This window comes from Tenrec ecaudatus, chromosome X (assembly GCF_050624435.1).
Source record: "Tenrec ecaudatus isolate mTenEca1 chromosome X, mTenEca1.hap1, whole genome shotgun sequence".
Taxonomy (NCBI): domain Eukaryota; kingdom Metazoa; phylum Chordata; class Mammalia; order Afrosoricida; family Tenrecidae; genus Tenrec; species Tenrec ecaudatus.
This window is the reverse complement of record NC_134548.1, coordinates 145,985,779-146,057,867: the sequence shown is the minus strand read 5'-3', so window position 1 is coordinate 146,057,867 and position 72,089 is coordinate 145,985,779. Positions and strand designations below refer to the sequence as shown.

The window sequence follows — 72,089 nt, the reverse complement described above, 5'->3', positions numbered from 1 at the left end:
TAAAACTGAATAAATTTGTGTTTTTATTTATTTTAATTTTATTTATTTGTTTGTTTGTCTGTTTAAAACTGGATAAATTTGAACTGGCTATATTAATACCTGACGATGTAGACTTCAAAACAGGCAATATTAACAGAAATAAAAGAGGTCATTACAAACTTATGAAAGGGTCAATTCACCAAGGATAAAAAGAATGCTGAATGTGTATTGACCTAACAACAGAGCTTTAAAATGTACAAACCAAAAACAGAAGTTAAAAACAGGTAATAACAAAAAAACAGATAAATGTATATCTGTACAGCTGGAGATTTAAACATTATTTCCACAGTAATGGATAGAACAAGTACAGAAAAATCAGTAAGTGTATTTTCTTTATTTATTTATTTCAGTCCAATTTTATTTTATTATTATTTTATATTGGTATTTTATTTTGATGAAATTCAATTTGTTCACTTTTTTTCTTTTCTTATCTGTGCATGAATGACGATACTATTAACAAATTGCATTATTTGATATATGTAAAACATACAATTCAACAACAAAATAAACTTTGTTTTCAAGTGCACATGCCACATCTAATTTGAAATATATTTCTGTATCATAAAGCAAAATTAAATAAGTTTAAAGATTTGAATCTAAGTAGAGTTTGTAATTGTGTAGAATTAAATTTAAAGTCTCAAAATTCAATGCCATGGAGTCAATTTCCACTCATTAGTAACAATTTTTAAAAACATCTTGGAAGTATATAAATGTAGGAACTACATAAATGGATTTCCTATGAACAAGGAGTAACAGAGATCAAAGTTACCATCCTGCTTTACACAACTGAAGAAAAAACCCAAAATGTATGAAATAATGGTTGTCAACAATGAAATGAACAATAGTGATCCCTGAAAGATGGGGAACAAATAAAATGAGCCAACGTACTGCCTATAAAAGATACCAGGGAGAAGGAATCCATACCTTCAAAGGATACCAGGGAGAAGGAATCTCGGGGAGAAGGAATCCATACATTGCCTAGTTCTCCCTGTGTTGAGGAAGAAGGTCTGGAAGTCTTGTGGGAACAAGACAGTTCAAGATCACGGGAGAACAGAGAGGAGAGGTCAGAGTTGTACAGATAAAGAACTGTGGAGATACGCAGAGGGTGCTCATGCATTAAAGACAGAATCACCTGAAGGGGCTAGGTATGAGTCTACCAACTTGCCCTCAAGACATATGCGGCCCTTTCAGTAAGCACACATGGTTCTGATGTAAAATTGAACATTTTTAAAGGAGAGTATTCATACAATAGTGATTGCATTTGTTTGTAAATATATATTTATGGCTCTCAAATAATTTTTAAATTGTAGTACAAGACAGGATTGGCAGTTTCATCTCAAAAGTTTGCCAACCCCTAGACTACAGGAAATATTACCTGACACTCACCCAAGGTATGTTATTATCAGCAAGGTATGTTATTATCTTAATTCATGGGCATATCACAGACTCCTAGGAGTCCTGATGGTGAAGTAATTACACATTTGTCTGCTAACTGAAAGGGCATCAGTTTGAAGCCACCAGTCCCTCTGAGGGAAAAATACCAGACTTTCTACTCTGGTAAAAAGTTACAGACAACATAAAAATGGGTGAAGGGAGACGTAGGACAGTGTAAGATATGACAAAATAATACTAATTTATAAATTATCAAGGGTTCGTGGGGGGAGTTTGGGAGGGAGGGGAAATGAGGAGTGGATGCCAAGGGCTCAAGTAGAAAGCAAATGTTTTGAGAATGACGATGGTAACAAATGTATAAATGTGCATGACATAATGGATGGATGCATGGATTGTGATAAGAGTTGTACAAGCCCCCAATAAAATGATTTTTTTAAGTTACCATCTCAGAAACCCACAGGGGCAGTTCTTCCTTGTCTTATAGGGTTGCTATGAGTTAGCATTAACTCCATGGCAGTGAGGTTTTTTGTTTTATGGGGTTTTTTTTTTGTTTGGTTTGGTTTTTAATGGTAGACTTCAATTCATTGGTCCTTTGGTATATGACAATGAAAATAAGGTTTTCATTGGCTAATTCCTCCAAAGTAGACAACCAATTCCCATAGTCTATTCTTAGTGTGGAAGCTTCACTGAATCCTTCTTCACTTTGGGTGACACTGCTGACATTAGAAATGCCAGTGACATAGCTTCCAGCATCACAGCACCGTACAAGTCACCACAGCATGCCACACTGACAAAGGGAGGGGGGAAGTGTTTCAGTCTGTTGTATTTAGGGTCGCTGAATGGAACTGGCACCTAACAACAACAACAACATGATAGACTACTCAGAAAGATCTTTCCTCCGTAGAGAGAAATTCAGCCCGAGACTAAAGGGTGCTCTGGTCTCATCTTAAAAAAAAAAAAAAAGATAAAAATCAAGAGAAAGAAATGTCAACTTGTTTTCAAGCGCTGAAATGTCATCCTAGAACAATAGGTCTTTTTTTGAAAACCGAACTCATTGTTACTGGGTGGATGCCGATTCAAAGACAGGGTAGAATTGCCCATGTGGCTTCTGAGACTGTAACTGTTTAAGGGAGTTGCAAACTCCATCTTTCTCTCACGGAGCAGCCTGGTGGTTTCAACTGTTGACCTTGCTGATTGTAGCCAAATGCGTAACTGGTTATCAACCAGGGCTCCTCAATAACAGGTATCGGAAGGTAAAAATATGCAGAAACCACCAGGTTAAAATTCACACAAAAAAGCCAAACAATGAGGTCAGGAATATGACCCAGAAAGAGGAGAAATTCCAGTCAATTAATATGGATAAAAAATTGACATTGATGATAAACATTGAAACAATTTTATGCTTATATTCCATAAATTCATAGTGCTTTGTATAGAATATAAGATTTATTCAAGGTACAACAAACTGTAATTGCAATCTTTTTTTCTTTTAGCACATCAAGGGGACTTCAAAAAAGTTTGTGGGAAATGGGATGAAAGTAAATAGAATTTTTCCAAATGATTCTTTCTTCCCTCATTTTTAGTGGGAGCTCTTGCAGATATAACATTCCATAGTTCAAATACAACAAGCAGTATTGTACAATCGCTATCACAATCAGTTTCCAAACATTTGCTTCCTTCCTGGTCGCCTAGACATCAACTCCCTTTTACTCCCACACCCACCTCACTGTATACTACCCCTCCCCCCAGAAACCCATATTCTAATTGATGTCCCTATAGGTGCATCAATCCTGTGTTTCATATATTGAAAAATGTATAACATAAATTCAAGAGCATGAGCCCCAATGACATAACATAACACATCTGAGAAAATCCCCAATATGAACAGGCTATATATAAATATAATGGAAAGTCAATTATATATACAAATATATAATTTCTAAAACCAAATATATATGCAATTGAAAATGGTGAAAGCCAGATCAGACCTAACACATATCAGTGTGGCGATCAACTGCCACAGTTTTAACCGTTCATGTCAGGTTTATGCCTTTGATCTTCTATAGTCATCTCTCCAATGCACTCTGTTTAGTAACCACTTTCCTCCCATGCCTCTATTATGGGTAGAGGAAAATCATCGGAGGCTTATTTTCTATATAATTCCCACAAATGTATCTTGGGTTCCCACTGGCATCATAACCTTCTGCAAACTGAATTCTCACAATTTAGGCTCTCACAATATGCCCTCTTTTGACTTCAGATTATAGGATCTACAGTCCTTCAGTGACTGGTGTTGGTGTGCTTCTTCCGTGTGGATTTGGTTGCCATCTCACATAGATGGCTGCTTGTTTGGAGATCAGCCTTTACACCCCAGGTGCTACTTTGCTATAGCACCCACATCTTCTGTACTTCTGTCCTGAGAGCAAGTACTGAGCAGGGCCATGATGGAAGAACCAATTGCTCTTGAGTTGGAGCTAGGATTTAGTGCGAGCCCAAAACCCCTTTCTGGATTTATGTTTTTTATTTTTTTTTGTTGGTTGGTTTTTTTCTATGCCTTTGGCAACATTTCTAAACTAATTTATGATAGAGAGTCTTATTGATCATTTATGGTAGTTAATTTATGGTAGAGGGTCTTATTGATCATCCCCCTGGGGCATAATGAGCTTCCATTGACATTGTCTTTAAAGCCTTGTTGAAGGAGGGATATTAGGCCAATGTAAGCTAACTCCTTATCACAGTACCTGAAGTATTCACTTGTACAGAATCAATCATTTTGTGGCTGGAGGCTATTTTTCCCAGCAAAGGGGGTTAATTTTCAGGGGTAATTTACAACAATCACTGAGAATGTCAGTCACAGGTTTGCTAGAATAATACCCATCTTAATACAGCATATTATTTATGTAGCAAGACACAGTTTGTCCACCTACCAACCCCTCAAGAATCTTGGTACATCTGTCTTCCACTTCCTCAAACTCCATGTATTTTCTGACTTTAGTCCTCAGGTCACAAGTGTGTCTGAGGTAGAGTCCAGTTCATCCAGTGGAGTTTCCCATTTAGATCTCACTAATGCAGCCTCTGGAGCATGCTGTGCTCCATGAAGATTCAGGACTCAATGTCCCAGCATGCCATGGCACCTTCCCTGGGTCCTCAGGGTGTACCAAAAAGCCTGAGCTAATGTGGCCCATCTCAGAACACCTGCTGCAGCATTTGTTGTTCTCATTTTTTTTAATTGGGCAATGGTTATGGGTTCTAGATGCTATCTCATGGTTGTTTAGACTTGTATTTCCCTGATGACTAGTCAATGAAAGTGTTTCCTCATCTGTTTATTAGCCATTCGAGAATAATCCTTTGTGAACTCTCTGTTCAGGTCCTTTGCCCACCTTCTCAGAGGGTTGTTAGTTTTTCTCTTGTTGTCGGCTTGTGAAGGTCTGTAGAATTTAGTAACTACTCCTTTGTCCATTATGTCGTAGCTAAAAGTCTTCTCCCAATCTGCGGGTTCTCTTTTCACTCTTTCAATGAAATCATTTGATGCATACAAGTCTTTTGTTTTTGATAGGTCCCACCTATGCATTTTGTCTTCCACAGAATGTGTGTCCTTCGTTATCTCAGAGAGACCATGTACTCCTAGCACTTTGGAACTTACACTTGTCCTAATTTTTTCAATGATGATCCTAATAGCTTGTATTTCGCATTTAGGTCTTTTATCCAACTACAGTTTGTATTTGTAATATCTTTGGATTTTACATTCAGTTCTTTTATCCACCTGGCGTTTGCATTTGTGCCTGGGGTGAGATACAGATCTTGTTTCATTCTTCTTCAGGTAGAGATCCAGTTTTTCCAGCACCATTTATTGAAGAGGGCATCTGCTTCCAATTTAATGATTACAGGGACTGTGTCAAAAATCAGCTGTCTGCATGTGGATGTTTTTATTGCTGGGCTTTCTCTCCTGATCCCTTGGTATGTGTATTTATCATTATACTAGTTCCAGGCTGTTTTGATAACTATGGATGAATAGTAGATTTTGAGATCAGGTAGTGCAAGACCACTTACTATGTTTTACTTTTTGAGGATTTAATTCATTATTCTAGGCTTCTTCCCAGTCCATGTGAAGTTGGTCATTAGGATTTTTCATTTCTTTAGAGAATGATGCTGGACTTTGGATCAAGATTGCATTGAATCTGTGGATTGTTTAGGTAGTATTGACAATTCACAATATTCAGTTTCTGATCCAGGAACAAAGGATTGTCTTCCATTTCTATAGGTACCTTTTGGTTATTTGTACTACTGTTCTTTAGTTTTCTTTGTATAGGTTTTTGGTTAGATTTATTCCTTGGTATTTCAGTTTTTTGTAGTTATTGTGAATGGTATTGTTTTCTTGATGTATTTTTTGGATATTCTCATCACTGGTAGATAGGAATTCAATTGATTTCTGCTTGTTAAACTTGTATCCAGCTAATCTACTAGCTACTCTACTGAACTCCTTAATTGTTTCCAATAATCCTGTTTTGGAGAAGGTAAGGTTCTCAATATGTGGAATCATACTGTTTGCAAATAGTGAAAATTTCACTTCTTATTTGCCCAATTATGCTCTCTTGATTTCTTGCTGTAGTCTATGGTACTGGCTAGGACTTCCAGAAAAATGTCCCTTATCCCTTGTTAGGTTCCCTTATTCAGTGGCAATGTTTTCAACTTTTCTCCATAGAGTGTAATATCAACTATTGTTTTTCATATATGGCCTTTATTGTGTTGAGGATTTTCCCTTCTTGCGGGAGATTATTAGAAATGGGTTTTGGATAGAGTCAATTGCTTTTTCTACATCAATTGATATGATCATGTGGTTCTTATGCTTTTTCTTGTTAATGTGGTGGATTTTGTTAATTATTTTCCGAATGGTGACCTATTCCTGTATCCCTGATATGAAGCCCATTGGGTCTTTTTTTGTGGGGGGCGGGTACTGGATTCTAGTAGCCAAGACTTTCTGGAGAATTTTTCATCTATGTTCTTCAGTGATATCAATCTGTTGTTCGTTGTCTTTGTGGGGTCTTTGCCTGGTTTGGGTATCAGGCTTATGCGGGCTTCATATAATAAGTTTGGGAGTTTGCGTTCCCTTCTTATATTCTGGAATAGTTTGTGTAGGATTGGTATCAGCTCTTCTCTGAATATTTGATAGAATTATCCTGTAAAGTCGTCTGGGCTAGGGCTTTTGTTAGTTGGGAGTTTCTTGATGGCCTTTTTTATTTCTTCTTTTGCTATGGGTCTGCTTGAATTATTAATGTGCATATCATCAATTTTGGGGAAGAACATTTTTCGAGGTATTTGTCTATGTGATCCAGATGATTGAATTTGATGGAATACAGTTTTACATAAGACCGTGTTATTAATCTTTTCTTTTAATTTTGTTCTGTTGTGACTCCACCTGTTCCATCCCTAATTCTTGATATTGCCATCTGCTCTTTTCCTTTGTTAAGTTTGCTAGTGGTTTGTCAATTTTGTTGATCCTTCCAAAGAACCAACTCTTGCTTTGCTGATTTTTCAAAGTTTTTCTGTTTTCCAGCTCATTTATTTCAAGTTATTTTATGATTTATTTTCTTTTTTTGGTCAAGTTTATGCTGCTGACTCTGTTTGAGTTGTTGGAGGTGTTGTGTTAAGGTAATTCCTCTTTTATTATGTGCATATTAGTAGATATAAAGTGACCTCTGACACCTCATTTTTCCATGTCCCATAAGTTTGGTATCTATTGTTATCAATATCATTAATTTCTAGGAACTTCCTAATTTCTTCTCTTATTTGGGCTACTTCCCAATGTTTTGTTATGAGTCCACACAGCTTTTTGAAACTACCTTATATGTACTACATACTATCTTTCAATGCACATTGGTGGCAAGCTGCTAGCCACAAATCAGCAGCTCAAAATCACCAGCCACTCCTCAGAAAGACAAGCTTTTCTATCCCATAAAGACGTTGAGTCTAAAAAACACATCAGGGCAGTTCTACACTGTCCTATAGGGTCACCATGAGAAGAAATCAATTTGATGGCAGTGATTTTGGTTTGTTTTGGTAGCATTTTTCAGATATTCACTTGGAAATGTTCAATTTCTTGTTCAGAATGTTATCAAATACATTTCATTTTCTAAATTAAATCTGGGACTTCAGTTGCTTGAAAACTCAGACCCAAATGCTAACTGACTTGTACCATCTAACTGACTTCAGAGTACCATCACTAATTTTGTTACTATAAAAGTCAGCCTCATTCACAAAGTAATTCAGCAATAAAACTTCCACAAGTTGAGTTTTTAGCCCAAATGACAAAATGCCAACTTTGTACAACTCCGGCTTCTTCATCATTGGAGTACATTTTTATGATTGATGTATGTGTTTAGATAGATAGATAGATAACTAGATAGATAGATAGATAGATAGATAGATAGATAGATAGATAGATAGATATAGACACCAGCAAGTTTATACACAATATATATAATGCTTTAAATCCCAAAGGTAAATATTAAATTTATTAAGATACTGATAATAAAATGCTATGATTATAAAACCTAAAAAAATTGTGGTACTCAATTTATAACTGAGTCTTCAGAGCATAATGCTGTGGTAAGGTGAGACATTATTCAAGCCCATATTCAATATATTTGAGAAAATGTGGACTGCTACGGAGTCAATTCTGACTTATGGGTTTTCCGAGAATGTAACTCTTTGTGGAGGTAGAAAACCTCAACTTTCTAGAGAAATGTAAGACTTAAGAAAAAATTATTACTGCTAGAGGATATAAACTACAATCTCTTTGATAAAAATACTGTACATAGTAGGTGGGATTATTAAAAGATCAGAAATTCTAAGAGAAATATTAAGTGAAAATACAGATATACAAACTAAAACCCTTGATAATGAAATACAGGGAGGACATAATAAATAAAATGAGAAGCACTTTTGAGCTGTGGGATGGTTTTAAGCCATTTTAATATACATGTATTAAAGTCTTTGAAGGAGAGTATTAAAGAGAAAAATATTGGAAAAAGTAATGGCTAAAACTTGATAAATTTGAATAAAACTATTTAAAAATATCAATGTGCTCAATGAAATGCGAGCATTAAGGACATTTAAAAAAAAAAACTACTCCAGGGCATTTTAAATCAAACTGCTCAAAGCAAATGAAAAATAAAAGTAATTTTAAGCAAGACAAAGAAAAGATACTTTACATAAATCAGAAGCAAGGTGATACCAAATGTCTTACCTGAAATCTTACAAGCTCTAGTCCAATAAAGCAACATCTTTATAATACTGAAAGGATAAAGTCAAACTCGAATTGCATAACTAGCAAAAATAGGTCTCAGAAAAGAGAAATAAATAAATTTTCAGAAACAGAAATTTTGCAAGAATTCATTATCCTCAGATCACTAGTAGATCTGCACTAAAATAATTTTAAAGACATTCTTTAGAAGATATAGTTATTGTTGAAATCAAGTGCTATCAAATCAATTCCAACTCATAGAGACCCTGTATGACGGAATAGAAGGGTCCAGTAAGCTTTCCTAGGTTGCATTCTTTAGGGTACAGATCCCCAGGGGCCTTCTCCCCAAAAGTAGCTTGTGGGTTCATATGTTATAAATTCCAAGTCGTTGCTATTAATAGATTTTTTTTTACCATTTTGAGTCATCTCCATCAGCAAATAAAGGTCTCCTAAACTGTACTCCATCTACATCATATTTTTGGCACTACTTTATTAAGACAGATCTTAAGTGTCTTCAGACCTAAAGGGTTCATCCTCTGGCACTAGAACTTACAATGCTCTACTACTATTCAAAAGTCTTGTACTGGCTCATCACTCACAAGTGAATAGTCTATCCTTCTTTCTTTGTAGTCTGGAAGATCCACCAAAACCTGTACATCCTGGATGACACTGTTGACATTTGAAATACCGGTGATATAGCTGCCATCATCACTGCAACACAAAAACCATCACAGTACAAGATACTGGTAGATGAATGATGGTTCCAACTCAATCCAATGGATAATCTAGACACTAATTAGGTAAGAAAAAGAAATATAATACATATATATTTTTTAAATTGGAGTAGTTGCTAATGAAGATCAAGAATTGGAGACTTAGTATGGATTACAACTCAATATACAGAAGACCAAAAGTTTCACAACTAGACCAGTAGGTAACACTATAAAATTTGGATGAGTAATACATGAATAAATTGATCAATATACCATTGAAAAAAACCTCAAAAGAAAACGTTAAAACATTTACGCTAAACTAAAAATTCAAATGATCCAAATTGGTCTGATACAGAAAAGGTAGTTTTTACAAAAAGAGGGTTTTATAACTTTAAATGTATCTCTTTGAATATTTTTAAATTTTCAAATCAAAAATCTCTAGTTCCATCCTAGGAGACTGAACAAAGAAGAGGGGGTTATATGTAGAACAAGCAGAAGGAATTAAATTATTGAGTGGACAAAAATCAATGCTATTGAAAATAGAAAAACAATACATATAAAATCAGTTCCTTGACAGGACAATAAAATGACTCACAAAGGGGTGAAAAAAGGGAAGAGATGATTAATAACAAACATAAAACGCATGACTACTGATTCTGTAGACATTAAAGTGATAATAATTGAATGGCAAGCACCTCTATGCTAACAATTTTTAATCATTTTATTGGGGACTCATACAACTCTTATCACAATCCATACATACATCAATGTGTAAAGCACATTTGTACATTCATTGCCCTCATCATTCGCAAAAGCTTTGCTTAAACCCTTGGTATCCGTTCCTCATTTCTCCCCTCCCTCCCCACTTCCCCTCCCTCATGAACCCTTGATAATATATAAATTATTATTATTATGTCATGTCTTACACTTTCCAACGTCTCCCTTCACCCCTTTTCTGTTGACCGTACCCCAGAGAGGAGGTTATATGTAGATCCTTGTAATCGGTTGCCCCTTTCTACCCCACCATCCCTCTACCCTCCCACTCTCCTCACCACTCTCACCATTGATCCTGAGGGGATCATCTGTCCTGGATTCCCTGTGTTTCCAGCTCCTATCTGTACTAGTGTACACCCTCTGGTCTAGTCAGAGTTTTAGGGTAGAATTGGGATCATGATAGTGGGGGGGGTAGCATTTAAAAATGAGAAGAAAGTTGTATGTTTCATCGTTGCTACACTGTGCATTACTGGCTTGTCTCCTCCCAGCAACACTTCTGTAAGGGGGTGTCCCATTACCTGCAGATTAGTTTTGGGTCTCCACTCTGTACTCCCCCTCACTTACCATGATATGATTGTTTGTTCTTTGATGCCTGATATCTGATCCCTTCAGTACCTCGTGATCACACAGGCTGGTGTGCTTCTTCCATGTGGGCTTTGTTGCTACTGAGCTAGACGGCCGCTTCTTTATCTTCAAGCCTTTAAGACCCCAGTCGCTATGTCTTTTGATAGCAGGGTACTATCAGCTTTCTTCACCACATTTCCTTATGCACACATTTGTCTTTAGCAATCATATTGGGAAGGTGGGCACACAATGATATGTTTTTATTGTTGTTGTTGTTGTTGTTCTTTGATGCCTACCTGGCCCCTTCAACACCTCATGTTCACACAGGCTTGTATGGTTCTTTTATGCTAACAAATTTAATAACGTTAGGAGCCCTCATGGCTGAGGTTATGTACTAGGCTACAATTCCAAATTTAATAACGTAAATGAGGAAAAATTATTCGTTGAAAATTACAAACTACCCAGACGCAAAGAAATAGAAATATACAGCTGGAGTAGCCCTATATGTACTACAAAAATTGAATCAATAATATAAGTCCTCTTTTAAAAAGAAAAGCAGGTGGTTTCAGTGGGAATTCTATCAAACATTTTAAAATGAAATAGTATCAATGTTCTAGCATGTTTCAAGAAAGTAAAAGCAGAGAAAACACTTCCTAAACCATTCTACAAGGTTTATTCTCAAAAATCTTCATTTTCAAAAATCAGATGAACATTATAAGAATGAAATCAACATAGACACAAAAATAGTCAACAAAATAATCTATCAGGTCGAAAATAATAATGTAAAAAGAATTATATAGCATGATTCAGTGGGATTTATTTAAGGTATGTTAAGCTGGCTCAGTACTCAAGCATCAGTTTATGTGATCCATTTGATCAATATATGAAAGAAGATAAATATATGAGCATATCAAAGGATGCAGAAAAGACATTTAACAAAATCAAGCACCTATTCATTATAAATAATTTAGAAAACTGAGAGTAGAAGTTCACTTCCTCAACTTGATAAAAGACATCTTAAAAACAAAACCCTAACCTTGGCATAATATTTAATGGCGAGAAACTAGATAAAAATTGGGATAAACTAGATAAACGTGCTAAGATTGGAAACAAAGAAAAGATGTCCTATCTCACCACTTCTGTTTATCATTGTACTAGATATCCTAACTAGTACAATAAGCAAAACATACAAATGAATAAGAAGAAAATCATAACTATTGTTCTGTCCCTTTCTGGAAAAAAAGGAATTATGAAGATTAGAATATACATGGATACAATTAATCTAATGAGCCACACAAAGAGCCATCTCCAAAAATACCAGAAGTATATGGTGACTGGTTACCATTATCAATTGCTCTGAAAATAATGACACACATGATCTTGTATTAAGTGGGAGAAAAATGTGACAAAACTCAAAATTTATGAGACTGGCCTCACTTGTCGAATAGTGGTTAGTGGAACTTTGTAGACTATGGCCTTTAGTAATCCTTCTAATCTGGAATTGAACTCTCCCTAGATGCTCAGTTTTAAAACGAGCATTCTAGCTATAAGAGGGTAAATAGTAATATTCTAAACACCATAGAATATTCAACCATTATTGAATATTCAATAATCAACCATTTAGGAGTAAAAGGGAAGGAATTACCCAAGGACAAATTTCAGAGTGTTAGAAAACAGGAAACAAAGGAAGTAAGTAGGATAAGTGTTGGTATACTGAAGGGGTTACAATCAATGAGTTGGAACAAAAGGTAGATGAATTGTTGGACATTAATCTGATTACTGTCTCTGCAAAACTTCACCCAACTCACAATTTAAAATAAACTTTCTTTTAAGTAAGTGAAAAGAAGAGGAAAAAGAGCAGGCACTAATTTTCAAAAACAAATACAACTGCTTTTATTCACAGGTTATAGTAGTATCTATGTTGAAAATCTCAAAGAATCTGCAAACCACACACAAACACATACACCTCAACCTGGAACAAATAAAGTATAGGCAAAGATGCCAGATACAACATTAATCTAAAAAACTACTGCTTTGTTTTATACCAGCAATGAAGCTTAACATTTGAGATAAATACAATTTATGTGGTTGCTGCTCTTAGGTTTCATGGGGTCTATTTCAACTCATTGTACAAGCTCATCGTACATCAGAACTAAATACTGACCAGTGGTGCTCTATCCTCACAATTGCTTCTATGTTTGATCTCATTACTGAAGCCATTGTGTCCATCTGTCTTGTTAAGGGCTTCCTCTACACTAACTTGGGTCGCATGCACCTTAGTCCTCACAGTAACAACCATGCTCATCAATACTTTGAAGAGGTCTTGTGCAGCAGATATGCCCAATGCAATTCATAACTTGATTTCTGGACTACTGTTTCCACGAGCACCGACAGTGGATGCAAGCAAAATGAAATAGCAGTACATTGATAGGAAACTACCAGAAAATTGAGCTGGATTCAGAAGAGGACATAGAATGAGGAACATCATTGAATAATAGATCAGGAAAATTGTGGCTGAAGGCAGAAAACACCATAAAGAGGTTTACTTATATTTTATTGACTATTCAAAGGCATTTGATTTTGTGAATCATAACCAACTATGAACAACATTGAGAAGACTGGGAGTTCCAGCACATGTTCTTGTGTTCATGTAGGACCTGTACCTAGACCAAGAGTCAGCCTTTGAAACAGAACAAAGGGATATTTACTGCATGGTTTAAAATCAGGAAAGGTGCATGTCAAAGGCACATCCTTTCACCATACTTATTCAATATGTATGCTGAGCAAAAATCTGAGAAGCTGGATTATATGAAGAACACTGCGACATGAAGATCGAAGGTAGACTCATTAACAACCTGTGATTTGCATGACAGAAATGAAGAGAAGTTAGACCATTATAAATTTAAATCAAGGACTATAGTCTTCTATATACATTACAACTTAATTTAAAGAAAACAAATTTCCTCACAACTGGATAAACAGACAACATCATAGTAAATGGAGAAAAGATTGAAGCTGTAAAGGATTTCATTTTATAATTATCCATACTCAATGCTGATGCATGCAGCAAGCAAGAAATCAAATAACGTATTTCACTGGGCAAATACATTGTATAAAATTTATTTAAAGTGTTAAAAAGCAAAGGTGTCACTTTGAGGAATAAGGTATGCCCCACTAAAGTTAAAGCATTTTCAATCTCCTCTGAAGCATGTGAAAGCTGGACACTGAATAAGACAGGAAAATAATTTATTTAGTTGAATCATGGCATTGGTTAAGAATATTGAAAGTATCATGGACAAACAGATCTGTCTTGGAGGATCTGGTCCAAATGGAGAAGTCAGAAGTCTACTTAGAGTAAAGAATGGAAAGACAGAGAGACTTCCTGTCATGTGTTTTGGATGTATTATCAAGCGAGATCAATTCCTTGAAAAGGATATCATGTTAAATAGCATAGAGGTAAGGGATCATCTCCTCCCTGCGACCCTTCCATAAGGGGATGTCCTGTTGCCTACAGATGGGCCAGTCAGGGTGCAGTGTAGCAACAACGAAACATGCAACTTTCCTCAAGTTCCTAAATGCTTCCTACCACCCCCTCACTCCACTATCATGATCCCAATTCTACCTTGAAAATCTGGCTGTACCAGAGGATGTACACTGGTACAGATAGGAACTGGAAACACAGGGAATCCAGCACAGATGATCCCTTCAGAACCAGTGGTGAGAGTGGCGATACCTGGAGGGTGGGGTGGAAAGGGGGAACCAATTACAAGGATCCACATATAATCCCCTCCCTGGGGGAATGGACAACAGAGAAGAGGATAAAGGGAGATGTTGGACAGTGTAAGATATGACAAAATAATAATTTATAAATTACCAAGAGTTCAATAGGGAGCGGGGAGCAGAGAGGGAGGGGGAAAAATGAGGAGCTGATGCCAAGGTATTAAGCAGATGTTTTGTGAATGATGAGGGCAACCAATGTACAAATGTGCTTTACACAATTGATGTATGTATGGATTGTGATAAAAGTTTTAAGAGCCGAAATAAAATGATTGTTTTAAAAAAGAATAGAGATGAAGGAAAAAGTGGAGACTTTCCAAAAGTTGGATTGACCTTGTGACTGCAACAATGAGCTCAAGTAAAGCAACAAACTGTGAGGATATTGTAAGGAATGGGCAGTGTTTCAATTTGTTGCACAGTTCACTGAGTCAGAACTCGCTCAACAGCAGTTATCAACTTCAAAAATGCTTGTAATGAAGACATATTTTATATCAACAATGATTGCAAGTCATCTTCCGAATCTGCTTTTAATTTCTGGCAGTTTCTTGTAGGTATACCGCTGCAACCTTTTCTGCATTATCTTTAGTACCTGTGTGTCCTTTTAATAATATCTTTTTAGTAATTCCTACATTGTGGTGGGTTATCTTACTTTAGAATGTGCACAAACATGGATGTGTTTCAGTTGGTAGGTCAGATCGCTGTTGTTCAAATTTCCTTGTCATAGATGAATTAAGTGCGAGCATTGCAGCAAGTGGTCGAAATGTTTCAACTGATGTTCCATCGAATGCTGGGGTCTTTTTTTGGGCCAATGACTTCAATGCAGCTTGGGCTTCTTCCTTCAATATAATCAGGTATTGATCATGTGCTAACTCCTGCTGTGTTTGGCCATTACCCAATTATTTTAATACAGTGGCATTATGTATTCCTTCCATTCTCTTTTGATGCTTCCCACATCATTTAATATTTTGTCCAATGTTTATTTCCTTATTGAAACTCGAGGGTTAAGTTTTTCTTCAGTTCTTTCAGGTTGGGCAATGCTGTGCATGATCTTCCTTTCTGGTTTTCTAACTCTAGGTCTTTGCACATTTATTATAATGCTTTACTTTGTCTACTTGAGATGCCTTTAAAATTTTCTTTTCTGCTCTTTTATTTAATTCTTGCTTCCATTTACTTTAGCAATTCTTTTTTTAAGAGCAAATTTTAAAATCTTTTCTGACATCTATTTTGGTCTTTTCTTTCCTCTCTTTTCAATGGCCTTTCCTTTTTCTTCATGCATGAAATTCTTTATTTCATCACTCATCTAGTTTGGTCTTTGGTAAACAGTGTTCATTGCATCAAATCTGTTCTTGAGAAGGTTCCTAAATTAAAGTGGGATATACTCAAGCTTTCCCTTTGGCTCTCATGAATTTGTTTCAGTTTTCTTCTGCTTAAACTTGCTTTTCAGCAATTGATGATTTGTTCTGTAGTTGATCCGTAGAATTGCTGATCATAGAAAACTGTCTGTCCCCACACATTTTCAGTTTGATTCGTGCATATTCCATCTGGATATCTAATTGTGTAGTCACTGCTTATGTTGTTGAAAGTAACCTATTTGAAATGAGTAAGTCCTTGGTTTTAGAACGTTCTATCATTCAATCTCTGTCATCATTTTTCTCTCATAGACTATATTTGAATGTGTTGTTAGGAAAAACCAGTCCCTGGATAAGGACATCATGCATGATGATGAAGAAGATCAGCAAAAAAGAAGACTCTCAGCAAGATGGAGTGACACAATGGGTACAACCATGGACTCAAACATAGGAACAATTGGGAGGTTGTTACTGGGCCAGGCAGTGTTTTGCTCTGTTGTACATAGAATCACTATGAGTCAGAATTACTTCGATGCCCAACAAGACTATATTTCCCAACTACTGATCCTTTAGTGTCACTGTTTGCATTTCTCTCATCATTCTCAATACATCATGATTTCATGTTAAATAACCTTCAGGGTACAGAAATTAATTTCAAAAATTCCATTTCTTCACCTTTGACAGAACTGATTGAGGTGTAAATTTGAATAATAGTCATATTAAGTGGTTTTCCATGTAGTCATATGACTATTATCCTATCACTGACAGCTTCATATTTCAGAGTCTTACATGTTCTTTTTAAAGGTGAATATGGTACAATTCCTTTTTAATTTGTCTCTCCCAGCATAGTACACCATATAACTGCCCAATTCCAAATAGGCAATACCAATCTATTTCCGTTTGTTTTCTGTTTATTTTTGATGACTTCAATGTTTGTGAATTCATATTCTGTGTACCCCAAGTTCCTGTTAGTAATAGATTTTACAGCCATTTTGAGTCATGCTTCATCAGCAAAAGAAAGACTTGGAAGACTTGCTCCATCAACATCACTAAGTTCAACCACTTTGAGAGAGTAGCTCTTTCCCCAGTCGTATTTTGAGTACCTTTCAAATTAAGGAGATCAGCTTCTGATTGTACATTAGACAATGTTATTCATAAGATATTCACTGGCCAAATTTTTTTGAAGTCTATCACCAGATCCTCCCTTCTAGTCTATAAGGTCCACTGAAACCTGTCTACTATGGAAGACTTTGTTGGTATTTGAAATACCAATAGTATAAGCTTCTAGCGTTACAACAACCTGAAAGTGGTGACCACCAAAATAAGGCAAAGTAGCAGACAAGAGGTATTTATTGAGCATCATTTTAGTGGAGTGTGAGAACAGAATTCTAAGTAATACAGATAGAATAGATGGAAAATAAGAAAGAAGATTAAGGAGCCTTGGTGACATAGTGGTTACACGTTGGGCAGCTAATCAGAAGGTCAGAAGTTCAAAAACAAACAAAACTTACAGGAGCAGTTCTATCTTGTCCTATAAGGTCGCTATAAACCAGAGTCAACTCAATGACAGTGAGTTTGGTCTAATAAAGAAATATAGAATAGACTCCACTTTCAATGAATTTAGCAAACAGTGGTATAGCAGTAGGTACAGGGTGGTAAAGCATTAAAAAAGATTTCTAAATATGAGAGGCACTTGATCATGTGAATAATCTAATGTAAGGGAGAAAGAACTTAAAGATTCATAGACGTAAACAGGTAATGGTACCAGCAGGATTCTTAGGAAGATGATTGGAGTTCTCATAGAGTGAAGAAAATATGAAGTACGAACTAGTGAAGTCAAAGAGACATTTGCAGGTGTGATATGAGCAGCTGATGGTAGATTCAATTTCTTCAGAAAGAGAGTCAAAATGAACGTTACAGGGTCAAGAGAGGGTGCCATTATGGGGACTGCTACTTGAGGGGATGATGAAGATACTTGGTAAACAGATAGAAGCAGAAAGGGAGAAGGAGGGTCTGGAGCATTTGAAAGCATTGCTGAGTAACCTGAGGGCACAACTGATTAGGGGGGGGGGGAGGGAAACCCTTACAGTTAGAGTAACAGCTAATTGAGTTGTTGATCATTTTTCTACATTATTCAATGTGGGGTTGGAAGAATCAGATGTTTGGAGTGACTGAAAACATAGACTAATTAGCATAGGCATTGTCTGTCAATGGCAAGAATATGAAGATGGAGCCAGTGTTAAATCACTACTTGCTGGAATGATGTTCAGATGAGAAAAGAAGTTAAACTGGAGGCCTCAAAGAGAAAATCACATGAGGTCCAGCCATTGTTCAGAGATTTGGATAACAATAAGAATTTGGGGTTGAGTATTTTTGAGGTGAGGCCATATGCATTGATGTCAAATTAAGAGAGATGAGAGAACAGTTTGAGGTGGTAAGACGCTGAAGGTGAGGGAAGTGTGAGGCTAAGGTTGTGTAGTATGGATCTTCAATGTGGATGTGGTTGAAGTCAGTAAGGATGAAGGCAAGATTGAAGTGTCGAGGAAATCAGAGACACAGCCCTTGGAATGTAGAAGAGAGAATCCACGGACTTATCTCAGCCCAAGCCCTTTTGGTTTGTAGTCAGCACTGGAAAACATCATAGTGGAAGCAAAATTCTCCAAAGGATATTTTAGGGAAGGCCAAGAGGTGAGGAGACTAGTGAAAAACAATGGACATTACTGTTTTTTAAATAATTTGCTATGGTTGGTTTAGTTATTGTTGGAGAGGAGGATGTTGTCATTTTGCTAAGTGGAGGAGCAGTGATTGGTTACGTTCTTGGCTGCTAACCAAAAATATTCAGAGGTTCAAAGAAACCACCCATTCCACAGGAAGATTATATTTGTCTTTTTTATTTTAATCATTTTATTGGGAGCTCTTACATCTCTTATCACAATCCATCCATCCATCCATTGTGTCAAGCACATTTGTACATATGTTACCATCATCATTCTCAAAACATTTTGTTTCTATGGGCTTTGGGTTTCCATTCCATGCTCCCACTCATTCATATTGACACGATTTTTTATTTTGAGTCTTTGATGCCTGGTTCCTGATGCCATCAACATCTCATGATTACAGAGGCTGGTGTGCTTCTTCCCAGTGGGCTTTGTTGCTTCACTGCTAGATGACTGCTTGTTTATCTTCAAGCCTTTAAGACTCCACATGCTATATCTTTTGATAGCCAGCACCATCAGCTTTATTCACCACATTTGCTTATGCACCCATTTGTCTTCAGCGATCTTGTCAGGAAGGTAAGCATCAGTCTTACATAGTCTGTTAGTCTGAGTAGACTCAAGAAACAAATTCATAGACACTAGTATGTATAAGAGCTTTTAAAAATCATTTTATTGGGGACTCATACAACTCTTATCACAATCCATACATACATCAATTGTGTCACGCACATTTATACAGAATTTCCCTCATCATTCTCAAAATATTTGATCTCCAGTTAAACCCTTGGTATCAGCTCCTCATTTTTCCCTCCCTCCCCCTCCCCCTTCCCTCATGAACCCTTGATAATTTAAAATTATTCATGTTTTGTCATATCTTATACTGTCCAGTGTCTCCCTTCACTCACTTTTCTGTTGTCTGTCCCCCAGGAGGAGGCTGTATGTGGATCCTTATAATCAGTTCTCCCTAATACTTTCTCTTCCCATATAGTCCTGCCTGCCTATAGATACTCATGCCTCCCAGGAATGTTAGTATGCTCACCATCACCACCGCAGATCTGAGAACACCCAATCACTGCTTGGGTGCCCCTAGGGCCTAGGGACACAGACCCACCCATATTGACTTTGCCTTAGCAACAGAACTCAAAAGCCACATACTCATTTCTGGTAATTATTACTTTTATATTATCCACTGTTTTCTGCTGCACTCTACAAATCTTTCATTTACCAACACCCCTCCCTTTTTCTCCATTTCCCCACAGTATAGTTTCTGGTTCCCATTAAACCTCTCGGGCATTACTCAACAGAGCCAATGACCCCAATATGACCAAGCAATCCACACACCCTGAATAGCTACACCATGATGCCACAGAAACTGCGCTCAACAATGATACATCCAAACAATAAAGAAAAACAAAAATGAACAACTCAGAAAAAGGAGGTCCTAGATTTACCAGAAATAAAATTTTAAATAATGATGTTGAAATGCCTTCAAGAGGTGTGGAGGGAATTGAAATACCTACAAGAGACACATTTCAAATTCAAAAATAAATTTAAAATGAAAGGACGGAGGAAATTTTACCAAGCCAATGGCAATTTTAAAAGAAACCAGAATAGCAATAGTAATATGTAGATATAGTAGACTTCAAGGCAAATAGCATGAAAGACAAGAATTATTAAAGGAATAAGAGAACAGGAAGAATAAACATGTATATTCCCAATGAAAGACCATTAAAAAATATCAATCAAACTCTACAGAGTTGAAGAAAGAATTTAAAAAACTAACAATAATAGTAGGAGGCTCCAACAAACCACCCTCAAGGAAAGACATAGCATCAGGAAAGAAACTTAGTAAAGAAACTGATAAGCTAAACAATACACTCAACCATCTTAATCTTCAAACATATACAGAACACTCCACCCAACAACAGCACAGTACACATTCTTCTTCAGTCCATACAATATATACTCTGGAACAGACCACATATTAGACCACAAAACAAGTCTTAATCTCTTCAAAAATATTGACATCCTATAATCCATTTTTTCTGAATGCTGCTATTAAATCAACAATAGAAAGCACAAGAACATGAAGCCAGACATATGGAGACTGGGCAATATACTAATTAAAAATGACTGAGTAATAGATCAAATAAGGGATGAAGTTAATAAATCCCTTGAAACAAACAAGAATGATAACACAAAGTACCACAAACTTTGGGATAAAACAAAAGCCGTTATCAGAGTACAATTTAAAGCAATCAATGCACACATGCAGAGGAGAAATACAAATTCAATATCTTAAGACAACATCTTCAATAGCTACAATTAGAACACATAACCAAGAGGAGAAAGGAAATCTTAAAGATTAGAGTAGAAATAAATGACTGGGAAACAGAAAAACAATGAGACGAAATCAGCAAGACAAGACGTTGATTATTTGAAAGTATTAACACAATTAGCAAACTCAAAGGAAAATAAGGAAAAGTTGGAAACATCTATAATTAGAGATGAAAAAGACATCACAACAGACCAAAATGACATATAAAGAAGAGCATACTACTATGAAAAGCAACTTCGACGAGTTTGATAACATAGAAGGAGCGGACAAATACCTAGAACTACATTATCTACCCAAATTAACACAAGCAATTGTAAAAATCTCAAGAGATTTATAGCAAGAGAAGAAATAGAGATCATCAAGAAACTTCCAACCAAGAAATATCCAGGGCCAGATGGCTTCTCAATTTAATTCATTCAAGTATTCAGAGATGAGTTGTCACCAGTTGTACATAGGCTATTCCAGAATATAAAAAGGGACAGCAAATGTCCAAACACATTCTATGATACTAGCATAACCCTGACTATAGACCAAGCAAAGACCCTATAAAGATAGAAACTAAAAGCCAATATCCCTCATAAATATAGATGCAAAAATTTACAAAAAAAATCAGAGCAATAAAATCCAGCAAGATCAAAAACAATTCACCATGATCAAGTGGGATTCATACTAGGGATGCAATGGTTCCAACCTTGGCGTGGGGGGAATCAATGTAATTCACCCCATAAACAAGGCAAAGAACAAGAAGCGCATGATAATATCAGTAAATGCAAAAAAGACATTTGACAATTCCAACACTTATTTCTAATAAAAAAACACCAAAAACCAAAATAGTAAGTGTAAATCTCAGAGCTATGAAGATCATCAATGAGATAATTGGGACAAATTTAAAGGCCCTATTGCATGGCATACACAAACTATCATATATATTAAAGGCAGCACACACAGTAGAAGACTAAATAGATGACTGTGACCCACTGAAAATAAGACCTTTAAGTACATCAAAAGATTTCATCAAAAGACTAAAACTGGAGTCCATTGACTTGGAAAGAATCTTCACAATGACACAATGGACAAATGACTAATTACAAAAATCTGTAGAATTCTGAAAATCCTTAAAAAAATAACCCAATTAAAAAGTGGACAAAACCATGAATAATTTGAGAAAATGGCATTCAAATGCCTAACAAATACATGAAAAATGTTCATAACCACTCTGGGAGATGCAAAATAAATCTATGATGAGATATCTAACCTTACACCCACAATAAGCCAATTAAGAAAAGAAAAGAAATGCTGTATAGAGTGTACAAAGAAATGGAAACTTGCATATGTGGCTGTGGGCTTGTAAACATGAACAACCAAAGGCTAGAAATCCCATTGCGAGGTATATACTTCAAAGATGTAAGAGGCACAGCATGAACAGATGTGTGCTTTCCCACATTCATTGTGACAAAGTTCACAATAGCAAGAAGCTGGAAACAGCCCAAACGCCCATTAGTAGAAGAATAGATAAAGAAATTCTGGTATATACTCACAACAGACTACTCTGTATTCCTAAAAATCAGTGATGAAACCAAAACCACCTCATTACACTGGCATGGACATCATTATGCTAAGTGAAGTTAGCCAATCGCAGAAGGATAAATATTGTATGAGACCACCACTATAAGTATAACCACCACCACGAAAAAGGGCATCTGTTTTCAGGTCTTGTAATATTCTAATCCAGCCTCCAAAGCAACAAAATGTTGTTCTTGCCTAATTATCATGGTACATACAAAAATCTAAACCAAACCCACTGCCACCAAGTCAATTTCCAACTCATAGGAACCCTATAGGACAGGGTAGAACTTCCCCTGTGGGTTTCCAAAACTATAAATCTCCTGTAGGGTGACTGGTAGTTTTGAACTCCTGACCTTCTGGCTAGCAGCACAACACACAAACCACTCTTCCACCAGGGATCCTCATGATCCATATATGATTTGCTTATTTGTACGTTTTAAAAACACTTTGAGAGAGGAAGCCTCATCTCAGGGCCAGGTCAGTTTCTCATGTTGAAGGGGAGAATGAGAACAATGCCATATAGCATTGCTCCACAGTTACCCTAAATCAGCAAACATTCCTAACACAGGGTACTGTGTTAGTCCAGGTTGCCTAGAGAAACAAATCCAGATATATATATATATATATATATATATATATATATATATATATATATATATATATATATATATATATATATGTAATTGTTTATTAAGAAAACATCCCAACTCAGTGAAACAAATCCAGATATAGATAGATAGATAGATAGATAGATAGATAGATAGATAGATATAAAGATATAGATACATAAATATATAAAAGAGTAATTGTTTATTAGGAAAACATCCCAGTCCAGTCCAGATGAAGTCTGATATTAGCCCATATACCAGTCCATAAATTCCTCTGTAGGCTCACCCAGCTCATGAAATGATGCCAAATGCAGGAAGATCACAGGCCAATGGGTGGAAAGTCTTGTAGGTCCAGTGGCACTGGAAGCATCTCAGCACTGGTGTGGCACTCCTCCAGCTCTCTGAATGTGGCACCTCATGGTTTGTCCACAGGAAGGTGAAGCAGAGAGAGTGCAGCCCACCTCCAGGTAGAAAGTGAGGCAGTTCCCAGAATCCACAGGAAAAGCTATGCCCACAAGGAGGTGTCATCAGGCTGCCCTGGTTGACAGGCTGGACTCCATCCCTTCACTCTTAATACCCTCAAGTTGACACGAGATTATGTAACTACCACAGAAACTCATTAAATCTTAATGGAAACTCAACTCCAGAAAGGGGTGGAGGGAGAACGTTTGCTTGAGGAAAGGTGATTTCACATCCGTTGGGGGTAAACCAAGTGGGGCAACCTGCCATTGGGAAAAAACACATAATATTACTTATATAGTTGCCAGTGGGAGAAAATGTTCAGTAGTATGCTCCAAATTTGCTATTTTTAACCAAGTTTCTATTGAGCCCTTGATGACCCAAGCTGCATGTTACAGACAACGTGAGACATTTTTTCAATTAGTTGTATTGAGATATAATTGACTTGTCATACACTTCCATAGTTCAATCATATTTAAAAGAGCATATACATCACCAAATAAGTTCTAGTGCACCCGTCCCCCTCCAGTATTCATTATCTACTCCTGAGTTCCCTTCAACCTGCCATTATTGTTTCTATACATCCACTCCTTTTGTTCTTCATGATTCATGAGACACAAAAAGCAAAAACAAACTAACAAGAATATTTATAAAGAAAAGACAACCAATCACATTCAACTAAGGCAGAGAAAAAAATCCCTGTCAAGAAACAAGCAAGAAATAGTTAAACCTAGAATAAATACAGAATGGGTCAAGGGGGAGATCAAATGACCAGGTATCATATTATACCTTAATGCCATTCACCATAATCAAGCTTACAATAGTCTCTGTTGGATTTCAAAGCTATTTTCTTCCTTCACCTGTGGTCAGACGGAATCTACCAGTCTTTATCTGCATCCCTGCAGATTGATTTTGGGCTCCCACTGTCATCCATAGCCGTCTGCAAATTGGGTATTCAAAATTTAAGCTCTTATACCTTACTTTTCATCATATTTGGGTTTTGTAATTTGTTATCCTTGGATCACACAGGTTGATGTGCTTCGTTTATGTGGACTTAATTGATGTCTCACTTAGATGGATGCTTGTTTGAATACAAATCTTAAACCCAAGATGCTATTATTTTTGATAGCCGGGCACCATCTGCTTTCTTCACCATACTTTACTGTAGCATCCATATATCTTCAGTGATCTCTTCATAAGGGCAAGTTCTGAACAGGGCCATGCCATAAAAACTGAATGTTCTTAGATGGGGGATAGTAGAAATAAGTGGGAGCCCAGAATCCATTGTCACTGGTTCACTTTAGAAGTCTCATGATCATTTTGTGACAAAGAAATCATCAATCCTTCCCCTGAGGTATAAGGCATTTCCATTGAGAGTGGCATTGATTTATCCAATGGCACAGAATTTAACATACTGTTGAGAAATGGAGGCTGTACAAGAACAGCCCAACTTCAAGCCGAAATTCATGATGACAGCCTGAATATTAGACTCTGTCCTTTCAGGGTGCACAACAACCTTCATAGACCACACCAGAGGAATCTGATTTGGAATTCCCATTAAGAGAGCTGGACTTCACCTGTCGCAGATTAAAGGTAATAGAATAATTCTCTTGGACTGAAGACTGAAATGCCCGATGAGAGCAGAAGTAGATGACTACTATTCCCACGTAATAGATTTGGAAATCATTGCACTTTGGTTCAAATCTCTTGTTTTGAGGGTGGCCAATAAATAGCAATTTAAGAATACCATATATTTGATGTTTTCATATTCTTTGCTTTTTTGTGACATGGCTTAGTCAAGCAGGTATAGTTCTGTCTCTGTGAATGAGCGTTATGGAAGTTTCACACTAATAACAACCCTCATTGTTTGCATACATCCTGTCCAGTCACTTACATTTTGAATCTGTACTAGTCAACAATCCATGTAATTTAGTCTATTTCATATCATCAACCCCCTTTACTCCACTTGATACCCCTCTCCCTTACTTCATTGTCTTTATTTCATGTACCACTACTTGTCTATCAGTTTGTCATACTCTGGGGACCTGTGTGTTGCCATCCCTTCTTTTTTCTATATCAATACCACCCCCATTATCCTACTTAACCTTCATTATCCTACTTGAACTTCTTTATCCCATGTCACTCTCCCCTTTATCCCATGTCACCACCTCCTTTTTATTCCATGTTACCTTATCCTCTTATTTCATGTCAACCCTCCACATTATTCTGTGTCCCCTCCCACTTTGTTCCCCTTCACAGCCCTTTATTCTATGTGCATACCTCTATTCTTTGTCATCCCCTTCCCTCTATTCCATTCCACACCCTACCTTTCGTTCCATATTACCCCTCCCTTCTATTTTATGTGACTCCCTTCCTTTTATCTCATAATTTTCTTCCCATTTATTCAATTTACTCTCTCTTCTTTATTCCATGATATCCCTCACCTTTATTGTACATCACCCATCCCCTTATTCTATGTCTATGCCCCCGTTTTATTCCACTTCACTGCCCTTTATTCTACTTAACCTCCTTTATCCCATGCCACTGCCTCTCCTTTTTAAATGTCAACATCTCCCCTTTATTCATGCTTCCTTCTGTCCTTTATTCCATGTACACTCCCCCTTTATTCCATGACTCCCTCTCTCCTTTACTCCATACTATCACCTGTCTTCCTTTCACTTCAGTCTCCTTTATTCTACATCACTCTTTGCTGCCCTGTCACCCTTTCCCTCTCATTCCACATCGACACCCTGTTACTCTACTTTGCTTCCTTTATTCCATGCTACATCCTTATCCTTGTTTCATGTTACTCATTTTTTATTCAATTTCATCACTCCTTTATTATCATTTGCTCCCCTTTATTCTACTTATTTCCTTTAACCCATGTCACCTATCCCCTGTATTCCACATCACCTTTTCGCCTTTGTTCCATGTCATCCCTGCATTTGGTTCCACTTGAGTTCTCTTTATTCTATTCCACTCCCACCCATTCTACTTACTTTCCCAATGTCATCTTCACTTAATTAGATGTCATCCTTTCACTTTATTCCACTTCACCCTCTCTAAGTTAGACCATGTCACCCTCTCCCATTTCTTCTATGTCATCATCCTCTTTAGTGGACTTCACTCCCCTTGATTTCATATCATTCGCTCCCTCTTAGGGGCACCCTGGTGACGTAGTCCTTTCACAGTGGCCAGCAGTTCAAAAGCCATCTACGGCTCCACAGGAGAAAGATGAAAAAAAGTCATCTCAGCAATCCACAGGAGCCGTCCTATGCTGTTCTATAGGGCCATCATGAGTCTAAATCAACTCAATGGCATTGAGTTTCAAGTTTTCTCCCTCTTATCCTATATAATCCTGGTGACCATTAGATTTTGTGTCAAACTGGCTGGGCTAGGAGTCTCAGAAATTTGGCAGTTGAGGCCTTCCCCACGATGTGACCTAATATAATGTGATGAACTCCATGATGAGATTTGCTGTGGGCAACAAAGCAATTGTAAGAGGATTAGGGAGGAGTGTAGCCCTCCTATTCAGGTCACGGTCCTGCTGTTAAAAGAAGTTTCCCCAGCGGTGTGGCCTACTCCTGTTTAAACAGACTCTGTGGGAAGGGCTTATGTCTTCTTTCTAGTCCATCATTTGTCTGATTGACCTCAGGTTCTTTGGACTTGAGCCAGGGTTTAACCATATTGCATACTGCCCCTGGGATCTATCAGAATCTGCCATATTGCCTATCAACCTTGTATTCATTTGACTCTGCAGCCACAATTATGCCAGACATCCTGACTTTGGATTCATCTGCCTCTGCTTCCACCAACATGTGCCCTTACTGCTTCCAGGCTCATCTTCCTGCTTTTTGGTTCATCAGCCCCAGCAGCTACATTTGCCAGAAAAAAACCACCAGCTTAGCATCTGACCCATAGACTCGAACTGGACTTGAGTTTTCATCTTCTACATAGATATGTGTCACTTTGGGGATATAAATTTCTTTCTTTCTTTCTTTTTTGGTCTACATATATGTGTCACTGCCTTTGCTTCTTTGAAGAAGTCAGCTTAACACAACCTCTTCCCTTTCTCATATCACTTTTATTCCATGTCAACTCCTAAACTTTACTTCATGTCACTCTCTCTTTTGTTCCATGTCACTTCTTCCCTTCATTATATGGCACCCTGTGTCCTTTATTCGATCCCACTCTTTCCCTGTGTTCTATGTTCTCCCCTCTCCTTCATTCCATATCTCCTCCTTCCCTTTATTTCATCTCACCTACTCCTCTTTATGCCTGATCACCCTCTCCTCTTCATCCCATGCTAACCTTCCTTTTAATTCCATGGGGCAATGCCCCACTCTATTATACCACACTGCTTTTATTCTACTGAACCACCTTTATTCCATATCTCTCCCTATATTCCATGTCACCTCTTACCTTTATTCCACAACACTCACTTTTATTCCATGTCATCCTTCACCTGTATTCCACATCACTCCTCACCTTTATGCTGTGTACCACCCCCACTTTATTCTATTCACTCCATCTCCTTGATGTAATGGCACCCTCTCACCTCCATTTCAGATACCTCCTCATTTCATTTCATGACACCTTCTCCCCTTGATTCCATACCACCGCATCCTGCATTGCACTGTAGCACCCTTTATTCTGCTCTATCCCTTGTTCCATATCATCCTTTCCCCCTTACTCCACCTCAGCATTGTCCTTTTTCAAATTCCATTCCACTCCCTCTCCTCTGGTTGTGGCACTCGCCCCTTTATTCCACTTCCATTCTCCTTATTCTGCTGGCCTTATTTCTCCATGTCACTCTCTCTACTTTTATCTGTGACACCCTCGTCCTGTATTCCATGTCATCTCCCTTTTATTTGACAGCACCCTTTACCCCATATTCCTCGTCACCCTCTCCCTTTTAATCCATGCTATCACCCCCTTTATTCCACTTCACTGCCCTTTATTCCATGTCACCTCTCCTCTTAATGCATTTATTTATTTCTCCCTCTTATCTTATGTGAGCTCCTGCTCTTTATTTCATGTGACTCCCTCTCCTTTATTCCACTTTGCCAGATCCCTCTTATTCCATGTCATCACCCTCTTTCATTTCACTCACTAGCTCTTATCCTACTTCACCCTCTACCCTTTATTCTGCATCACTCCTTTTCCCTGAGTCCGTACCCCTTCCCCTTTTGTCAACCATTCCCTTTATTCCCCTTATTTCATGTCATCCTCTCCCCTTTATTCCAGATCACCCAGTCCCTTCATTTCATTTCCACATCTCCCCTTTATTCCACGGTATCACACTCTTTATTCCACTTTATTCCATGTTACCTTCTCCATTTTATACCACGTCATCCCTCCTCTTTATTTCATGTCACTCTCTTCCTCTTATCCCACGTCACCCACCCCTTTCTTACATATCATGTTCTGAAATTTATTGCATGTCAACTCCTGTCCTTCATTTCATGTTACTCCCTTTGCTTTGTTTCATAGCTCCCCTTACCCTTTATTCTCTTTTTTCATGCTACTATATCTTGTCCCCACTTCCCTATTATTCCCTGTCAGTCTCCCCTCTTTATTACCGATTCTCTCTTTCCCTTCATCCTATGTTAGTTATCCCCTTTCCTTTATTCCACAATACGCCTTTACTTCTGTTCCTGCCTTCATTTTCCCCTTTCAGCTCTTCAGTCAGAGCTTCCACGCTGGACCCCAAAATTCAAAAACCATAAAGCACACAGTCAGTCATGAATATGCTGCTGTCACAATACAGATGTTTATTAATGATTAAATGCCAGAGAAGTTTGAACAATCACAAATCTTCGAGCTCTGAGGTTGTTACCCATTGTGTGCTCAATTTATGTCCCTCAAAACAATGCATTCTTCATTCTATGGATCTTAGCAGGTGCTACCCATCACTATCAGCTATAATTTTGGATGTCATACATAACCCATATCTGTGTGTTACCAGAGCATGTCCCGCAAATTTGTACCGCCCTGCAGTGACAATAATAACATTTTTAATCAGGTGACTTTAACTACTTGGAATAGATTTCAGTACCTAACTAGTTGTTGTGCTGACAACAAGGTGTGAATGCCAGCTGTCTTTAAAACAGATCCAGGTTGATAAATGCAGATATTTTCCTCTAACTTTGGACCCCGGAAAAGCTGGTTAAACTTACGCTTGAGGTTTCCCTGTTGACTTGACCTGAGCATAACTGCACAGAATTTTGGAATTGGCTGTTTGACGAGCCCTGGGGCTAAATAGTTTGGGGGGTGGGGGATCCTGAGGTGGTGGAGTTGCTGCAGGGACACGGCTATGAGTTGCTGTGACATGGTTTCACATGAATTGTTTGTCAGTTATCAATAGGCTGACCTGATGTCCTAGCATGCTTCTTGAGGGCCTTTCCAATTGAGCTCTCGGGAGGAGGGTAGGAAAGTCGGGAAAACATGCAATCCCCTGTAGGGGAGGGAAAGCACCTCGAGATTTGTGAGCTTCTCTAGGACAGGTGTTTACCACAAATGGCACATCAATTAAAGATAGGGTTGTAGTATGAGAAAGCCAGCATCAGGGTTCAAAGGGAAAGGCAAGGTAGCACCAGGAAGCCTGGGCATGACACAGAAAAATCTCTGCTTTTACCACCTGAAGGGACCAAGCATCCCCAGTGAAGGGGCTGGCAGTGTGTTTGGAATTCCCAACCTGACCCGAGCATCAGGCTGGAACTCCTTCTCACCCTCAGATCTTGACCTTCACAACTCTCCTTAATGTTTCCTGTGACGTCCCAGGTCTACCCCCAACCCTTTTCCCCCTGTCTGGCGCCTTATAGAAGGGAAAACATCTAAGGAAAATAGTAGCCGCTGTCAGTTTTGGCCTCCTTCTCCCGGGGCACACGGAGCTCCGGAATGGAAGGGTTACCCGCTCCTTCCTCATCCTCATGGGAACTGGCAATGCCAGGAGGCACAGCTGCCTCCTCAGAGGAACCTGAAAAATAGTAACAATGTTAACATCTTATGTTTGTAGTTTCACACTTTGCACAGTACCAAAGCAACTGAGACCTCATTTGTGTCCTCAAATGTAGAATGGAACAAGAAGGTGGGGTAGGAATAATTATTTCCACTGGGCTGTGAAAAAGCTGCAAAGATCTCCAAGCCTATGTCTGCCATTGAAGCCTGTGAAGAGGACAGGTAAGAAACAGAAAGAGGGTCATAGACCCCAAACTCAGAGCAAATAGACAATTTCCCCAGGCAGGCGGCGAACCACCACCCTATAACTAACCTGACTAATTTTACTGAACAAATGAGTAACAAAGCTGGAGCCAGAAGCTTACAGGACTGCCTTGAGGGGAGAAAGCAAGCGTTAGTCTTTAATGATTCTGGGGAGGACTCGTAGTCTCTGATTTGGCCAAGCTGAGAATTGGTTTTAAGGAGTATGGCATCTACAGGAAATGCAACATCTACTTCTTTGTGGACCTTGGTTGACTTTGGGTTCTGAAGTTCTTTGGGGTCACTATCTTCAGGCATTGGAACAGCTTCCACATTCATGACTTCTTCAAGGTTGACAACCTGGCTGTTTTGAAGGTCTGGAATTGTGCTGATAATGGAGACATCTTCAGGGTCTGGAGCCACAGCAGGAACTTGGTCTTCTTCAAAAGTGTTGACTCAGTCTTTCTGGGGATCTGGAATTTTGCTGAGAATTGGGGCATCCTTAGGCCCTTGGACTATATCAGCAACTAAGTCATCTGCATGATTGAGGTTTTCTTTAGACTCTTGGGTTCCACTGACCTCAGAGGCTCCCATGTGGCTTGCAATTTCTTCAACATCTGAGGTTTCTTCATTGTTTAAGACTTCACTGTCATCTGAGGATTTGTCATAGTCTTGAATTTCATCAGAATCAGGGACATCTTCAGACCCTGTGGCCACATCGAGAGCTGGGACCTCCTCTGGTTTGGGGTCTTCTTCAAAACTTACAATTCCATTGACCTCTGGAGCTTCATTACCTAAGATTTCTCCAGCATCTGAGTCTTCGTCATCATTTGGGACTCTGTCAAGACCAGGAACCTCTGCAATATTGGGATCTTCATCAGAGTCTGAAATTTCATTAACCTCTTGGAGGAATTCTTCATGATTTGGGATTTGATGATTACCAGGGGTTTCTTCAGGGCAAGGTATCACATGAAGAGCTGGAATTTCTCCAAAATCAAGGCCTTCTTCTGAATCTGATATCCTATTGACCCCTGGGATATTTTCATAGTCTGGGATTTCTTCAACATTTGAAGTGTCATGATTTGGGATTTCATCAACTGCTACGACTTCGTCAAGATTGGGGTCTTCTTCAGAATCTGAAGTTTCTGCATTTTCTGAAGCATCTGCATAGTCTTGAATTTCATTTGGGTCTAAGGTTTCTTCATTGTCTGGGATAACATCAAGATAGGGAACTGTTGACAGGTCAAGATTTTGGTACTCTTCAAAATCTGGTCCTTCTTCAAGCTCAGGGTTTAGATTTTCTCCAGAGTTGTGAATTTCCTGCGTGTTGGTAGTTCCTTCAGGGCCTGGGACCATATCAAAATGTGGTATTTCTTCAGAGTCTGAGATCTCAATGAGTTCTGGAATTTCATCATCAGGTTCTACTATATCTTTAAGGGGAGGCAGATCATCAAAATTCAGGGTATCATCATAAAGATCATTACCATCATCCTCCTCATTGAATTCTGGTATGCCTTCTAGAGGTGGACTTTGAATTTCAAGATCATTTGGAATCTCGAGATCTTGGATCTCCCCAATAATTACCCCTTGATTAAGATATACAAATATTAGCTCTTCATTGACTGAACCAGAGAATTCATCTCCCTCAAGGGGTTCATGGTCAGTAGGAACCTGGCCTTCTGGAAGGACCTGACCTTCGTCAAGGGACTGACCTTCAGCAAGGGCCTCACCTCCAGCAGGGAGTTGACCTTCATCAACGGGCTTGCTTTGCCCAAGGATAGCAGCCCGGACCTCAGCTGAGGTTTCCACTGGATCAGAAAGTAAAGCATCCTCTTCCATCTTTATGCGTGCACTCCTGAATGAAAAGGAACGTGAACAAAAAAAAGCAAGTAAATTGGTAAATTTGGATTAAGTAACTAAGGACAGTCTGGGATTTGCAGCCCCCTACAGGAGAGTTGGTCTCAAGCTTAACATAAACCCGGAAACACTCACTGGATCTTCCTCAGATTCCTGCGTCTGATAAAGTCAAGTGCTTCAGGACTGGATTTCCACACCCGCTTAGCAACCTGCCTCTGGATATGAGGAGGAACCTGAGAGCAAAATCGGTAACATTAGCTTTGTTACATCTCACTTCTTTCTTTTGTACCCTATCAGTTACCTAGAACCTTCCTTGGCCTCCTGGAAGCTCAGTGATCTACACTGTTAATCCTACCATCAAGGCTGCCCTTCCTAGAAAGACTGAATGCACCATGATCAGTTAGTGAAAGAGGAATTGTTAGCCTGTTTTGTGGCTTCATGCTGTGGCTGTCTTCAGATATGTATAGACACTATTTCTCTAACCTGTGAACAGAGTAAGGAACAATTAATAAGTGGGTCCAAAATTTCCACCTACCTGGAAGAGGATGTCCCAGTTATCAATCATGGCACGGACCACATTGACGGAAGCAACGTAGTGATCAATTCCCAATTTAGTTTTCCTAGACTCTCTCTTGGCAAACCGCCCCTTCTTCAGGAGGGCAGATCCAAACACCAGGGCCAAATTGGTGGAAGTCATACGGTTGCCTGGAACCTAAACAAAGGAAAGCAAAACAAGACTAGTCATGAGGTACTACTGGAGATGGTACAATATCACTTTTTGTTTTCTGTTGTCTCCCACTCCCTCTGTCTGTCTTTCTCATATACTCCCACTCATGCCTATTACTGCACACCACCCTCACTACCCCTTCCCAGAGCTTTTTACCAACTCTCCATCAATGTCAATGGATTCCTCGCAGTTCTCAGTAATTTTATGCAGGGCCTTCAGCAGACGCTCCAGGGTGTCACTGTGGCAGGGTGGCATTAGGTAGACCAGCAATTGCAAGGCAGAAAGTTGATCCTGCGGCTTCAGAGCTGAAGGAAGGAAAGAAAGCAAAGGCAGGCTTATGAGGTAGCCTGCTATTGAGAAAGATTGACTTCTTGATAATTGCTGAAGGTTACAGAGAGAGTACCCAGGCATCTTGCCTTTGCTCATTTCCAAAGCCTTTGGGCTTAGGGTCCCTGAAAGCAAGAAATGCTTCTATCAAAGGCAGACTCTCCTCTATAGAATCTGGGTTCTTCTTCACTGCGGGAGGGCACACAAAGCTTTAAAAATTCTAGAGAAAACTACAAGTAGTAACCCTGCAATAGAATACAAGGAAACTGATAGCAAGTAATATAGGGAAAGTCATTTAGTGAGGTAGAGGTTGTTGTTTTAGTGTGGTTTTTTTGTGTTGTTGTTTTTTGGTGTGTATGTGTGTGTGTTTTCCTTTTTCTGACATTCATTCACTTTTGTTCTTTAGAGTTTCCGTGGCCCAAATGCTGGCCCCTGGACCCTCAACATTACCGTTCTTTGCCAACAGAGGAGGGTAGAAGACTCACTTGCTGTCAGAAGGAAGGACATGTACAGGTCATCTGGCAGCAGAGAGTCCTTCATGTCACGGAAAAACTCCTTGAGCAGTGCAGCCACATCGTGCACACTCTGAGTGTCATCCAGTATGACATCCAGACCTTGATCAAATTGTTCACGGAGCTAGAAATAAGGAAAGACATGTACTATCTGGCTTGCCCACCAAAGACTCCCTCCTGGCTGGCTATTCCTTCTACTAGTCTAAGGCATAGTTGAATTAGCCAGCAATCAGATGTTCCTATAAATAACACTTCCCCCCTCCCCACTAGGTTCTACACCCACCTCAGTTCTACTGTGGAGCCCCCACCCCTTCATGCTATTTTTCACCCAAAGGAAAAAACAACCATAAGTATAGCTGGCTTACCTGAAGCACTCTGGCGGCATTGAATTCAAGGGTGAAAATCCCCACTGTGCTTAAGCCTGAAAAGAAAATATCAAGATGCTAAGCATCTCTGGATCCTTTGCCTTGGGTGTTTCCCTTCTCTTCTCTGACCCCCACCTCTGTATCTCAGCCCCAACTTCAAGTCCTTCATTTGCCCTTTAATTGCGTTCTCCCTTGATCTAACAAGCACTGTGGGGCACCTTACCATATTTCTCAATGAAGGTGCAGCAAGCCTCCACAACCTGGGGGATCTGTTTAGCAATTGGATTGAGGCTCATTTTCCTTTTGGATCCCAGAAGTCGCTGGCCAATGGGAAAGGAAATCTTGGAAAGGTGCAGGGTCTGCAGCAGGAGAGCCCCATCCTCCAGTTCAGCCAGGCTGTCCACAGATACTGCGCCCTGTGGAGGAACCCAGAGTTGTTCAACCTCAGAGTCCCCAGGCACCTTCCTGGGGTCTCCCAGTGGTGAAGAAATGCTGGGCATTCCAAACAAGAGACCTTCTTTTCCCTCCATGGCAAGCTAATCTAGCCCCCCACCCCCACCCCCTAGCCAGCTCTCCCTACTAAGAAGGCCATGGACTTTGACCCTCCCACTCTACACCCCAGCAGATAACTCTCCGGAGGAACAATCACTGCCTGAAACCTAAGGTGGGGTGGGGGATAACTCACTCGACGACCACGGCGAGTGAACCCCGCGGGCAAGGAGGGTTCCTCACGCCTGCGATTGACAAAGCGCCGCATACGGCCAAACATCCTTTGCACCACGTTCCTGCGACGGCGGCGGCGGCGCACAGCCTGACCAGAGGCTTCTTCAACCTGCATGGCTGCTCTCAGTTCCAGTTGCTTGCGGCGGGTCAGTTCATTCACCAGCGCCTCTTCCAGACGAATGCCAAAGGTCTTGAGAGGGGCAGCTGGGAAACCAAGGAGAGAAACGTCTAAGCTCCACTGTGCTCAAGTCAGCAACCCCACTCCTCCAGACCTGCAGCGCTCCTCCCTGGCCAAAACTCCCCCTACAGGGCTCAAGGTTCCTGCCTGAAGTCCTACCAGGAAATGACCACCTTGGAGAAAGCCAGCTGTCTTCAGGGTGTGATCTGCCTGGGGTGGGTCCACGGGGAAAGCTAATATAGGTCTGGAGGGACCGCCCCCCCTCTCCCACAGCCAATGCGCCATTTCCTGAAATCATCCCCTACGGGGTTTCTCAGGAGGGGGGCAGTGCCCACAGGGGCAGTGGGCACCGCCCAATCCCCTGTAGCCAGGGGCACAATGCAAGCGAGGTACTACACTCAATGTGTCTCCCGGTGGAGGTATGAGAGCCCCTCACCCTTCTGTTGTCCTCTCAGAAGCATAAACCACTTCTCCAAGGTGTTGGGACTGTCAACAGGTTGAGCTATGGGGAAAAGAGAAAGGGGGGGGGGGAAGATACGCAGACGCTCACAAATTGGACTTCATGAGTGACTAAGAACACATAGCAATGCATTCCTCCAAAGGAGCTCACAGTGCCCTCGAGCCCCTGAAATGCGTTTGCTTTTTCCCAGACTCAGTTTCCCCATCTGACAAGGAGACCCATTCTATCTATAGACTCCCATAAATCAACCAAATTAAGCCATCGGAGGCATCAGGAATGGCTCAACAAAACCTTTAAAACGTAAATTCGGATGCTCTAAGGCTCCAGGACCCAGCCACAGGCGAGGGGCGGGCCTCTGTCTGCGCCCCGCTGCTAGCAGGGTCCTCAAGTTGCGGGCGATGCGCTCCCATCTGGGATGCGGTCGCCTTCAGGGGCTGCAGTGAGAGAGGTAGAGGCAACTGGCTGTCCGGAGCCTGCCTGCGGCTCCCCCTGGGGTCTCCTAACCCCGCAACTGTGCTGCGTTCAGGCTAAGCTAGCAGCACACCCCAAGGCGCCCACTGCACTCTCAGGGCACTTTCCATCCCTGCAGCCCCGCGCAACACCCCTCCGCCCCTCCTGTGCCTGGAGGCAGAGTCTGTCCGTCCCCTTGAGACCCCCTGGTATTCTCGAATCCCATGGGGGTCCGGGATCCCATGTGTCACACACACCCCCGCTCACCCCGCAGAGTCAGCCTGAGGGGGCTGGCGTTGATAGCGCACCGTTTTAGGAACCCGCACCTCCGTTCAGCTCCCAGCCGTGCTTGGCGCGCGTCTCTCAGACTAGCTCTTTCCCTTGACGCTGTATCTGGCTACACTGTCTCTGCTTATCCCAGTCCTCTCTCCGAAGTTCCCCTGTGCCTCAGTCTCCTCCTGCCTTCTGCTCACACTACACCTGGTGTGCCTGTTGCTTCACCTGTCCTCCATCTACCTATCAGTCCCTAGCATCCTCCTGTCTGTCTTCCTGCCTCGGGAGCCCCTAGGCTTGGACGGAACTCAACTCATCTTTACCTCTTCCTCAGGTCTACCCAAATCCTTCAGCTCCCACTTTCTGGGTTACCCCGGTATCAGGAAAGCATTCCCGGTATGGACTAGAACCCCTACCACCCTCCTGGACCCGCTACCAGTCCCATCCAGTCCCGGTCAGGTCCCATCCCACCGGGGGGTCTACTCACCCGAAGGCGAGGACACCACACTCCGGGGTATAGCTTACCTCTGTCAGGATCGAATTCAGAGAGGAAATGTCTGGCCACGAGTTCTTGGTAAGCAGTCTCTTGCAGCTTCAGACGCTCCAGCTCCGAGAGGCTATGGATTGATATCATCTTGGACCTGCGGTCCGGGTTGTGTCCTGGGGCTCCTCCCAGGACTCTCACTAAAAAAATGAAGGCGGACAACAACAACAAAAGGAGCATGAGTCTGGGGCAGCGTGTCCTTGCTGCCTTGAGAAGAGGAATGCAGCCACCCATTCTGGGATCCGATGATTATCAAGACTGCATCATCCAACTGTCAGTGGACCTAGTAGAGAGAAGTCTGTAAGGGGAGGGTTGAAGGGGGAGGGAATACTGGGAGGTGGCTTCACCCTGGAGCAGAGCTGCCTCTGGTTGCTTATTAAAAAAAAAAAAAACCTTAAAAAAAAACCAGCCCTGAACAAACAGTCCACCAAGAAGAAAACACACATTAAAAATAAACCAAAAAGGGGGGTAAAAAGATTCAAAATCAACCAACATCACTCACAATAAAAAAAATACACATTGAGTCAACAAAAGGTAGCCTTTACTGTAATGTGAACAGTATTGGGTTTTTTTTTTAAATCTTTAGTAATAATACCTAGTGCTGTTCAGGGTGGGTGAAATGGGTAATTTCATCTAGGTTAGAGACACCATAAATGGGTGTAAATCTTCTAGAAAACAAACTGGAAACATAGATTTGTTGCCAAAAACTATCCTTAGGTCCTTTGACCCCATAATTTCCCTTCTAGGAATCTATCCTAATGAAACCTTCCAACAGACAGGAAAAATTGTATGCATATATGGAAAAAGGAGCAAGACAATGAGACATGTTATATAAACCATGGAAGGGCCAGAGAATGGAAAGCTATGTAATCATTAAAGTGATGTTTAAAAAGATGTTTCTGGAAACAAATATAGAACTGAGATTGCATTAATTAATATAATTAAAACTCTGTGAAGAAAATATTGCATAAAAATAATATACCTACATATTAAGCCTGCGTTTCACTGGTAGGATTTAGAGGTTTTGCCTTTTCTCTATTTACCAGAATTTTCTCAAAATAATGACATGACTTACTTCATGGAAGAAAATTCATTTTGTACCAAAGCAAGCACTTGTGGACTGTTTCTAGTGGAAGTCCTATCCAAGATTGGTGATCAGAGTGGAGTTTGTCTTTGTGTACTGGGAAACCTGCTTCATATGTTCCTCCACCATGATGTCCATGACCACATACTGCGCCCCGGCTGCGTATCTCTATGGACCCCGGACAGCATCCTTTCCAGCGCATTATCACCGCTAGTATTCATTAGAACCGTTCATTTACTCACTAATTAAAAAAAAGGAACCTGCTTCAATTGCCCACTTTGCACTAGGCACTAGAGATTCAAAGATGAGCAAGTTAATTCAACTCTTTTCATAAGGAATTTAATAGCGCAGAAGGAGATACATGGGTTAGTAACAATTTGCAGAACCTTGTGATAAGTCAATCAGCTAAGACATAAACAAAGTACTGTGAGAACAGAAAGGAGGAAACATCTAAGTCTGCCTGGAGATAGGGAGGGGGCAGAGTCCAGAGAGAAAGAACAGCTTGTGCAAAGGCAGGGAGATGGGAAAGAGGTTGTCATATTCTTGTAGCTGTCTGGAGGGGACAGAAGGAGATAAATCTGAATCGGCAGGGTTGAGGTCACCAATGGCCCTGTAAACCATGTTAAGGAGTTGGGCTTTCTTCCTAAGGCCCTGGGGGAACTACTGCAGAATGTAAGACTAGGAGTGCCAATCAGAGTTACAGCTTAGAAAAATCAGAGTGTGGTGAAAAACCTGGTTTGCTTAAAGGACCTCGGGTACAGAAATTATCCAGAAGGTCAGAGTTGCTGACCACAAGTCAGAGTTGCAGGGGGCTGATTAGGGGATGCATTTTATGGGACAGAAAATTTTAATTAGCGGTAAAGGAAAACTTCAGGTTAGCTTCCAGGTTTATGGCGTGCGTGACTATGGATGCAAATTCCTGACAAAGAAAATAATTTGAAACATAAACCTTTGCAAAACAATGACAGTGGCCACATGCCACTCTTTTGAGCTGCTCTCTCCTATATATTTTGACAAGAAATTTCTATGTCTCCTTTGGGTATTTATATTTCAAAGACCAGGTAATATGAGTTTGACAGATACAAAGTAAACATGGGATCAATAACAAATTACTGAAAAATCAATTATTTAAATGAGTAATCTATCCTATGTCCAACAACAACAACAACAACAACACAGAAACCCCCCTTAATTTTGTCTCCAAAATTCTCTCTTGCCCACTTTCCAAAATGGCTAAAGTCCCACATATTAGAAATATTTGCCGGAGATCTGAGTGTCAAAAAGAGCTGCAGCATGGGGGAGGATTCCAGGACAGCTCTTTCTATGGCTATTGAATTGAGTTCAGAAGAAAGCCTCCAGTAGAGAATTGTAAAGCTTCTTGAGCTGCAAAACACCATTCCCTGGGCCCAACAACAAACTGGCATTTTAACCAAAGGCACATGCAAAGCAACTAACCAACAGACCCAGACTAAGCCGAGAGCATGCCCCCGTTTGTGACCACAGGTCAGAGTCTATGAGCAGAGTCTTACCCTGCACACACAGCCTAACTCTGACATAATGTTTCTCCTTTTCCTTTCCCCCAATTCAAACAGTTGTGTACCTGTGTTGGAGCTTCAACTCTTCTTAGCGACGACGAGGCTTAACAGATCTGGTCAGTCAAGAAGCATAGCTGGTTCTTTTCACCCAAGCAAATATCAGGATGAGAACCAATCCCTCCCTCCATTAAAAAAAAAAAAACAACCAACCATAAAAATAAGCCAAAAAAACTCACCAGCCAAAAAGAAGAGGGAGAGGGAGAGGGAGAGAGGAAAGCCTTTGAGAGATGAGTCAGCCTAGCCGCTTACAATTCCGAAGGAAATCAAAGGTCTTAGAATAAATCATTTGTCATTACCTCCTGCTCAAAGATACAGGGCTAAATGTAAGAGCAGTCATTCGCTGCACTTGTGCTGGCAAATTTGATACTGTCTTGCTTGCCTTCAACTCCCTCAAGGCACCAATAGAGTACAAGCAGAAGTAGCATTAGGAAGACCAGTGTAGCCTGTTAAGAACCAGTGCCTTGTGGAGTGGGAGGATGAGGCTGGGGGGGGGGGGGGAGCACAAGTTGGCAGTCTGCAGTCCTCGGAAGACGTACATAGAAACTTCGAGCGATTTAAATACTGATTTTCCAAGCTGAACAGAAGGGAGTTCCTGTACAGAGCTGCTTCCCAGTCCACCATGTCATAGCAATGGCCTGCAATGGCCATGAGATAAAAAAAGATGATAAATAAGAACGAGGAAAGAAAGCAAATCTCTTTGGGCCTAGAATTAATGACATTTGCAAAAGTACTATCCTTAGACAAATGTGTGTTGTGAGCACTGGAGTCAAAGCCAAACTTTTCAATGTCTATGCTGTGTGACTTTAGGAAAGTCAACTGACATCTCTGAGCCTGAGAGGCTTCCTCTGTAAAATGGGGAAATAACACAGTACCCGTTTTAGCAGCTTATGAGAGTAATATTAAATAATGCATTGTGATATTTAGCATTTTTAATAAACATGTTGTTGCTGAAGTTGCTTTGCAGAAGGTCATGTGCCAGAAAGCATTGGCCTTCAAAAGTAATTCCGTAAAATTAGAATTTGTATCAATGCATCTCAAGACAAAAATTGCTCAATTTCTACTAAATGTGAATACAATTAAAATAGGTAAAAGAATCTTGGGAGATTATCTGGAAGAGTTTTGTCTTCTTCATGCTCCAATTTAACCAAAGTTAAGTATTAAAAAAAATCATTTTATGAAATTTAGAAACACTAACTGCATAAGTCACTATTTCAGATATTATAACCCACCCATACTAGCAAAAGATCTACATGTCCCAAAAGTTATTTCTCTTTCATTTTCCACTGTCACTAACAAAAGAAACTTTTATTTCTCATGGATCATTAAGCAGCTTAGGATATTAGGTAATGCCAGGAGAGAGAATTTTAATAAAAGGGGAAGGGACTCCTAGATCAAGTCTCCAGCAATACAAAAAGGGGAAACACATTTGGGTGTCCTCAAGCCTATTCCTCACATCCTCCTGAAATGTAAGGCACAGATGGAGAAACAAATTAACGTCAGAAAGGTCACCACTTCGACATTGAGAGGAAGGAAATGGTTTCAGCTAGGCATAAATCCTCAGCCTTTACAATTTGGAGGGTTGATTTACTCCCATGCCCCCATTAAATAGTTAGAAGGGTGTGATGGCCACTGGTAAACACCTACGAGAAAACAAAAACAAACAAACAAAACCAGTGACTGCACTGATGCCATGGCTTGAATCCTCATAAATTAGGCTCGTTATGACTCCATCAGAATTTTGTTCCAAGCTCTGAGAGCTCTTCAGAGTTTGAGAATTGATAGTGGACAAGGCCTTGTGCCCAGAAAGGTATTCCATCTGCTAGTTATTCAGATATCTACAGACAGGGACAATAGATAGATATCCCCATTGATAGATCACAACACGGGAAAGAGATACCAGTCGCTAGAGGAAAATGTTTAAGGACCAATTAGTTCTGTTGGCACATTGTCTCATTCATCCCCAAGCTTTAATGAGTTAGCCTTTAAGTTATTAGTCCATAACCTCCATTTCAGCAAAGGCTGCAGATGAAGTGATCATGACTCATTTTATCCTATGCGGTGGTAATATCCCAAGTTAATTAAACTTGGAGATGTTGTTCATCAATGCATGGAGTCAACCCATCACGGCATCGTAGAAGCTTATAAACTGATGAAAGTCTTGCTAAAATATACTGTGAAAAGCTCCATAAGCCCCCAAAAGAATGTTTAAGAAACTACTCATACTGTGAGCATGGTTCAGAGATAGAAGCTATCTAATACCAAACCCTCCATTGTACAGTTTAGAAAATGGAGGCTCATCAAGGAACCAGAATTTTCCAAGGACAAACAGAAAGTAATATGATAGCACAGTCTAGACAAGCACCCAGTTCTCCTCGGTCCCAAGGCTCTCTCCACTGCCCTATTAACCTGTACTCTGAACAGCTGCACAATCCTGCATAGAAAAATCAAAAGAATGCACATACCAACCAAAAGCCAGAGTGATAAGCCAGAGCAGGTCAGAATGGAAGGCAGTTAGCTACCACAAATTACAGCCTCTTTGTAAAACAAGAATAGTTGTCATTCCATAGATCATGAAGATGCCCTTTTAAAATTTTATTGACTAGAGAAAAACTCAAGATCAGGGTGGTGAAAGGCAAGCTTTATGATATATACCATAAATCAAAGAATAGCACAAAAGAGTGACATGAAACAAAACAACAAAATGCAGTTATTCTCACTATTATCAGCAGGCTATATCAAAGTGCATAATAGTGCTGGCATCACACAACTATGTTCCTATATATCTCTTGATTACTACTTGTAGTAAGCTACAGTGGAAAAATAAAGAGAAATGTGTTCCATGAACAGGAGGTAAAATATTTTTAACGGCCAATGAGCTAGAACTGACCGGATGGCACCTAACAAAAATTTGTCTTATACATTTCACTTGCTCAAAAGCAATTTTGGCCTATTATCTCCAGTCCCTAGCACACAGTAGGTATTCAATCAGTGTTTGTTGGATGAATCATAAGGATTAAAAAAAATCACAGGGTACTGAGAGAACATTAAGGTCTTGTAATTGAAACAGCTAGTCATGATTCATGAAAAGATGAATCATGCCATTTTATTCTCACAGCAACCCCTGGAAAGACAGTAGGGTTGGGGATTAGTTACTCCCCATGTTACATATAACAACAAACTAGGGCTATGAAGAACTTGTGACTTACCTGGAGGTTCACCAAAATACCATGGAGGAATGTGACCTAGAACCCCGGTGTCCTGACCTCTTTTCATGACACACTGCTTCCCTTCCTACCAAATAATGCTATTTCATTGTGTTTATCATCATTATCTGCCATCTATATGTCACTGGAAAGATTCAAGTAAAAGAGTACCTTCTTTCCCAAGAATGTGGCTGGCTTGGTGAGGCTTTCTGCTGTATTCTTCTTTGGGAATTAAATAGGAATATGTCTCCTTATAAGAGTCTAATGGAATGGCGAAAAGAGGAGGAGGGCACCAACCTCTATCTTTTCCTCCAACTGCCATCTCTAATGCTAATCCACCCCTAACTCAATGCTCCTGAGATATGCATTTGGACCTGGGTTCAAATCCCAGCCTCACCACATGTAAGTTTCCCATGCTCACCAACTTTGAAAAGAATTAAGCATAAATAAGTAAAAGTCAAGATGGAAGGAAAATTCCCTGCATAGGATAAAATACTGGTTCTAGATGAGGGAATTTTCCCATAATATCTGAGAGTCAAATGGAATGGGAAGACTGAGCAGAAGTGCTCTTCTCTGGAATGAGGTAGACAGAGACCTCATTGAAGAATGCCCATGCACCATCCTTTGATGATGAAAATGGGCACTCAGCCACTTTCATCAGAAGGCATACGGGCCCGTGGGGGGGCAGGGGGCGGTGGTGAGGTAAGGTGGCGTGAATTGTTTCTTCACAGGGTCTTTCAAGATCAGAGGTGCAAGGCAGCTAACTTGAAGGGGATGAGGAGCTAATGTCCACGGAAGTTAACTGGCCCCCAAAGGGAATTTAGGCCCCACCTTTGGCTTCCTCAGCACAGCATATAAGCTATCCATGCTTGGGGAAGGAGGGTGTATGTGTGTGTGTGTGTGTGTGTGTGTGTGTGTGTGTGTGTGTGTGTGTGTAGGGCATCTGGAGTGGAAAACCCCATTTCCTGACTTGGAATCTTGCAGCTTAGTAGGAAGTCATATCCATGTCAAGGGATGGAATAAGTATCCAAGAAAGACCCTGGGACTACTATCATCCTTTCCTGAGTGAATCTACATAGATTTCTCTCCTTTGTTCCTTTAAGGAATATTAAGGATTCACCGTTTCTCAAGGCCTTGCTGAGAAGACCTTGACTTCCCTGTACGTTTCCGGTTTGCATTCAGTAAACTCTAATTCATTCTTCCTGTCATCTCAACTCCCTCTCCACTGCTGTGTCCACCATCACCGCCACTGTGACCAAGCACCCCTTCCAACCAGCTCCCCCTCCCCCCACCAGAAAATGTATCTCCAGTGTATTCCCTACAAGACAGAGAAGGAGGGCTGGGGAGTGAGGCTCTGAATTCAAAGTAGGGTCATTCAGCCTTGGCCCTTTCAGGTCATAGCTGGGGTTGCTGCAGAGTGGGTGAGAGGGTGAACCATGGAAAACCTGGAGAACAAAAGAAGGCTCTAAATGAGTGCTGAGAGCTGTGTCTCCTTCCTCTTTGCCCTTTTTCCTAATTTGATAAGATCTCCCCCCCAACCACAGCCTTTGTGGTTGTTGATGGTTTCCATTTCCAAAATCATGTCTGCCTAGAACAGAGGGTGGGAACTGTGGGAGAGATGTTTCCTTCCCATGTTCAGAATGATGATAGTGGTGGGGGTGGTTAATTGCCATGCAGCCCTTTCTGATAGGAACGGCCTGGGCCTTACGTACAGCAGAATTAAGCCCTGCTCAGTCCTGGGCCATCCTCCCAATTGTTCCTCTGCTGGAGCCCATTGTTGCAGCCACCCATACCGGGGAGTATTTTGAAGCAATATTAAAGCAATCATATTATTACTTTTAAAATCAGTTCCTTCACAGAACTCCCCATCAATCCCACTCTAAAGGTCTTGACTCTCATGCTGTGAAAAAGGGCCTCCAATAGAAGTCAGGAGACCAGCTTGTTACTAAGCAGCTGGGTGGCCTTGGGCAAGTAGGTGAGCGCCTCCTGACCTAGCCTCCTACATAACCTGACAACTTATGATCATCCTGGTTATCTCAGTACACCAATGTTTTTCTACAGGGCTCGGTCAAGTCCTGGACCCAAGGCTGCTGTACGTTTGCTCCTGGTCCACAGCAGGAAGACCAGACGCCCTGCCAGGCAGCAGAGCCAGCCGCCCCCTGAGTGAGGGGTCCTGGCCATAAGGTCTTCCTGGCCCTCCTTTACAGCCCCTGGCCCAAGGCCAGGTGGTGGCAGAGCAGTGAGCAAGGAACCGAGAACACTAGAGGTGAGCTCTGAGGCAGCTGTGCCCTTGGCCCCCTCATGCCTCCCCAGAGTGGCCTTGACCTATGACAGCCCTGGAGCTGCTGAGCTTGGCCTTCAGGCAAGGTTGAGCTGTACTGCCACCCCCACTTAGGTGGCTCCAGATAGCCACTGCAAAGTTCAAGAAAGCCTGCTAGTGCAAAAGTCACTCTTGGTGGCTGGCCCCTGCTGCGAAATCCAACTATGCCCTCCCAAGGAGCTCAGCCTTCCCTCCAGGAAACTCAAAAGCTCAGGCAACTTGTTCAACATAGTCAGACCTCCCCCAGATCCCTCACATCCATAACCCACTTGGAAATCCCGCACCTCCCACTCCTGCCCCCCAGTGGGTCACACTTGGGCCCCTGGAGCCCTGGCCCAGAACTACCTCTTGGCGAAGATCCGAAGATCCGGTGCGGCCAGGAAACAAGTGGCAGTGTGACCTGCTTCTCTGTGCTGCAGCTTGACTGTGGCCAGTCCTGGGAAGAGCTACAGAAGCTGCGAGTGCTCTGTTCTGCTGCTCAGACTCCCCCCCTCGCTGTAGAGCCCTCTGCGCGGTGAAGGGACTGATTCACAGCGATTTTCCACACAGCAGCCAGCTCAGCTGCTTGCGCATGCATACCTGTTTGCTGGATCCCTGGGCTACTCCCACTGTTTCTCATTGCACCCTACAACCTGATCTTCCCTCACCCCCACAGATACAAAGCCCATCTCTTCTTTTTCACGATCCAGCCCAAAGGGTGCTTCTTTCTGGGCGCTCTGCATCTTGCACTCCCATCAGGAAGGGGACATTGCCGGTGAAGAAAAAGCAGATGGTGAAATTCAGCTGGTCAAGAACCTTAGTCAAGAAGAAGACCCAAGGCTCCCTGTATCCCAGCTCAGGACTTCTATTTTTATTTCTATAGCAGATTGCTTCTCTTCTGCTCTGACTTGTGTGCGTGGCACTGGAAGGCAAGGGGCACCCCTTGTTGGCCTTTTGCACCCAAGACTGTACACAGAACAACCTCACACGCTACGCTTATTCTACTCCTTGATTCACTGTGCCTTTTCCTGTGTCCCCCACTTTTCCAGGGCCGGTGCACTTCCAAATACACACACACACACACACACACACACACACGCTTGTTTCATTCAATGCTCATTGAGCAGCAAGATCAAACAGAAGCGGACTTAAGAAAGTCCACCACCTACCTGAATCAGAATGGTCACTAACCCAAATCCACTACTCTAGTCTACAGCTTTATCATTCCTCCTTCTTTATACACCTGTGGCATCAGAGGAAGTTGGCAGGCCAGCCATGCTTTCCCAAAGCACTCTACCTTCTAGAATCTCTCCCAGGAATGCTTTCTTCTAATTTGAACCCACCACCCCCCAATCCTATTTGGAAATCAGTACTTAATCACAAAATTACAAAAGTCAATTTTTCTTGCCTACTTGAGACAAGGGCAATTGGAGGTTATCAATACAATATCTTGTGTGGAGAGGGGTTTCAAACACAAACTCACACTCTCCCAATTGAATTCTCTCCTCTCCCAGAACAAGGAAATGGACAAGGTGCACGTGTTGCTTCTACTGTGGTAGGAATGGAGAAGAAAGAGGAGAAGAGAGTCAAGAGTGCCTGAGCCCTGAGGAGTGAACCCAAGGGAGAGTGAGCCTAACTAGAGTCTCCGCATAGCGAAGAAGGCAGGGAGAAGGTAGAGTTTACGATACAGAAGATATGAGCTGCTGGCTCCAAGCATATCCAGGAAGCCACAGACTTGTTTCTCAGACATTCAGGGATATAGTTCTTCTGGTTTTAGGTTGGAAATGAGATCCCAAAGCCCCTGTACAACATATCACATGCAGAGAGAACATCTTCAGGTAGCGCTGAGGTAGGCTCTTGAGGTAGTATTGTCAGTGCTTCCTTTGCTTCCAGAAGGACTACCTTACCACCACAAAGAACCTCTCTGCTCCCCTTCCTGCCCTACTCCCACTTCTGCCCAGCATCAAAACTCAAAACCCAACTCACTGCTCTTCGGATAATGTAATTCTTTACTGGAATTCAAGGCCTACGGTCTTGGTTTGTTTTTCCCCAAGGAGCAGCTGGGTGGTTTTGAACTGCTGATCCTCTGGTTAGCAGCCCGATGCTGAACTGCAATACCACTAGGCCTAAGGAATGGAATAAACTTTACTCAGCAGGGAAGTGCCCATTCCCCCTCAACATTTGGTGAGGATTTCTTCCTCTCCTCCTTTGAGAAATGGGCTGAGTGTTGCCTCTTTATATATTCTAGAACAGCAGAACAGAAGAGGATGAAAAAGAGCAGCAGTTGGAGGCTGAGTCAATTCCTCCCTGGCGTCCTCTTTGGCATGTTAGGCTCTCTGGCACTGGCAGCTCTGCTCCCCTTCCTCCTTGCAGCATCCTGCCTGCAGTCCTCCCTGGTGACAAGACACCGATCGTGGGGTCTCAGCTCACTGAGGATGCTTCCTTTTAAATCAAGGGTTCACACTAACAGGCTAAGGAAAGACTTGAATTCAAAAGGGGAGATGGTGGTAAACCGCACGGGATCCAAGGAAAAATATACCCAGGGAGTCAGCTACCACCTCAGAAAGGCAACCACCCACCTGGAGATGGCTGGCAGGGGCAGCTTGGCCACATAGGTTGAACCTAACGGTACAGAAAGCTGATTTAGAAATAAGATCGGCAGGTTGTTGGCTTTGATTGCCACGATCGCCTGGGTAACAAGTATACCAAGACCACATGAAAGAAGGTAGACTTCTTCATCTCATTCAGCCTCAGTTTCTACATTGTGGAATAGGGGGACAAACGTTTTCCCTATAGCACTAGGGGGAGGATTGTATGACAGGACAGAAGTAAAGTCCTTAGAACCAAGCCGGGTACAGAGTCCCTTTGCCAATGCAACCTCCTTTGGGGGTTAGTCACAGGAGAAGCTACAGGCTGCAGTCAAAAGCCAGATAGGAACGAACACTTGCCCCAGACACACTCCTCCTTCTTAGTTTGCTTCACACTTGGTTTTATTGTTGGCACATTATTCCATTGAATTTGAACTACATCCCATCAGTGGGTCCCTTGTTACTGAAGCCCGGAGAGGGAGAAGAGCTTGCTCAGGGTCACACTGTCAGTAGTAGAGTCCCAATGAAAACATAGGCCTCCCACCACCCCGTGAGGTTCTATGAAGCCTTGTAAGCACTTTCTCTGGGGACTTGGTGGAGATGGCAGTGGGGAGGTGTCTTTAGGAGCTGACTCTATGCACATAACTATAGCCACTAACTGTAGCTGCTCTACCACTTAGCCCCAGCCTCAGGGCATTAGGATCCAACCTCATCCTCTTCATTTCTCAGGTGATCTCCTCATGCCTTCTTAATCTGATTCATGGCCACCTCTGCTGCCCAACTCTGTGGGAGTGAGTCACTTGCTGGCTGGCCAGGGCCTCTGCCCTCCAGGAAAGAGGCTTTCTGCTTAATTGACTGCAGAAGCCTCCCCTGCAGTGAGACAACACCCTTGCAGCCAGGCCTTGAGCTGGAGGGCTTTAAGGAAGAATGAAGTAGGCCTCATCTGAAGTTGCTGCCCTCCCCACAATAGGCCCCAGAGCGCCACTAGATTCTCTGCCTAGATTCCTTTGATAACTCCTTAGTTACCTTTGGGTTTCATTGTCTCTGGGCGATCTTCCCACAGTGCATATCTCTGCAGAATGTGTTGAGCCAACGTGTGTGTGCGCGCGCTAGAATCTAAGGAGCACTCATTACCTGTGTGAGAAGTTCTAGTGGCGACTGTCTGTCTGTCTGTCAAAGGGGAAGAATATTGGGGAGTGAGTTAGGAAGTACCTCTGAGGGTAGGAGGGATGGCGAGAAAGTCTCAACACAGCCTGTAGGACCAGGATTGTGACCTAGAATTTCTATGGCTGGGGGCACAGGGTATGTATTCCTTTCAAGATGACACATTGTTTCAGAAATTGAATTTTACCCTCCCTCCCCACCCCCGCCATTCTTTGTCCTTCTGTCCTGGCCTTGGAGCATCAGCCTGTGGCCATGTCCCCTTCTAGCCCTCTGACTCGCCCTTGCCCAACTCCCAAATCTGTATCTTTATTAACATGTGTGTGTGGGAGGGGGGGTGGGGGTGGAGGACAGAGAATGGAAGAGAAGGGACATCTTTGAAATTTAATTGGGAAGAATCACCTTACTTATGTGACTTCCATTAAACTTCACAATTACTCTGCGAGAGAGCGCGGTAGCAGAGCTGGTATTCGACCTTTCAAAGGCTGTGAATCACAATACATCACAAGCCTGTGATCCCCTTCCCCCACCTCGCCTTTGTTCTAGCCTCTCTCCCCTCTGCCCCAACTCTCCCTGGAAAGGAGACAAGCATTTCCATGCTAGTATGGCCTCCAACCTGGGGAGGATTCTTGAGTCACTCACCTTCACCTAGAGGGCTAACACAGGGGTGGGGGTGAGGAGCAGAGAAGTATGGGGGCGCGACGGAGCCAGGGCTACAGCGGCTAGAAGTGCACTGCCCCTTGGGCGACTCTACCGCCCCCTGCCGCTGCTCTCAGGAGGGTCGCACCAATGGCCTCCAGTGGTCTTGGGCAAGGGGATGAGCTGCAGAAAGCTCAGTGGGATGGAGCGGGGAAGGAAACTTTCAGAGAGCCCTACTACGCGCCCGGAGACCTGGGACTCACTGGCTAAACGGTGCGCTGCTAAGGACAAGGTCGCCGGAGAAAGCCTAAAGGACCGGCTTCTGGAAAGATTGCTGCCGCGGAAACCCTACGGGGCGGTTCCGCTCGGCCCCAGCGGGGCACCGGGGGTCCGAAAACACACCCCGCCAAGGATTTGTTTTACTGAGTTCACTATGTGCCTAGCGCCAGCCGGCGCTTTCAAATGGCCTTTTCTGTCCAAAAGGAGTGGTTTGGCGATACAGTCAGCACTCCGTGGTCTTCAGACGAGAGGAGAATAGGTTTCGCACAAAGCTTGCGTGGAGCTAAACTCCTTACTTCTGAAAACCAGGAGAGAAGCGCACTCCCACCCTCGCTGTCGGGCCGGAGTTGGGTGGCGCCAGGCCCGGGGTGGGGAGGGGGTGGGGGTGGGGCTGGAGGTGGAGCCTGCCTGGGGGTTGGGGCTCGGAGTCAGGGTCTGCACGCAGCCCGCCCATCCACCATTCACCCGTGCACAGACTGCCCGCATCCTCCCGTTTCCTGGGCTTCTGGGGACCCCGCCTGGACCCAGCCCACTCATTCCTTTTGCAAGGGACTAGAGAGCAGGGTATAGATGGAGCAACACCCCAGGTCAAAGGGACAAGGGTGTCAGTACGCCCGCTCAGGGTCCTGGCAGCTGCTGGCTACCCCCAGCCCCGCCCACCCTCCCCCTCCTCCACTCCTCGCCCCTTCCCTTCCTCCTGCAGGGAAGGCGGGGGCGGGCTATGTGTGTAAGTCTGCATGCATGTGCGCGTGTGAGCGCGCGCGGGTGCAGGCAAGCTATGTGTGCGTTTGGTGTATGACTGGGGTGTGTGCGCGGTGCGTGGTTAACCCCGGGGGCTCAGTGTGATGTGCCTTAGGTCTGCGCTTGGACATGGAGGTTGTGTTTGCCTCGGGTTTGAGTGTGCATGCTTGTGGGTTGTAGGGTTCTTCCACATGGGGCAGGGTGACTGTGTGTGGGCGATCTGGACGTGTGTTCGATGTGCGTTTCTGCCGGGGCTGGTGGTTGTTCGGTGGTGAGTGTGGATTCGTGTGTAGTGTGTATAATATACGCGTGTACCCTTTGAGCATGTGCATGTGTGCGTTTGATGTGTGCTTACACTTAGGTTCAGTGTGTCCATGTGGGTTTACATATGGTATCTGTTGTGTATTTGCTTGTGGGCAAGGTGTCTCCATATGTGAGCCTATTTAAGGTGCATGTGTTCCAAGGTGTGTTAGGATGAGATGTGTGTGTGTGTGTGTGTGTGTGTTAGGTGTGTTTAGCTCCGATGGAGCACTGGAGAGCAAGTATGTCTTGCAAGGGGGAATCCCTGCATGAATGTGCACAGGTGCAGTGTGTAAGGCATGGGGTTGTCTAAAAAAAGAAAAAGAAGAAGAAGAAGAAGAAGTCGTCCCTGGGAGCATGGTGTGTGAATTGGGCAGAGGAGCAGTGTTTCTTCCCAGAACTGGGAGGAGGAAAGGTGTAGGGGCCAGCGACCCTGCAGGGGCACCCCCTGTTCTGACCTTCCAGCTCCAGTCGGCCTGCTGCTGTGAGCTCACCTGGCTGCAGAGAGGAAAAGAAGAGGAGAGAGCAGCACGTGGTTGGCAGGTAGGATGCCTGAGGGCACCTTGTGTGGGATGGTGGGAGGAAGTTGGAAAGATTCTCTGGGTTACTGACACACACACCCCCCCCCCCAAACCCTTAGGAGTTTCAGTTCCATTCCCAGAGGCCACCAACTGTTTGCTTGTGGCCTGGCAGTTTCACACCTTCTTTGTGTGGGCAGATCCCAGTTGCCTAGAAAGCCCTATCCTCCCATGCCTTGTAATAAACTTCTACTTATTTTGTAAAGGCTTCCTCAAAAGTTACAAAACATTGGCGGCTTCTCTGCACCACCTGCCTAAGTTGAGGGAGCCTGCCTTCGAGGCACCTCCGTTCCACTATTCATGTCATGTTCCACTTCTCATGTCATGATCATACATGCAATTATTTGAGCTTCTGGTGAGACTGCTTGGTATACAGTAAGAATAGTTATGGTCATCATCATCATAAAGTTACTATTTAGTAACTACTTACTCCAGAGCAGACAATGTACTAAGAAGCATTCTTCCATCGGTTATCTCCTTGAATGCTCACAGTGACCCTGTGAGGTAGACAGGGCTATGACAGTCACTATTTTACACATCAGGCTCAGAGCAGTCAGTCACCCATATCTGCCAGGCTTCCTAAACCTTTCTTCTATTCCAGGAACCCTCTTTTAGAGCGCCTGGATTCCTTCTAGACATAAAAAAATATCTTTTTTTTCCCACCAAGTTTTTCTTTTGAATTTATTGGCAGCACCAAGGGTGCTCAGCATAATTACTTTGTCTCCCAGATCACTGATACCTTCTCGAATCAACTTCTTTGTTGAGAACCTAGAAATGTTTCCTCTAGGCACATGAGCCCCTCAATCTTTCCAGTGCTGGGAGCTCTCCTTAGGTGGGTGCTGAAAGAAATAGCTGAGAGTGAAGAAATTTCTAGCCATAAAATTAGGAAAATGGGGTAGGGAAGGAACATAGAGAGATATAGAGGGAAATGGGGGTGGAGGGAGTCAGGAGAGGTAAGAGAGTATTCCTACACCCCACCCCAGGTTAATTTCCACTTCACCACCAGAATTGGTTATGCAGCGACAAGCAGAGCAGACATATCAAAATGCACATATAAAAACACGTAGCGCTTTCTCGCAGGAAACATAATTTCGGAATGGACCCTATTTTGTATTATTCATGTTTTGGGGAAGCTTGTGTTTGCTTAAGGGGACTTCTGCTGTTCTAATGTGTTCAAAGCAGCCTCATTAGATAAATGCAAATTAAAACAAGGCACTGCAGTTTGAGAACACATTTGTGTGTGTGTGTGTGTGTGTGTGTGTGTGTGTGTGTGTGTGCGTGTGCGTGTGGGCTGGTGGTGGTGTGGACCCGGTTACAGCTAAAGGGTCACTGGGAGCACTGGCTCCCAGCTCAGCCCCTGGGGAACCAGCATAGAGACTACTGCAAAGAGGTCCGGGGGTGGACGGAGAGGGACTATTAAACAGTGGTGAGTCACTTCACCGCTTTTCAGGAGAGAAAGGGAGAAGCAAGATTCAAACTGCCATTGCTGTTATTGTGCCCTTTCAAGTGGCACAAATGAACCTGGTATGCGGATGAGAAGCAGCTGGAACATCCGTAAAGGCCGCCCCCTGCCCCCCAGTTGGGCCTGGGTCAGCACCTCATCTTGGGTGGGCAGAAGAAGCATTACCTAAGTCATGGTATAGCCAGAAAGTCTTTTGAAGGAAAAAAGGGGGGGGGGTGGTATGCGGCTGGAGAGGCTAGCCTAAGTTAGACTGGGCACAGACTATGATTGAGTATATGGTATGTAAATCCTACAAGAAATGTGTATACACTTTGGGAGCTCCCAGCATCTGGTCTCAGACAGTTAGCTTTCCTCCTGGCACAAGGCAAGCCAGACACCTCTCCACACTCTGAATGTATCTGCTTCACATCCAAGTTCTTCACAGATGCTCATGTGAGGCTTCTCCATCCTCCAAGGGTCTCTCCGTTGCTCTTCTCCCTGCCTCCCTTGCACAAACTGCTAGACAACTTGTCTAAATTCTGTGGTTGCAGCCCCACCTGGTTTAATGAAGACTCTGTGCTAATGCTTGTCAAATGGGGACATGCTGCAACACTGAAGAAGCCCAAAGCGCCAGCGCTGGGACTCCAAAGATTCAGTGCTGAGCCTGAGACTTCAACATGACAGAAGGCTGCTTTTATTCTTGCCCAGACTCCTATAAACCACTGGGTGGGAGGGGCTACCAGGACCCCTGCAAATGACACCACAAAGGGGCAGCGCTATCTCTCTCTCTCTCTCTCTCTCTCTCTCTCTCTCTCTCTCTCTCTCTCTCTCTCTCTCTCTCTCTCTTTCTCTCACACACACACACACACACACACACACACACACACACACACACTTCTTGGACCTTCAAATGTTAACTGCAATTCCCTCTCCTCTGTATGCAGAAAATGGGTCCCTGTAACATAAGGTTGACATGGGGAATTGTGAATGTGGAAAAGCCCTTTGGTAACCCCATCGTGGCCCAATGTAAACAGACATACATTTATTTTCATGGTAAAGCTAAAAAATCTATAGGAGGAAAATACACAAATGTGAATTGTATTGAGGAGGGAGATACATCACTTTCTTAATATGTGATCTTGGGAAGGTTACTTTACCTCTCTGAGCCTCAGTTTCCTCATCTGTAAAATGGAGGGCTTAACTCCTGCCTCAGACTTCTTCTAATGACTGAAAAAAGGGAAAGCTCTGGCCAAGAGCCTAACAAGTAGGATAAACTTCAAAGACAAGGTTAGTTAATTCCATCCTCTGCCCCACCCCTCCCGGGCCCCCTGCCCGCCTTCTCAGTGTAGAACCCCAAGTGTCTCAATCAGGATGTTCAGGGAGTGAAGCCACTTGACTGATCTGCCAATTTACCTCATTACTGCTTTGTCTGACACTCCTGAAATAGTCCCTTTTCTTTTAGGATCGTGTTTTGATCAGCCTAATGCAGCCTTGGAAGAATTGAACCCCAAGTCCAATTCACACCCTGCAGTTTCTCCTGGTAGTGTTAATGAGACCAAAGTCTCAGACATACAACTGCACACAGGAAAAGTCTCAAACTTTCCGCTTAGTGTCCAAACAGCTACCATCTCCAACCAATCCTGGCTGCAGCCCTAGCCCCAACCTAGTCTCCTAAGTCTGTGCCATCGTTCTCAAGAGAATGAGAACAGAATATTTCTTAGCTGCATTTTCCCCCATGGCTCCTGTTTTCACTCTCGCTGTCTTCCACCCTGGAACTTGAGAAGGGTTGCCAAGGCTGTCCTAGTGCTATCAATCACCAAGGTTAGGGGCTAATGGGTAGACGGATAAATTGGATGATGGCAGGAGAGATGCTAGTCCTCTGAGCTAAAATAAATCTCATGTTAGTTACTATTTGTGCATTGGAAAAATGAATGGTGAGGTGGGAGAAGACCCCATCTACGTGCCCCCTTTTTTCCTTGACGCTGTTGTCTCCCTCTAGAGTGAAAAGCCAGCTACTACAAGTAAAGGTTGCATTTAAGCCGAGTCCTGAGGGGAACCATTAACAAATCGGTGGGGGTGTGGAGAGCAGGGATCCTCCCAGGGAAAGCTTGAGAGTTGGAGTCCAGCTTTCAGGAATTCCCCATTTCTGGAAATTTCCTTTGACTTTTCTCTTTCTCGCAATATTATTTGTTGTGGTTCTTCATTTTGTCACTATCCATCTTGCCTGCTACCCACACTGACCTTACAAAATAATCTAGGAGTTTAGAACTTTTCCAGCTCCAACCCCTGTCTGCTTCTAAGGTGGTCTGGCAGTCTCTGATTTGATGAAAGGAATGGGAGGGATAGTGGCCAAAGGTCAGACAGATCCTGCCGAGTGGAGGGTCAAGACAAACAAACTTCCCTGAGTGCAGTGAACTGGTGGCTGCTGGATTTTGAGTGCTCATCCCGAGGAAGCCATGTGGTTTTTCATAGGTATATCTGAAATTGAAATCGTTTCCTAGTGACTCAGAGCCCCGGCAATGAGGACGCAGGTGGTATTTTTATTGCGTTTTCCTGGTGAATGGTGCACCTTTTCATGGAAAGGAATCTGTAGGTCATCGATCGTGTCAGAGAGCAGAATTTGAGCTCTGATCAACATCAAATCCACCAGCTAGGAAAGGATGGTGTGTTTCAATGTAGTGCCGGGAGCTTTGCAAATAGTCTCCTTTAACTCATGCCATGTTTAAGACCAGACCCAAAGACGTTCTAATCCTCGCTCTGCCACTGTGGCAGGAAACAAGGCACTGGAATCTCAGCTGTAGTGTTTAAAACAGAGATAAGAATACTTACCTCAGAGAATTGTTAGGAAAGTTAAGTGAGATTGTTTATGTCAAGTGACCAGCACATGGTCGATTTCGTACACGGTAGGAGAAGGAATAAAACCACATCTTTTGCTACTTGAAGGAGCCCCGGTGAGGTATTGCGTTACACCCTGGGAGAAAGATGAGGTGTTCTGCTCCTATAAAGAGCTACAGCCTCGAACACCTGAAGATGCAGTTGTATTCTGCCCTATAGGGTCTCCACCAGTCAGAAATGACTCAATAGCAGCTTGGTACTTGAGTCATAAAGAAAAAGAAACAAACAATTTTACCATCACGTCAATTCTGGCTCACGGAGACCCCGTGTGTCACAGAGCAGAACTGTTTCATATGGCGTTCTTGGCTGTCCTCTTCACCGAAGCACACTGCCAGGCCTCTCTTTTTTGGAGGGGGGATCATTTTATTGGGGACTCATACAACTCTTTTTTTAAAAATCATTTTATTGGGGGCCTGTATAACTCTTATCACAATCCATGCAGACAGGCCTTCTTTCATGGCTCCTTCTGGGTGGATTCAAACTGCCAGATGTTAGGCTACTTGTTCCTGTTGCTCTGTGCTTATGAGTTGATTTTAACTCCAGATTAAGTTAGTGGTCAAGGGGAAACCAGCTGCACTACCTAGAGATGTAGTCATAGAAAGCATTTCACCAATGGCATCTATCACAGTAACTTCAGCAACAGCAATAATAACAACAGTTATTATGGTTGCTACTGTTATTTCTGAACCTGCACTGAAGCTATCCTTCTACTCTCTTTAGAGAGGGTTGGTTGCTTACAGCATGATGGTAAACGCCATTATGGGATTCAAATGAGTTCAGGCCACAATCAGTCATAAGAGACATTTTAAAATCATGGGGGAACAACCAATTTGGTTAACCTGATCCAGTCATTACATTTGACTTCAATTTGAAGAGGAAAAAAATCTGAAATTATTGTTGGATTTTCCATCAGTGTAGAGATTATTTTCATATCATAGATTCTCAGATTTTTGAAACTTTGGTAAGTCATAAGAATAAGTTGAGAAGAAAATTGATAGAGATTTGAGAACAAAGAGGAAATGGGAAGAGGACATTATGCCATTTCCTTGATGCAATCTCTAGCTTTACTTTTTAGCTGACTTTTCCTCCAGTCTTTCAAAATTGTGTATTTGTCATAGTTGTAATCATACAATTTTCCAGGTTGCTACATATCATTCATTTGTTAGTTGTTTATGATTGTATATGAGTGTCCTACTTTATTTAGCCATTCCGCTATTATTGGATATGTATGTAAATTGTCTCAGTAGATAAATAGTGGGAGGGAGAGAAAAATCATGTTGCCATAGCCACTCTGAGGGACTGGTTTCCTGAACTATTAATGCCCAATATGCACTCTGTCATTTGATATTGAAACTTGATGAACATTAGATCTTCTGCTGGGCATACATTCACACGGGTATTATTTTTGGCCAGTTTTCTGTATACAGACTCTACAATTCACCCTCACAGAGGGTGAAGTGTGGGATAACCCTAACCCAAGAAACTAAACCCTAGAAAGTCACAAGCTTCACTTGTAGAAAATGTCTTTGGGGTACAAGGGAGTAATTTACAAAGGAGCTTCTGAATCTGACCAGGGGAGTAGGGTGTCTAAGTGGCCAACCCATCCCAGATCTTGCAAATGGTCCTGCTGCAGCTCAACCAGACCCAACCTCAGCAAATCAATTGGGTCCCATCTCCAAGAAAAGATCAAATTTGTATGTAAAGTGGGCCCCAGGGTCTCTTCAGCTTTAGACTTTTGGCTGCTTTACAGACGTTCAATTGTTTGAAGCCAAATCCAATGCCAAGAGTGAACTAGGGAGAGAATTTCAAGTGGGTCAATCTTGCTATTTCTTTCCCTGGGACAGAAGACCATTTTGGGAACACCATTTCTCTCAGATCACAGTGATGCCTCTCCCAAATGCCTTCATGAGGTTGCCCATTGCCTATTGTCACCCAGAGAAGATCGGTCTGGCAGGCCACCTGTCTCCGGAGCAAGGGCTGAGGGGTAAAGGAACATCTAGAATACCTCCCCCACTCTGTCCACTCAGTGGCCAGCCTCTCCCGCTCTCTCACCCACCTTTGACTCCTGGGAATTTCTGAAAGACTTTTGAAGGGAGGCACCAAGGTCAATTAAAGTCCCAGAGAATATCAATAGGTACCACAAAATTACTCTGCACATCACACATTTCTCAGTATGAGAGCAGCATCCTGGGAAATGTTACCAGGTCCAAAAATGGGCCCAAAGATGATTGAGCTCTTTCAAAGGGATGCTGTATGACTTCAGTGAGATTATATATCTAAAGAATTGGGACCTTGTTCCAACATCTGAGCAGTATATCACACGTATGAGCTGTTATTGTACCAAGTGATAGAAGGGTGGCATGAGGTCATGTGGGGGGACAGATCCCACCAGACAAGAAATGCACTCGTAAACTTAAAGTCTTGCATTTGGGTTCCAACACCAACTAAATGTAAGATGCAGATTCCAAAAAGAAACTGAGATGATATTAAAAAAAGACTTATGAGCTTTAGTTGAAAATAATTATAGTACAAATAAACTGTGTGGTGTGTTTGTAGTGTATTTTCATGGGATTTGTCTGTGCACAAATGATGTTAATGTAGCGTGCTGGATGCTGTATATGAATTGTGTGCATGTGTGATGTGTGAGTAGTGTGTATGTGTGTGTTTTCTCCCATGTTTTGTGTGTCCACTTGTCTATGTGGGAGCTGGTGTGTCTGTGTATATGCATATGGCTTTGCATGTCAGTGTGTTTGCTGATGAAAATGTCTGTATATATGTGTAAATTAGGCATGGTATGGCTAGGACTTCCAAAAGAGGGCAAGTCAGTCATTCAGAACTACATTTATGGAATTGGGGTGGTGGCCAGAAATCCTCTTTTGGCACATCCCTGTCTCCACAACTTGGAGCATGTTCACCGAAGAGCAGCTATATGTGGGCCGGGGCCCTACAGTCATGTCACATGTTGAATAGGGGAGGTTTGGCCTAGATATGGACAGGCAGGAGTAGGAGGTGAGAAAGGGAAAGAAGAACCTGAAGGTGAGCGCCAGGTCCAGAAACTAGAAACTTCTAGGCAATAGTTTGGGATTCAGTTTAAGAACAATCCAGCTAATGGACATGGTTGCAGCTCCTGGGTGGGGCAGCAGTTAGCTAACTGAAAGGCTGACAGTTCGAGTCCAGCCAGAAATACCTTGGAACAAAAAGTTTGGCAGTCTAGTTCTGAAATACCAATCATTGAAACACCCCATGGAGCACAATTCTATGTTCACACACATAGGGTCCCTATGAATCAGAGTTTATTTCATCGCAACTAGGTTTGGTTTTGTTTTCTAGATGGGGATGGAGTGTGTTTGTGACACTATTAGCTTTCATATTCTTGATCTCATTGGAATCACACAACATCCTTGTGGGTCAAGCAAGAATGGAATGGTCACCCAGCCCCTTCCAGGGGAGAGTGTTAGTTCTATTGTGGCCTTAACCAAATCCAAGTCGTGGCCATTGACTCATTTCTGACTCATAGCAACCATGTACGGGGTTTCTAGGATATAAATGTTTACAGGAGCAGAAAGCTTCATATTTCTCACTGTGGGTTTGAACTACAGACTTTTAACTTAGTGGACCAATGTTTACTCAATATCCCCTTGTATGGCTGTAGAAGTACACATATATACTAGGATTACATATATCCTTGCAGAACTATATAGAACAAAAAAATGTGCATGCAGAGCATTTTCCTTGTCAAAGAACCGTGACCTCAGTGAGAGACTGTACTTGAACTTGCTAAATGTGCTAAATAACCAGCTGTTGTTGGGAGGCTACACCCCAAGGATGGTTCTCGGCAGGGTGCTGGGGCTGGCAAGAACTACAAACAAGTCTATGCTGAATTAAGTTGCTGAGGTCCCTCCTCCTCCCCTCCTCCCCCTCCTGTGAGGGGGCAGAGGAAAGAGGAGACAAGCCCAGGTTTGGTCTCTGGTTGGTGACCAATGACGCACTCTCACCAATATAGATTTTGGAGGTGGAGACTATGGAAAAACAGGTGGCCATGTGGCCAGGTGGCAGCATGGAGGGGGTAGGGCCTACCAAGGGGAGTGAAGGACAGTGTGGATGGGGGTCTCCAGGAATTTTCCAAAAGAAAACACATGTTTCTTGAAACGTGAAGGAGGAAAAAGAACTGTTGCAAACATGCATTTGGTAGAAGGAGTTCCAGAAAAGGGGCGCAATGAGACGCACACACTTACACCCATCTGGGGAGTTTTGCACTTAATACATGTCCTCACCTCCACAGGGACAGATAGAAAAGTCAAGCCTTGATCTCAAGGACCCAAAGCGCGAGAGGCCCCGATGAGAAATGCAGGTCTCGGCCACAGGGCAGCGTGAGGCAGTGGGCAGTTGGCAGGACCTCAGCAGACCCAGATCGGAGGCCAACTCCTTGCCTGACCTTGGGCAGGCCTTTCTCATCTCTAGTCTTCCGTGTCCCCCATCTATCACATAAAAGCGTCGAACTCGACGACTCTCAGGGCACTTTCCATGCTGATATTCGCTGGTTGAAATTGGGGCACAGGGAACAAGCTTCAAGACCAAAGGGGGTCACCAGGAAGCCCCACCTCCATCGCCAAGGCCTCTGGCCTTTGGCTGCCCAGACAGGGACATTCATCCTTGGGCCTTTAGGCACACCTCGCCCCACGCGCTAGCCGTTCCCCGAGGGCGCCCCAGCCAGCAACGCCGCCTCCGCGCTTGCCGGCTTCCTGGCTGAGCTCTTAGCGCAATCGCTCGCCATTCCAGGCAAAGCTGGTGATTTCTGCGGGGCTTCGACGGGGCTGGCCCATAGTCCAGGGACAAGGAGATAAAAGTCTGCGGGGAGGGAGGCCAGGGGCAGGGAGCCAAAGGCAGGGCGCCCCACCCGGGGCGTGGGGGGGCAGCCGCCTCTTTCCACCACCACCCCGCGCCCGCCCCGCAGTGCGCACCCCGCTCCCGGAGCGTCTCAGGGGCCACTCACCACGGCGGGGGCGGGGCTCGAAGGCCGACGCGAAGAGGCAGTCCAGCATCCACGCCATAGCAGGGCGCGCACTCAGTGCCCTTGGCCTCGCCTCCAACCTCGCAACCTCAGCGCCTGCCGAGCACTGGCCGCCCTAAGTAGCCCCCGGTGACCACGCCCTGAGCCGCACCCTGCACCCAGCTAAGAGTGTCTTGGTCACCGGACACCTCAGGCCTGTCACAAAAGGGGCAGGGCCTCGGCCACCCCCAACCCCCACCCAGGCAGGAAAGGAGGCTGTTCCTGCAGCCCCTTCTCCCAGGCAGAGGGAGGCCTGAGACTCAGCGCCTGGCTGAAGGTGCTCCCCTGCCCGCTGGGAGCTCCGAAGTTGGAGCAGGAGAGGGAAAGAAGGTCTCTTTCTTGGAGTCCTAAGTCAGATGCATCAAAACAGAGCTGGCCTCAGAAGGTGGAATTGCGCGGGGTGGTGGTGGTGGGGGAGGCTGGGGGCTGTTAGTTGGTGCACCAGAGGCTCCCATCCAGGATGGACATCTCAGAAACCCTCTCCAGGGCCCGCGGTGAGCAGGAATGGGCTGGACTGCTTGGGAGTGGGTGTCCTGCGCCTGACCTGAGTAGCCATGGGTGGATCAGGGTGCCAGGCAAGATTCCAGCCCTGGCAACCCCTACATTTTAGGCGTGCTATGAGGAAGCCCAACCTGAGGGGTAAGCAGTGGCTGCCCCAGGTATCTTGAACACTAAAGGGAAGGCACTGGTTCAGCTCTTGAGAACCCAGTTCTTAGGGAGACACCACCTCGGCCCTGGGTAGCTCCCAATGTGATGTCAACTCACTTTCATACTCTGGAGAACCAAGACTGTGTTGCCTCTCCTCCCCCAGGAAGTCCCCAATGTGAACCTGAGAGTGACTTGACTGCCTTGGCTCTGGGGTTCCAGCAGAAAGAGGAAGATGCTCCTTTGGCGGGGAAACCCTTGTTTTGAGGTGGCCAGTGTCCCCTCAAGTCAAAGGGGCACACCAGGCACTGTCAATGTGGGATGTTCCCTTCTCCTAGTCGCTGCTGGCTATCTAGGCCTCTTCTGTCTCACGGCACAGGCATGGGAGGGCCACCAATATTTGTTTGCAGCACGAATTTGATATTTCAATGAGGGTGATGCTATGTTGAGTTTCTCTATACCTCATGTGTGGCTTTGTATTTATTCATCTGTAAATACATGGGGGGGGGGGAGCGCTGCCACCAAGGCTACAGTGTAGGGGATTCCAACCATGCTCCCAAGTCTTGGGATAGAAGCAGTCTCCAGAGTTGGATAGACTGTATTTTTCAGACAAGACTTCCAAAGGAAATATCCCTTTCTATTCAAGCCCAGGGGCCCCAATTCTTTTCTCCCCCAAAGCTTCATTGACAGTTTCACGGTGATGATTCCATACATTATTTTTCTTCACTGGGGAAATGGGGTTCTGTCTATCAAAATGCTAGCATGGAAAATCCTCTTGCCATCAGCTTGATTGCAGACCTGAGGAGTGGAAGCTTCAATCGTGGTTCCTTTGGGGAGAACAGTTATTACATTTGCTTTGCTAACCACTGATATTAGCATTAACTTGGCAAAGGGGATGCATAAAATGGAAAAATTGCCTCTACTTTGCCATGCAATTCCTAGCAAAGTAGAGCTATAGTAGGAGTTTAAAGGGCTTCCACTAATTTTCTTTCCTTTCGGGCAACCGTGGTCCTTAGCTGCCTTTGGCACCGATTTCTAATTCACTTTCAATTTTCTCTGCTTTCAAAATGCAATCAAAGACAACAGACATTCACCAATTTCTTCTTTACCAATTTCTGCTGTGCAAATACCCAGTCATCCAAGCCAAACAAGTCTGACATCTAAAAATGTCCAGTTTTGGCCTTTGGATATTGAAAATCTCGGCCTTGCCGCTCCCCATGAGTTTATTGGCTTTCAGAATTGCCCCCCGCCGCCTCGGGTTTCTGATCACATCCCTCCCCCACTGCCCTAGCTGAAGAAGCCTCTCTTGCCTCGGTCATGGCAGAAAGAGCCTTTGGAGCTGACTTTCCTTTGCTTCCGGAACAGCTCTACTTGAGAGACAATCCCATCGCACCTATCCTTCTTCGTAGCTTCTTTTTTTACCAGTGGTGTCGACGTGTGGTAAAGGAACAAATTTGGGGTACTCATGAACCGAGGCTAGCAGCCCAATTCTATGATGTACTAGCTATGTAATCTTGGGAGGGTTATTTAGCCTCTCTGAGGTTCAGTTTCTTTATAAATAAAAATAGGCATTTAATGACTGTATATGAGCTCTAGTCAAACCATGGTCTATTCACAGGAGAGAGCATAGAGTTTGTGTGTGTAAAATAATAAAATGGACATGTATATACATATATATATATATATATCTTAGCAGGTTTTAAGTTCTACCCACTCACTTTTCCTTGAACCACTTTCCATCCCTTAGTGTTGAAGTGTAAAGTTCTCTTAAGTATCACTGACTACAGGAATGCATTTATCAATCTATCCATCCATTCATCATTCCTCCCTCTACCCATCCAAGCATTCATCCATTCTTCCATTCAACAAATATTTACCAAAGGTTCTCTAAATGCCAGGCATTGCTCTATGTAAGTAATGTTGCCTGTACTCAAAAATGAGCTGTAATAATTTTTAAACGGATAGTTTTATAGTTTGTATGTGAATCTGAAAATGTACTTATAATTGTTAAATTTAAATTTATTTGGGGGAAATAGCTTATAATTATTTTAAATGGAAAAAGAGTGGGATGCAAAATGTGCATACCTTATAATATACCGGAAACAATGCAAATAAATAATAACCTTATACATAGAAAAAAAGGCTAAAAGGAAACACAGTAGAATCTTAATGGTGATGGTGTTTAGACAATGCAATTATAGATGGCTTTTAACTGCTTTCATATTTTCATATTGTAGTATTTTCCAAATTTTCTCCAATAAACATTTATTATATTCTAGAGTTGGAAAATACCTCTCATGGGCGGGGAGGGAACTGTGTAACTGTACCTCTGCTGAATAAACGACTGGGCTAGATAGGGCAATGGCTTGGACTTTTAGGCTGAGGTTGTATTGGTGGTATTGCACTTGAGCTGCCGTTGGGGACACAGAAAAAGATGAGGAAGTTGAGTTATGAGTAAAATGATGGGCAGGGACACATAACCAGTTATAGAACCCCCTTATGAAGGACACAGAAGTCCTCAGTATTCTTATCAAGCAGCCAGGAGTCTGCTACCCTGCAACCTCTCACCCCACAGTGTGTGTTCTGAAGTGGGGCTACCTATATACCCTCTCCCTGAGAGTCTAAGGCCTTGAGCGAACCAGTCTGTTGCCTCTTCTTGGTGTCTCCTTGTAATGCCAATTCCCTGTTCCTTACTTAGATGATTGTATGCCATGCAGTCTTTAGCGGGAAGAAAATAGATCCTAGAGGGGGAGAAACCATAAGGTTGAAATGAAGCTTAGACTTGTTGAACCTGAGAAAGGTTCAGACCTTCCTACATTTCTTCCTGAAGTTCAAAAGTGCTTGGCAACCAGGCAAAATCATAGCTAATTAAAATCAAAGGTCTTGACATCTTGTCATGACTCAGTGTTTCCTAAAATATGGTCCATTGGACCAGAGGCATCAGAATCACCTGGGATGCAACCCATAGCAAATCAACAGAAATTCCCGGGCATGAGAACTAGAAAACAACATTTTAAACAAGTTTCACGAGGACCGTATTTTGCCCACTCTTGTTAGAGAAAGCCTAACATAGAGAAGTCTTTTCCTACAAAGTTTATTTTTCCCATTACACTCCAGCTATAGGTGGGCCAGCCATCGGGGGAAAATGATCACTGTAAGTCTGCCTTAGTTTGCTTGGGTCCATGGGTAAGTAGACTCTATGGGGAGTTGACCAAGTGGCAACACTTGACTCCTGATAGGGTCTAGATTATTCACAATGTGCATATTCCATGAAGTTCATCCATTTGGATTTTTAAGTATTCTTGTGTGCAAGCAGTTCCCAGGGTATGGAATTCATTCCTGTGTCTTTCCGAATGTGTGGGTAAATCAGTGTAGGTGCATACAGGCTGCAATACTTTAGCCTGACTTTAGTACAAGACTAAGTGAAAGTGACTGTAAGGGAGAATTTGTTGTGAGTAGGCATTTGGTTGAACAGTCAAAGTGAGGCCAGATTTCTTTTTTTAAAAAAATCATTTTATTAGGGGGCTCATACAACTCTTGTCACAATCCACACATACATCAATCATGTCAAGTATTTTTGTACCTTTGTTGCCCTCATCTTTCTCAAAACATTTGCTCTCCACTTGGCATCACCTCCTCATTTTCCCCCTCCCTCCCCGCTCTTCCTCCCTCTTGAACCCCTGATATTTATAATTTATTATCATGTTGGCATGGCTTACAAAATCCAACGTCTCCCTTCATCAACCCTTCTGTTGTCCGTCCCCCAGGGAGGAGGTTATATGTAGATCCTTGTAATCGGTCCCCCCTTTCCACTCCACCCTCCCGGTAGCGCCACTCTCGGCACTGGTCCTGAAGGGTTCATCTATCCTGGATTCCCTGTGTTTCCAGTTCCTATCTGTACCAGTGTATATCCTCTGGTCCAGCCAGATCAGTAAGGTAGAACTGGGATCATGATAGTGGGGTGGGGAGGAAGCATTTAGGAACTACAGGAAAGTTGTATGTTTCATCGTTGCTATGCTGCACCCTGACTGGCTCCACTCTTCCCCATGACCCTTCTGTAAGGAGATATCCAGTTACCTACAGATGGGCTTTGGGTCCCCACTCTACACTCCCCACCATTCTCAATGATATGATTTTTTTGTTCTTTGATGTCTGATCCCTGATCCCTTTGACATCTCATCATCATCACACAGGCTGGTGTGCTTCTTCCTCATGTGCTTTGTTGCTTCTGAGCTAGATGGCCGCTTGTTTACCGTCAAGCCTTTAAGACCCCAGACACTATACCTTTTGGGAGGCCAGATTTCTATAGCACCAAAGGGCAAATGAGAACTTGTCCAGGAACCTGACGTTTGTAACCCAGGTCTACCTGTATATGTATGTATATCTAGCACTTTTCTTTAGTGTATATGGTTTGAGCTCCCACTTGGGTCCTTTGCATTGGATAAGAGGCAGCTATAGCACGGTGGAAAAAACCATGGCATTTAAAGTTAAAATAGCTGGAGTAAAGCCGGGCCTGCCAACTGACTGCCTGGGTGAATGTGACTATATCTGCTACCCAACCTGAGCCTTGGGCTTCCCTTCTATGAAATGGATATCCCATTCTCACTATGTTCCTCCCTTAATGAGTCTTTGTGGGGCTCTCCCAATTATAGGAGGGAGATGGCAAAGTCCTCTGCCCCAAATCCCATGAAAGGGATTGTTGGATTGGTAAATCCACTGCCCAATTCCCTTCAAGAAGTCCTATTGAATGACTCTCATGTCGGGCACAGAGACCATAAGTGTTCCCTGAAGGAAACGCCAAACCCCAGAACCTCAAGATCTCCCTCCCTTCCTTACTGTCTTGGAAAGATTTAGAGGAGCTGAAAGCATATTGGATTTTGGTGGAGCCTCTCTGAATCTCAGAAGAACCTCTTTTCTAAAATGGAATTTTACAAGGCAATCTTGAATTTCCCTTTCAGCTACTTTTAACAGCATTCCTAGAACATGCTCTTTCCATAGCATGCTTACTTCCAAATACTTTCTTGTCACCCAAGCCTGATGGTGCTGGCAGTAGCCTTGTGAAGTAAGAAGGGGGCAGAGTTCTTTCCGTGATTGTTTAACTTAGAAAAACTGAGACAAAAGACAGTCAGTGACTAGCCCAAAGCCACTCAGGGGAGGACAGATGAGCTGAGACCAGCCTCCACATCACTTGCCACCCTGCCTGTTCTTTTCCAGTACTCCTCACGAGATCCCAGGAGCTGTCTGTCAGTGAGTTGACACCACTCAGGAGCATGTAAGTCTCATCCTGATAGCAGAAAGACAGAACTATGATTTCACTTCAGTCCCCAAGGAAGCAGAGAAATTGCTTTTAGTTGACAAGTGCATCTCCCACACACATGCCCCTCTGGTTGAATGAAAAGATAAAATCAAGTTAAAAATCCCAAATGCTCGCTTAATTTTGGAAAACATTTTGCTCTTCGAGGTAGGGGTAGACAGGATGATAGGATCTTCCAACTCTGGAAGTTTGGGGGAGGTGGGGCAATAGTAGGAACTACACAAGCATAGAAAAGTATATTAAAAATAAGACTAGTCAGCTAGTGAGTGATCTTTTAGTTTTGCACTACAATCAATAAGAGGAAAGGGTGTTATATGAAATAAGAACTCGAAAGAACTGGGGGAGGGGGACGTCTGCATCTTTGAACAGCTCTGAAGGATTCACATTCTTGGCAGTTCCATGATGGCTTCTAGTAGTAAGAGTTTGGGGGCTGGGCAGGGGGACCTACTTCCAGATGTTGGCAAAGACCCCCAAACCTGGGGTCAGAGCAGCATCGCTCCTGAGTTTTACTAGCTCTGGTGGTCATCTGTGTGAGCCACGTGCCCTTTTATGTTCAAGTGGAGCAGCTTCCAGTGTGCTCTCCGCTCTGTGTGCACATTTGAATAGCGTACAGTTTTGTGATGTGTGTGGTTGACTGGACAGGGATTAGCACAACCTCGCACATTTTATAGATAAAGAAACTGAATCGAGGAAAAGAAGTGGCGTTTCCACCCTTCTTTTCCTTCTTTCTTTTTTGGAAACACATGTTGGAGCCTGTCCTTAAGCCGCTTTGGTGCATAGCTCCCTTTCACAGCGCCCACATGGAGCTTGAACTCTGGTCTTTAGATCTTATATTCCTCCTTGACCGCTGCCCCACCACCTTTAGACTCCAGGGACTGGAAAATATACTCCTTTCTTCTGGCAAAGATCCTCAAAACTTTCTAACCCAGAACATCCTTATTCTTAAGAGATGCATTCAAAAGAATTTTGGACTGAAATACTATTAAATTGATAACAGACGAGAGGCTTCAAAAAGTTTGTGAAGAAATGGGTTGAATAGGACCTTTCCACAAAATATTTTTTGAAGCCCTTGATATAATAAGTGTGTGTGTGTGTGTGTGTGTTGAGAGAAAGACAGAAGAAAAGTGGAAATAGGTGAAGGTATTATGTTTTATGTCATGTTTCCACGTTTAACGTACATTAATAATATTAAAAATACAAAATGGAAGGTAGTCTCCCCACCCACGTAGCCACCCCACCTGCCTACCCTAACATCTGGTTAGCAACAGTGTGCTCATACATAAGGTTTCCCCTCAGGACTCCATGAAGATTTCCCAACCCAAAGCACAAAGGGAACTCAGTAGAAGTTATCGTCTACACCTATGGGTAGGCCCCCTGTCTTACAACGGCTGTATGTCCTGAGTGGGTGTTTCGGTGAGGGATTTGGTGCCAGAGCAGCTAAATTGGACGCCTATAAAAGGAATCCCTTAACAAATTCTAATCACAGCTCAGTCTTTTCTCAGAAACAGTTCCCCCCTCACCCTAAAAATTACCGTTTGCTTATCAGGAGCTAGAAGAATCATTAAATAATCAATCTCATCTCCCCACACCAGAGAGGGTACATTGAGATCGAGGGGAGGAAAGTGACTTACCCAATATCACCCAGCAAGTTGGGGTGGAAATGGGATGAAACCAAGTATCCAACCTCCTAGTCCAGAGCTTGGTCCATTACATCACAATGCCATCCCACTTTGGGTTCCGGGCTTTTGGAAGGTCATCTGTAGGCCCCAAGCCTTGCTCTCTTCAGACCAACATGGCACATGAGGGATTTTCAGTCAGCTACAGTCCCCGTCACTGGGAGCCTAGCCAGGCGCCTGAAGATGGCACCTGTCACATCCCATTGGAATGAATGACCTCCCTCTGAATTTGAGCTGGGCCAGGAAGAATCCTAGAGGGGCACCTCAAGAGCAAAATCAGTTCAGCCCTGCTCAGTTGCTTCACTGTGGACATGCAAAGCAGAGAAGGTTATGGAAAAAGTCCTGAGCACTGTTTGCTGGAGAGTTCTCCACCTTTCTTGGACCCAGTGTGATTTTTTGACCATTTTCAGGGTAGCCACTCTGGTTCACTGGTTTAGCTGCTAATACCCATGAGGGGGCAGGTTGTGTGTGTGTGGGGGGGGGTGTCTGCCTACTGCTTCCTTTGGTCTGTCTGCTCACAGGATTGGTTTATGGGACAGCTGAGCTGGACCCTTGTGAGCCTGTCAGAATGGATGGCATTTGACTGTAGATCATGAGTAATCACATCAGTAGTTATGGGTGGGTATGGAGAGAATGAGGAGACCAGCAGAGGAGAGGGAGCAGAGAGCGGTGGGTGGGGCTGGAAAGGAGGAGGGAAAAGAGAAGAACCTGTAATGAAGGATTTCTCTTGCTCACCAATCCCTGACATTTCTGAGCCTGTAGCTTCTCTCATTTGTAATACCCCCTCTGTTAATTGCTATTTGTCAACGCAAATAAGTCTTTTCCCACTATAACTAAATCCTGGGACAAGCCAAGCCTTGAATAAGATCGTTTTCCCTAACTAATGAGTTGTTTGTTCTTCTCTCGTGTGTTCCTACATCCCAGACAACATTCAGGATGGTATGTGAATAACAGAACTGGCCCTGGGTCAAAAGATGTCAAGGGCTTATTTTATTTTCTCAGCTGCTTTTGGCCTGGCACTCACCCAAGTCTTCCCTTTCCTGCCTCCTGGGACTCAGCAATCTCCCAAGTACCCAGGGCTTATAACTGCCCTGCCACAAGGTCACTATGAGTGGGAATTGACTTGCTAACCGTGGGTTTGGTTTGGTTGGTTGGTTGGCTTGGGTTTAATCCATCCTTCAGATCCCAGGGAATTTGTTAGACTTGGAACTAATGGACAAGACAGGGAGGAGCCATTAGAATTGCAGGAGCCTAGGATCAGAGCGCCACCATGCCTGAGACAAGGGGCCTTAGCTGGGGCCGGATCAAGTGGCAGGAAAGTTCTCTGATGCATTCGGGAGGTTGTGTGCACATGTCAAAGAGCTGAGGACCAAACTATATTCAGAAAGCCCATCTCTCTTGGCCTCACTGAAGGAAATATTTGGCTGAGTCACAGGCCGTTGGGCCCCAGTGCCTTTGTAAATACCAGGGATATTCGCTGGGAGACCATGGGCTCAGACTTTGTTTCCAAGAGTGGGTCCAAGGAGGTGATTTCAGCACCAGGGGGGAGAGAGACACTTGTGGCATGGATTTAGGTTATGGGTGGTAGGCCTTCTCCCACTAGTCAGACCCTGAGGCCCATCACGAATTTGGGCTACAGCTCCTATCCATCTGCCCACTATTCCCTAAATCATATACCTTGCTCTTCTCAGAGAACGACCCACAAATTTTCTCCATAATAGTAAGATTTCCTTTAAATATATGGGGGGTATGTGTAATGATATTAGGGCCCAAGATCAGGTTCATGGACTAAATGAAAAGACCTGGTTTCTTTGGTTTTCCTGTTCTTTCCTCCACCTCAGAGATAGAATAGATCCTGTCTGGGACTCTCCCTATTGGACATCTAAAACCCAGTCCCTTCCATTGTTACCACGTCGACCAAGGAGCCTCTCACTGCCTCATAGCATCATCATCATCTCTCTCTAATTAGACCCCCTTCCCTTTGCCCACGCATATTGCACACACACACGCACCCAATTGGAAAAGGTCCTGTGTCTGCAACACTTCTCGACTGCATCATCTTTGCCTGCTAACTCACTGGACATCCACTCACTGTTTGACCTCTTTCCACTCTAAACCCACATGGATTTCCCTCCTAGTTCCACCTTGAAGCCCCTCATAGTTCCCTATCCTTAATCTCTTGTCAGTTCTCAAAGGAGTCCTGATTGCACATTGGGCTGCAAAGTCAGCAGTTTGAAAACCACCAGCAACTCCTCAGGAGAAAGATGAGACTTCTAATTCTGTCAAGATGTACGGTCTTGGGGACCCACCGAGGCAGGGGCATTTCTCCTCTGTCAATATGAGTCTGAATCGATTCTATGGCAGTGAGTCTTGCCAAGTCTCACTCCTCTTGATCACTTGGGAGAATTTGCTACCCCATTGATCCCTTTCTTTGTATTAACTGAAAGTTCCTCTTCCCTTAGGTGACTTTGCAGTTAGCTGAGCAGTTCTCTGAGCTCTCAGCCTGTTTGATATCCCTCTCTCTCATCTTGTCTTCTCCTTCCCAGTGGGTTTCTTCTTCATAGCCATAACAATATTCAAATTCTCCAATGTGAAACCAACCCTCCTGTGACCCAGGGTCCTCTTCCAGCAGCCCTATTCCTTAATGTCTTCAAAGAGTTTTCTAGAATTGTGATGTGCACTTCTCACCACACACTAATTCCTCAAGCCATAAAATGGGCCTGTCAAGCCACCACTCTACACACTTGGACAACATCCCACTGAGGGCCTTTTCACGGCTGTTACCAGTGTCCCTTTGGGGACCTGATCCGAAGGGCACAACTATGTCCTGGTTTTATTTGACTTCTCTTCAGGATCCCACATTGTATGTGGACTGCTCTCTATGTAATGGATCTTTCTCTTCTATTGGCTCATACTAGTCTTTCCCCCTCTGATTTGTTGTCTGGATCCGCAATCTCCTCTGTTACCCCCAAAGGGAGCATCCCCCAAGGTCTTGTTTTTAATGCTTTATTCTTGTGAGGAAGGGCTCAATCAACCAGAGGACCCTTATCTCTCTGGATCACTCAGAAGGCCTACAAAATGGCTGTTCATAGAGTAGACATGTAATCAGTGGTTCCCAATCGATCAGTGTTTGTTCATTGCACATTGCCTGGCTCAAAATAAGGTTCCCATAAAGTGACTATTGGCGTTCATAGTTCTCAAGCATTTCCTGCACATTTACCTGCCTTTTTACTCACAAGAACACAGTGAGGTTGATTCGGTATTATTCATACTTTAACAGACGTGGGAAGGGGAGTGGAGCTCACATTTGTTTTCTGCATATCTTGGGCCAAGTGCTTCATACACACTGTCCTTTAATTCTCACAACAGCACTGTGAAGTGGCTGTTTGGGGGCCACATTTTACAGATGAGAAAAGCTGAAGCTTAGAGAGATACCCAAGACGACA

The 72,089-nt window shown here is 43.0% G+C and overlaps 1 protein-coding gene across 2 annotated transcripts; it reads right to left on the bottom strand.

Annotated features, from left to right (window-relative positions):
• Positions 1–30,375: 30,375 nt before the first annotated feature.
• On the bottom strand, positions 30,376–61,009 carry ARHGAP36 (Rho GTPase activating protein 36). 2 transcript variants are annotated; one of them, XM_075539263.1, is made up of 12 exons: positions 60,952–61,009; positions 37,137–37,295; positions 35,865–35,930; positions 35,213–35,454; positions 34,751–34,943; positions 34,528–34,583; positions 34,136–34,286; positions 33,480–33,628; positions 33,132–33,308; positions 32,732–32,829; positions 32,488–32,594; positions 30,376–30,518 (listed from the first exon to the last, which is right to left on the bottom strand). In XM_075539263.1, the coding sequence occupies exons 1-12, from the start codon at positions 61,007–61,009 to the stop codon at positions 30,376–30,378; spliced, it is 1,599 nt and encodes a 532-aa protein (XP_075395378.1). The 2 variants fall into 2 exon arrangements, with proteins under 2 accessions (XP_075395378.1, XP_075395377.1); XM_075539262.1 differs by lacking the exon at positions 60,952–61,009 and having other exon boundaries at positions 37,137–37,389.
• Between the last annotated feature and the right edge of the window lie 11,080 nt (positions 61,010–72,089).

Excerpts from the sequence above, each read along its gene's own strand:
- ARHGAP36 (XM_075539262.1), bottom strand. The coding sequence starts at position 37,389 with ATGGGTGGCTGCATTCCTCTTCTCAAGGCAGCAAGGACACGCTGCCCC. Across the intron at positions 33,629-34,135 it reads GTCCTTCCTTCTGACAGCAA|CTCTGAAGCCGCAGGATCAA; the intron begins GTGAGTCTTCTA and ends TCCTTCCTTCAG. Across the intron at positions 32,595-32,731 it reads AGGAATCTGAGGAAGATCCA|GAGTGCACGCATAAAGATGG; the intron begins GTGAGTGTTTCC and ends CTTTTCATTCAG.